We start from the raw sequence: 72,089 nt of genomic DNA on the forward strand, positions 1-72,089 counted from the left end.
TCGCAGGTTCGAATCCTGCCTCGGGCATGGATGTGTGTGATGTCCTTAGGTTAATTAGGTTTAAGTAGTCCTAAGTTCTAGGGGACTGACGACCTCAGATGTTAAGTCCCGTAGTGCTCAGAGCCATTTGAAACATTTTTGAAGGCGTCCTATCCCAGTGGATACTTTTGTCGAGCTTGCTGTTGCTGTAAGTTACTATTCAGCACGTGCCCTGGGCAGTTCTATTCCTCGTGCAGTGTCACGAGCATTGTAAATCCCATGGTCAACAGTACGGAATGTTTTGTGGTCTATTTTACGCTGGCAACCCCAAACCATCCAGACGGTGTAGCAATTGAAATCTTATGAATCACATGATCCGCAGCAACGTTTTAAATTTGCGCTTTGGTTTTTGGGACATATCGAAGTTAGACATGTGCCCGGGCAATATTTTATGGAGTGACAAGGCACATTTTACGTTACGGGTTGCAGTGAGTAGACGGAATTGCCGAATTTGAGGTACTATTAAATCGCACGTTATGCATGAAGAGCCACTGCATTCGACGTATGTGACTGTCTGACGTGAATATACAAGCACCTTCACTCTCGGTCTTTCCTTCTTCGAAGAGAATACAGCCAGTGGGCCTGTCAGGTGCACCGTGAAGTCAACACGTTATCGAGACCTCCTTGTATAGCATATGATGCCTGCTTTGAAAGAGCTCAACTATGTATAAACCACTGTTTTCATGCAAGATGGGGCATCACGTCATGTCCCTTGCCCAGTGAAAGATCTGATTAATGCAACCTTCTACTAATGTGTTACCTCCAAACGTTTCCCAGATGCCTGGGCTGCCATGTCACATGATCTACACTCCTGTGACGTTTGGCTCTGGGAGTACCTAAAAGAATTCGTTTAGTAGGGCTATATTAGATCTCTATGTGATATGAAGGCTAATAAAAGGAACATGTTACTCCGATCCCACTGCAACTGCAGCCTACAACTGTTGATCACGTCGTTTCACGGATGTAGCATCTGATCGTCGTCGCCATTGCTCATAATGAACAGACTGTGTAAGTGGTAGTTAATAATAAAATAAACATTACGCTTTTCTCACTTGTTAACTTTTTTTGCCCACATCCCGTACCTAATTCATTACATATGGAAACATTTCTATCTGTTTTTCTTCTTTTTACAGCGCCAGATTTGCACCTGGTGATCAAAATTGGAACTATTTTTTTCTACTGTAAATCGATTCCTTATTAACACATTAGAATATTTACAGATGATCACAGCCCACACTGGACCTCTATGAGCAGCCACATTTTAATGATTGAGGCCACAGTCATTAAATGTTTATAAGCACCCTTATCTGTACAAGCCTGCCATCCACAAGTGACCAATATGTCTCTGTTTATAATGATTACTTACTCATTCGTATGAGACAACAGCAGTTAAGACGCGAAGGCACGTCCTCTCTAAAATCTCAGAACGCTCAAGGATAATTCCGTTGATGGTATTCTTTGGTATTCCACTCTCTGTTCTTGACCTCCATGGTCACCTACGTCACACTTACGAAGTCTGTCAGGTGTGATACTCATGTGCAGACAAAAAATTATTACAATTTTAGAAAAAAATGGATGATTTATTCAGGGGGAAGACCTTCACAAATCGAACAAGTCAATAACGCGTTAGTCTTCCTCTGGAGTGACCAGTGTAACTTGGTGTAGTGTTTTCTCTCCTCAACTCTGGTGGTCCATGCTGAGTTAAGTCAACTCCAAGTTACTGCCTCGCTGTCGTGGTATCGAGAGCTGTCACCCCTGGAAAGCACATACTGTACATTCCAGCTGTATCGGTTGTAAGCCACTGCCTAAACGTTCTGGCACTTTCTCGCACTAGAGCAGTATCTGCTGTCCTGTCAGTAAAATCTAGGCCACTCGTTCCTGGACCGATAGCAAAATTTGCTACGTCCTGGTCTCTCGTTGTAAGATGAAGAAACGGGGCCACCGTGGTGAAATATTGCGAAAGAATTTGTAATTTACCAGTTATATTCCACAGAGCACAGATATGAACTCTACAGAGATTCCATTAGCGACTTTTCTTCAGTTAAAAAGTTTTCGATGGTGCTGAGCATAGTAGTAACAGCATTTTATGAAATAATACACCGCCATTTGACTGCATATTTTACCCGCTTTGAGCTGACTTCACCAGATATGACGTGTTGATGGTATAAGAACTTGTAGCATTGTACTCGATAATGGCCTAAAAACCGAAATACAGACTGTACAGAAGAAAAATGCAGTAATACACAGTCAAGTGGCAGTGTGTCCTTTCAAGAAAATTTCCTTAGGTGTTTGACTCGTGACATAACGTTGACGGACGTCACAGTTCAACTATTAAACAATATTGCATGCTCTTCATGTCTGCCTCCTTTCATTCATTGACAACTGCGAGATTTCAGAATGTCAGTGGTCTTAATATTGTCAGTTACTTTACAGTGAGTGCGAACGAACTATAATACACAAAAATTAAACTCAGCGTTTTACAGCTGTGAAACGAAACTGCTTCTTCAAGTTGTAGACATGCTAGTCAGGAGACGTCCGCTGTTCCAAGACCTGAACACAGGTCCAACGTTTATTCCGCTTACACTGAACCATGTCAATCCATATTAATGAATGTCAACTCAGTGTCGTCATAGAAACATTTTTTCCGTTTATAAACACTTTTCCGTGGGTTACTTCTTATGAAACATTTAGTATGAGATGAAGCAACTTCTGTAATAATGATGTGAGTTACTGTTGAAGGCTTGAGGAAGCTTCAAGTTTATTTTGTTTTATTTATTTCATCAAAGGACCATCTCATGATTATATAGGAGCTGTCACGGTAATATACTAAAAATAAATAGCTCACAATTAAGTAAATACACACAAAATACGCAAGGACGAGTTTTAAGGACTTTATTTTTATATTCATACCGTTCTCTGTTTCATCAACCTGAGATCTGTACGGGTCTCTGGCAACGAGACCATACCGTAGGCATACCTCAACATCAAATCTATTCGTGTAAACTGCAGACGTAAACCTACAGCACTTTAAGGGAAGTTAACTATCAACTTTAGAATCACTTCTCGTTCGTGTAATTGTGTTTTTTGTGTTGGGGTACGTATATAAATGTTTATCCGAGATCTAGGATGCCACCAGATGATCGGTGTAGGAAATTTGTGACATTCTTGAAGACCAACATCCGATACGTAACGAACTTTCTGAGACTACGCACTATTTCCGATGTTTTCCAAATACATCCAACACCTTATTGCTGAGCAGAAGTAGAAATTCAAGGGCATTATAGTCTCACTGAAATCAACATTCAGGAATGGTCAAACTTCGTTGCGCCTAACCGTCACTGATATAGTTTCCAAAACTTTAGTTCGCCACTCTGAGCGGGATCTGATATCACAATTCAATGACTGGAGAGGTTCAGCTTGCCCACTGTTGAAAACCATTTCAACGATCTCACGTAAAGAACAATTGGTGGACGAAGGATTTCACGGCATAGAAACACAGACTAATAAAAACGTAACTTGGTAAAGGAAGCAGAAAATAAGGTGAGAAGGTGGAGAAATATTTGGAAAAACTGCATAGTTGCCCAGAAAAAATTGCCTCATCTGAAAATCAAGATGAGGAGTAAGAAGATTTGGGTGATTCAACATGCTTTTCTGAATTTTAAAAATCTAGGCACGTATTCTGAAGAAAAGTGTCTAAGTATTGATGAAATTACCAGCGGAAATAATGCGGCAACAGGACAAAAGGGAGAGCAAAAACTATACAAGCTCATATTCACCCAAGCGACGAATTTCCACCAGACTTGGAATACACTATAATTATTGCAATTCCAAAGTGACCAAGAGAGGATAGATGTAAAACTGCCGCACAATAAGCGAAAATCGCATTGATCTAAACTACTCCTACTTCATCGAATAATGGAAGGTAAAACCAAAGTAGATTAGGAGGAGACCAGCTTGGTTTAAGGAAAGTAGGGACAGTTGAGAAGCAATTTTAGCTTTGCGTTTAATTATAGGGAGCAAATAAAGGAAAAACAAGGAAACATAAAATACGTTTGTGTACCTCTAGAAGTTCTTTCATAATGTGTAGTGAAACAGAATGTTTTCATTTGTCAAGCAGCTACAGGAATAACAGCTTAATCCACTCACTTAATGCGAAAGAGTCTGCAGTAGTCAGAGGTCAGTCAGGTATTGAATACGACATTGAAAACAGATTATACATTTAATGAATGTTTTGGTCTTAGTTAAGTATCAGACAAAAGTGATGTGAATAATTATAGAGGCATAGTCTTACTTCGGACTGCATACAAAGTTCTATCAGCCTGTCTTCTTCAAAGAGCACAAGAGCATCTGGAAATAAAAACAGTTGGATACCTAGGTGGATTTCGCCTCAGTAGATCCTGCACAGAACAAATTTTAAATCCAAAATCCGTGCTAAAATCCAAAGCAGTCAGAAACCAATAATTTGCACGTTTGTTGACTTTAAAAAGCCATACAAGTGGCTGACAAGCACTTTTTGATATCGTTGAAGAACAACGGTTGGATCCAAAAACCCTTAACCTCATTAAAGAAACATTGACCGATACTCCCTACAACATGAAACTCATGGTTGAAATATTCGAGCCCTTTCTGGTCAAAACTGGCGTCCGACAAGGTGATGGTCTGTCTCCTCTCCTATTCAGCCTTGTACTGGACAAGGTCGTCCGCGAATGGGAAAAGAAATTGAAGAATAAAAACTACTGGAAACGTATGCAGATGGGGCGAGTCAAGGATGACATAAGAATTTCATATTTAGCTTTTGCTGACGACTTATCTTTACTTAGCGGATGATGAATAACAGAAATCGAACAAGTTGAAACCCTTAAAGAATGTACAGAGAAAGTTGCTCTGCAAATGTCTTTCCTAAAGTCTGAGTTCATCGCCACAAAAACTGACACCCAAAACTTGACTACAAAATACGGTCATATCAATAAAGTTCCACATTTTAAATACTTAGGTGAAGTCCTTGAACCTACGGAACGAGAAAAAATAGCACAAAACATTCGCCTCCAAAAACTAAAGAGAGCCTATGGAAGGAATTACAAGGTGTACAATAAAAAATGCTTGTCCAAAAACACTCAAATGAGGCACTACAATAAAGTATTAAGACCTGAAGTCATGTATGGCAGTGAATCCCTGACAGTCCACATAAAAGGTGACCTAGAAAACTTATGAAAGGAAGGACGTAAAATCATCAGAAAGATACTAGGGCCAAAGCAACTGGAAGAAGGCTATAGGTTACAATCTCTTCAAACAACTGAGAAACTGAAGATACTAGGGCCAAATAAAACAGAAGAGGGATGTAGACTACAATCTCATCAAACAACTGAGATATTGTACAATCTTGCAGTAGACATTAGCAAAAGGTGATTAAAATTTTACGCGCACGTCTTTAGGCTTCTAAAAAAAAGGACCTACGAAGAGCCCAGATAAACTATTCATATATTTTGGACAGAAACGTATTTAAGCAGACAGTTGGCACATGGGAAGTTAAGTCAGGGAACGAAGCTCCGAAGAAAGCAGGAACAAAATGGACACAGGAAAGGAAGAGAACCCCTGCAGAAAAAATGAGAGCAATATGGAAAAAAAGGAAGAAGAATGAAGAAGCTTTGCGATATCCAACACGGTCTGATCGCACATAATAATAATAATAATAATAATAATAACAATAATAATAATAATAACCCCCGTGGAGGCCCGGGAAAAGAATAGGCCTCCGGTATGTTCTGCCAGTCGTAAAAGGTGACGAAAAGAACAAACCACTAATAGGGCTAACCCCTCTTTTAGTGTGATTACTTGGTTCAGGACAGAACTAAAGAAGCCTCGGACAAGCGCCGTCATGGTCGGGGACGACGCTTGAATCCTATGCCCGCCCACCATGGTAACGACACTGCTAGCCAACTGGAAAATGATTTAAATCCAAATAGAGGTGTTTTGCAGGATACGCTTCCTGCAACCACCCTAGAAGGAAAACAAAGACAGAGGATGAGGTGGTCAGATGAAGTTAATCGACGCCTCATGTTCTGTTATTACCAAGCAACAAACCTAGGAACCAACACAACTGGATACAGATCACAAGTATACACAACATTTATTACCAGATACCCAGAATTAAAATTTTTAACAGAACAACGACTAGCTGATCAGATCCGTGTAATAATAAAAAATAACAGGATACCCCAGTCAGAATTAGAAAACATCAAACAACAAGTGCAACAAATACTGGAACAAAATAATGTGCAATCAGAAGAAGAAGAAAATACAGTAATGGACTCAAACATCCCAGAGCAAACAAACAAAGACCAACACGCATCAATTAAACAATCAGATGAAAACGAAATCTTAAGACAGCCACCAGAACAAGCACAAATAGAACACGAAGAGACACACGTGTTAGATATAGAAGAGAAATTTCAGCTGACATATATAGAATACAAAGACACAAATACAGACATTAGACCATTCTTGCATAGACCGCCAAATAACCCACAAGTCGAAACAACAATAAAAACTATCAACACAATCATACACAACAAAATAAATGAAAACACAACTATGGAAGAGTTACAACTACTGGTTTATATAGGAGCACTCACTACACTAAATATACACACTAGGCAGAGATCAGAACAAACCAACACACAGAAGAAACCCACAAAACCAGCATGGCAACACAGGCTACAGATCAGAATAGAAAAACTGAGAAAAGACATCAGACAGCTAACACAATTTATAAGAAATGAAATATCAGACAAAAAACGAAAAAGGTTAGGTAAAATCTCACAACAAGAAGCAATAGAGCAATTAGATGAAAAAAGCAGAAATTGCAAGCATTGGCCAAACGACTTAGAAGATACAAAAAAAGTGAAAATAGAAGGAAACAAAACCAAACATTCAACACAAACCAAAAGAGTTTTTACCAAACAATGGATAACACACACATTAAAATAGACAATCCACCAAACATAACAGAAATGGAACACTTCTGGAGAAACATATGGTCAAACCCGGTACAACATAACAGGCATGCACGGTGGATACAAGCAGAAACAGACGCATACAAGATGATACCACAAGTGCCTGAAGTGATAATTTTGCAACATGAAGTCACCCGAGCAATTAATTCTACACACAATTGGAAAGCCCCTGGAAATGATAAAATAGCAAATTACTGGCTAAAGAAGTTCACCTCAACACATTCACATCTAACTAAATTATTTAACAGTTACATTGCAGACCCATACACATTCCCTGATACACTTGCACATGGAATAACCTATCTGAAACCAAAAGATCAAGCAGACACAGCAAACCCAGCTAAATATCGCCCCATAACATGCCTACCAACAATATACAAAATATTAACTTCAGTCATCACACAGAAATTAATGACACATATAACACAGAACAAAATTACAAATGAAGAACAAAAAGGCTGCTGCAAAGGAGCATGAGGATGTAAAGAGCAACTGATAATAGATACAGAGGTGACATATCAAGCTAAAATTAAACAAAGGTCCCTACACTATGCATACATTGATTACCAAAAAGCCTTTGATAGTGTACCCCACTCATGGTTACTACAGATATTGGAAATATACAAAGTAGATCCTAAATTGATACAGTTTCTAAACACAGTAATGAAAAACTGGAGAACCACACTTAATATCCAAACAAATTCAGATAACATCACATCACAGCCAATACAGATTAAGCATGGAATATACCAAGGAGACTCATTAAGTCCTTTCTGGTTCTGTCTTGCTCTGAACCCACTATCCAACATGCTAAATAATACAAATTATGGATACAATATTACTGGAACATACCCACACAAAATCACACATTTGCTATACATGGATGATCTAAAACTACTGGCAGCAATAAATCAACAACTCAACCAATTACTAAAGATAACAGAAGTATTCAGCAATGATATAAATATGGCTTTTGGAACAGACAAATGTAAGAAAAATAGCATAGTCAAGGGAAAACACACTAAACAAGAAGATTACATATTGGATAACCACAGCGACTGCATAGAAGCGATGGAAAAAACAGATGCCTATAAATATACAGACAAAAAATAGGAATAGATAATAGAAATATTAAAGAAGAACTAAAAGAAAAATATAGACAAAGACTAACAAAAATACTGAAAACAGAATTGACAGCAAGAAACAAGACAAAAGCTATAAATACTTATGCTATACCAATATTGACCTACTCATTTGGAGTAGTGAAATGGAGTGACACAGACCTAGAAGCACTCAATACACTTACACGATCACAATGCCACAAATATAGAATACATCACATACATTCAACAACAGAAAGATTCACATTAAGCAGAAAGGAAGGTGGAGGGGATTTATAGATATAAAAAATCTACATTATGGACAGGTAGACAATTTAAGAAAATTCTTTCTAGAACGAGCAGAAACTAGCAAAATACACAAAGCAATCACTCATATAAATACATCAGCTACACCATTGCAATTTCATAACCACTTCTACAACCCTTTAGATCACATAACATCAACAGATACAAAGAAAGTAAATTGGAAAAAGAAAACACTACATGGCAAGCACCCGTATCATCTAACACAGCCACACATAGATCAAGACGCATTCAACACATGGCTAAGAAAAGGCAATATATACAGTGAGACGGAAGGATTCATGATTGCAATACAGGAGCAAACAATAAACACCAGATATTACAGCAAGCATATTATTAAAGATCCCAATACCACAACAGATAAATGCAGACTTTGCAAACAACAAATAGAAACAGTAGATCACATCACAAGCGGATGTACAATACTAGCAAATACAGAATACCCCAGAAGACATGACAATGTAACAAAAATAATACATCAACAACTTGCCATAAAACATAAACTAATAAAACAACACGTTCCCACATACAAGTACACACCACAAAATGTACTGGAGAATGATGAATACAAATTATACTGGAACAGAACGATTATAACAGATAAAACAACACCACATAACAAACCTGACATCATACTAACCAATAAAAAGAAGAAATTAACACAACTAATTGAAATATCCATACCCAACACAACAAATATACAGAAGAAAACAGGAGAAAAAATTGAAAAATACATCCAACTGGCTGAGGAAGTCAAGGACATGTGGCATCAGGATAAAGTCGACATTATACCAATTATACTATCAACTACAGGAGTCATACCTCACAATATCCACCAGTACATCAATGCAATACAGCTACTACAACTACAAAAATCTGTAATTATTGATACATGTTCAATGACCCGAAAGTTCCTAAATGCAATATAACATATACCGTACAGTTAAAAGGAAGTCACGCTTGATCAAGGTCCGCGTCACTGTCCATTTTTTACCAGACATAACGTCTGAGAATAGAAAGAAATAATAATAATAAGTATACTGCCAGGAGCAAGGCCTTGCAAGGGGAATAATCTGGCTGACATACTGGCTGATATTTTTAACTGATGACCTAAATACGAGGTTCAACACATTTCAAAACTTTAAAGATCATTTGCTGCACTCGCTACGTAGGTGATCTCCCAGTAATGCTAAAAAGCAACCCAAACATCGTTGCTTTCGTACAAGCGTTCTATTTCATGCATCCCAAAATTAGCTTTCCGAATGAATTAGAGAAAAATAATTAGGTTAGCCCACTGGTTTTGACGAGCACTAAAATTAACAACAGACTACTTCGCATTTTTGTAGGACACCTACATGTGCTGATAATATTATCGGTACCACATCTTGTCACTGAGTGTAAAACTGCAGAACTTTTTTCACTTCTGTGATGTACAGTCTTGTTCACTTGTCCTTAGACAGCCGAGAAATACGCAAACAGCTATGCTTAGTGAAACAAACAGTCTTAGCGGATGGGTACATGGAAAGCCAAATAGTGCGACAGTATAATCAGATAAAGCGTAAAAGAACAATGCAAACATTTTGTATCACAGACGACAATAAAGAATAACACGAAATTTGTTCCTATGGCATACTGTGGTAAAATGTTGTAATGGATAAGGAATAATTTGAAAACATAGTAATGTTTCGAAGGTTTGGTTCATGAACAAGATAAGTAAAAACGTAATCAGATATTGGATTTTAAGGCGTACCCAGGAGCAGTTATCGAATCAGATGACAATTTAGTAATGATGAAGGATAAATTGAAATTTGAGAGAGTCGTCTGGACGAACCAGAGTGGAAGCAAGTGGGATAAGGAAAACCATGGTAAGCAGTTCAGTTGAAGAAGAGTGGATTTGTCTAAAAAGGGCAATCAGAGATGTTGCACAGACAAACATTGGTAGAAGGAAGATAACTGCGAAGAAACCTTGGGTAACACAAGAAATACTTCAGTTTATCGACGAAAGAAGAAATTATGAAAATGTTCGGGGCTAAATAAGAAAACAGAAACACAAATCACATATCAATGGAATAAATAGGAATTGTAGATAAGGCAAGGTGAAATGGCTACAGAAATAGTGCGAAAAAATTGAGAAAGAAACGATCGCCGAAGTACTGCTTTAGAAATATAGAAAAGATAGAAAAGTCAAAACAAACCACGGTGAAACCAAGGGTGGCAATATTAAGAGTGCAATGAGAATCCAACTGTTAATCACGAAACAGAGAACAGATAGACTAGAAAGAGTACATTGAAGGTCTAGTTGAGGGAGATAAATTGTGTGATGACGTGTTGGAAGGCGCAGTTGGAGTTGATATGGAAGAGATAGGGATCCAGTATTAGTCAGAATTTCAAAGAGCTATGGAAGACTTGAGATCAAATAAAGCGGAAGGGATAGATAACTTTTCATCGGAATTTATAAAGTCACAGCGGATAGTGGCACCCAAACGGCTATTCAGGTTGCTGTGTAGAATCTGCGGCAGGCGACTTAGCATCAGACTTTCGGAAAAGTATCATACACACATTTCTGACAACAGCCATAACAGGTACGTGTGAAGTCTATCGCACAGTCTGCTTAATATATCATAATCCAAGATTCTGACAAGGACAACATGCAGAAGAATGGAAAAGAAGAGGGTCTATTATACGAGGATTAATTTGGCTTTAGGGAAGGTAAATCCACCAGAGAGGCAGTCCTGACGTAGCGCTTTGTAGTGAATGCAAGAGGGAAGAAAAACCAAGTCACGTTCCTAGGATTTTTCGACCTGGAAAAAGCGTTCGACAAAGTAAAGTGGTGCAAGATGTTCGAACTATTGAAAAAAAAAAGAAAGAAAAAGAAAAGAAAAACAGGTGTAAGAACGCTGGGTAATACTCAAGAACCAGGAAGGGACAATGACATAGGTAGACAAAGAACGTAATACTGCAATTAAAAAGGGTGTAAGAAAGGAATGCTGTCATTCAGCGTGTTGTTGAATCTATACATCGAAGACCCACAACAGAAATAAGAGACATTCTCAAGAGTGGGATTAAACTGCAGGGTGTAAGGATGTCAATGATAAGATTCGCTGATGATATTGTTGTTCTATGTGAAGGCAAATAAGAATTTATGGATCTGTTGAATGGAATGAACGGTCTAATGCGTATGGGATATGGACTTGGAATAAACCGAAGATAGGCAGAAGCAACGAGAAGTAGCAGAATGGGAAGAGCGAGAACATTTAACATCAGAACTAGTGATCAAGAAGTAGACAAAGTTAAGAAATTCTCCCAGCTTTGAAGCAAAGTAGCTCATGACAGACTAAGCGAGGAGGATATAAAAAGCAGAACAAAACTAGCGAAGAGGGCGTTCCTGGCCAAAATAAATCTAATAATACGAAACATAGGTCTCCATTTGATGAAGAAATTTCTAAGAATGTACGTTTGGAGCACAGCATTCTGTGGTAGAGTATGATGGACTGTGGGAAAACTGGACCAGAAGAAGATGAAAGCGTTGAAGTATATTGCTCAGGAGAATGTTGAAAATTAGGTTGACTGATAAGGTAGAGAATGGAGTTCTCTGCAGACTCTACGAAAAGAGCTACAGCGGCGGAATTCGTTGCAGGGTGCATAAAACCAGTCATAAGACTGATGACTAAAAAAAGCAACCTTAATCCAGACTTAACTGTTTGCTCGTTTGTCATTCCATTCGTTTGAATCGTTTCTCAGAGATATTTAAATTTTTGGACCTTATTAACGTTTAAAACTGTGTATTTCGCAGCTAGTTCGTGAACTTGCAATTTGTTTGACTATCATCCGACAGATTAATGAGAAGACAAAGTAAATGGCGATAAGGTAGTGCCAGAGGGAGTGTGCGGATCCGCGCCTCCTTTATCAGTCAAGGTGTGTCCGGGTGGAGCTCGAGCTGTCGCTGCGGAGGGGAATGATGGTGACGCAGCACTTTTCCCCGACGCCGGAGGCCGGGCCTATATGAATAGAGTGGGGCCGGCCTTGGTAGTCAGTCGCATCAGGGCAGCCGACAGCAGCAGGCATGGGCATCGAGACGTACGCAGGGCGCGTCGCGCTGGTGACAGGCGCCAGCTCCGGCATCGGCGCCGCCATCACACAGGCGCTGCTCAGACGCGGCCTCACCGTCGTCGGCCTGGCCAGGAGGGTCGACAGGGTCAAGGTAGGCGTTCCCCGGAAATCACGCCTCCTGCAACCAAACCACTCAGTTCATTTCTTTCTGTACTCTCTCTCTTTCAACTACTAGGTGACACTCATTGGGCCTTTCTTACGTATTACACGCAAAATCGCCATTCCTTTGTTCTGTATATGCTCCTTCTCGTTTCATGTGCAATTTTCTCTGTCGTAGTCCTTCCAGTTCCAAGCTAGCTGTTCCAGAATACCACAGCACTTGTCCCACTGACCTATTCCCATTTTGTACAGGTTTTTACTCACGAGACAACTCCCAAAGTCTAAAAACGACTGGAAAAGGAGTAAAATGTAACGACGAGCCTAGAGCTATATCTACGGGGTAGAGAAAAGTATTGAGACTGATTTTTTTTATCTACCAAAATTTTTATTTCAAACGACAATATCGTTACCTTCAAAATAGTTCCCTTTGGCAGCTACATACCGGTGTAGTAGTCCTCATTCTTGCTTGCTGCACTGAGAAGCTTCAAGTGGTAGAGCCATTAACATGTTGGTCACATTCTTTTCATCCTCCCAAAATGACGTCCTTTGAAGATATTTTTCAAATCTGGGAGAAGAAAAAAGACACAAGGACTCAGATCAGTTGAACAGGGGGGCTGTGGAACAGCAGGCATGCTTTTTGAAATCGAAAATTCCGTCACGGAAGTGGTCGTGTGCCATGGGACATTGTCATGATCCAGCATTCACTTGTCTGCAGTGTCCAGTCTCACTCGATTGGCCGTTTTCCAGCGCTTTCAAGGACATCTTCGTAAAACGCTTGGTTGACAGTTTGTCCTGGAGGAACAAATTCCTTATGCCCAATACCCCTACTGACAAAGAAGCAAATAAGCACTGTTTTAATCTTTGATTTGCTCATTTGAGCTTTCGGTCGAGCAGATGTCTCAGTGTACCACTCCTCACTTTGCCGCTTTGTCTCAGCACTGTACTAAAAAATCCAGGACTCATCACCTGTGATCAAATGACTGAACCATTCGTGGTCATTGCAGACTTTTCAAGAAGATTAGCAAACACATTTCTTTGACTGTCCTGCTCAGTTGTGAGGTTTCTCAGTACCTTTTTGGCAAAAGCCTTTCGCAAGTGCAAATCTTTGATCAAAATTTGATGTGTGGTAAAAGTGTTTAACAGGTCACCTGTCATCCTTACTGTTAAACATCGGAATCATCTCACAAGAGCACACACGTATTTGTCGGTTTTTGAAAGTGAAGGTTTCCCTGAGCGAGGTTCATCTTCAACGTGTTCTCGGACTTGCAAAAAAGGTTTGTGCCAGTGAAGAACTTGTGCTTTTGATAAAGAATGTTCCCTATAGGCCTATTTCAACTCTTGGCAGATTTCCGAAGTTAACATAGAACTTGATGGCATATCGTTACCATAAATTCCGTTGTTCAATTTTCGAAACGCACACAAAAAAAACGCAAAACACAAAAATCACACGATGGCTGTAGGAAGCTGAAATGCCGACTGTGTGTACAAGTGCAAGGGATGAACACACTGCTCTACACAAGTAGAACAACACGGTGTTGGCAGATTGCACGCACTGTTGTCAGTCTCATTACTTTTCTTACAAATCTCATATACTCCCTGAGCGACCCTATTTTGTTTGGCGGACGATACCCCTTTCCTGTTCCAGTCGCGAATGGGGTGAGTTAAGAAGATAGTTCTTAAGCCTCCTTGTGAGCTCGGATCTCTTGAATTTTAGCTTCAGAGTTTTTAAACGAATATATTGAGGGAGAAACAATGTGTCAGTTGGTACTCCTACTAACGTACACTGTCGGAATTTTAATAATAAAACACACCTTGATGCATACATTTCGCTTGGAGCATCTGTCACTAGTGGGTTGAGCATCCTCCTGACACTTTCACGTTTACTAAATGAACCAGTGGAGAAAGTGCTGCTCTTCTTTGGACCTTCCTCATTTCCTCTATCAGTCCTATTTGGTACAGATACGTACATGAAATGTATTCGCAGTTCCGAATATGAACAACCATCAGCTGTATAAGGAAATTATGACAGTGAAAATTTTTGCTGGATCGGCACACGGACCTGGGTTTCCCACACTGCACGAGTGGTCACCTTATTCACTTTGGCTATCCATGCACGACTCATAGCTAGACACATATTTCTATATGTCGTCCTCCCTGCGTCACAGTCTATACTCATACACACATTATGTAATTCCTATACAGGGGAGGATATTTTAATTGAATGTCGCTATCTGATGCTGGCGAAAAAGTGCCTGTGTTACTAAGAACATGCATGCATGTTTGAAGGAACATTACACCGTTCTTCTCAACAATACAGGCTACATTCTTTGTGCGTGGAGTACACCTTTCAGTGTATCTCAGTCTATCATCTGCCTTAACTGCAGTTGGCTTTATGTGGGTGTTCCTCTTTAAATCAAAGCTGACGTGCACTGGCACATATTGTTTAATGAACTTGACTGCTTCCAGGGTTCGTTTTGAAATCGTGCAATCATACAATTATGGGTCTTTCCGTGTGTTTATGCTCAGTATGTTGCATTTGTGTATGTTGACGATAAACTTCCGACTCCTGCGCCAAGTGTCGATCCTCTGCACGCCTCCCTGTATTTCTCTACGCTTTTCTAGCTATTCGCCTTCTTTGTACATAACGCAATCATGCGCGAAAAACCTCATGGAACTTCTGACGATTTCCACTACGTCGAATATAGATATTCTGGAAATTAACTGTCCTTTAACAATCCCTCGGGATACACCTGAAGTTACTTTTACGTCCTACGAATTCTCTCCGTTTAGAAAAATTTGAATGACCAGCTATTAACGTCACTGACCTGTAAAGGTGCGTGTGCATGTGATAACGCCATCTGCAAGTCACAGTACTAGCCTCGCTCTTTTGTATCTCTGTACACAGTGAGAGAGAGGCTGTTACTGTGTTTGGTAGTGCAGCGCACTTACAACGGCAGCTGTTAGTGAGTGGAAACCAATGAATCGTGTGGGCGTTGGCAACTGATAAGTCAAAAGGTGCGTTGCATTTACTCACTGAGAGAGAGAAATGGAGTAGAGGATGAGTTGTTTTCATGCACATAATATGCACAATTGAAAGCGCAAAAATTCATACAGGCGCTTTGGTGAGGAATAGTGATTGTGAGACTAATGAAGATGAACGAGAAGTCCCGAAATGAGACCTCCAGCAACAAAAGGAATCACAAGGCAACGTGAATAGGCACTTTCAGTCCCATAAATACCACGACAAGTGTACTATAGAGAAGTGATGAGCGAACACTGGACAACATGAGGACTACAATAACCGCAGTTACAATTTCTTTAGGAAACTAATGGGCCGAGATAGCTGTTTTCTTTCGAAATCTAACTAGGGAGTGATTTTAGATGTCTTGTTGCGCTAAAGGCAGGATGTAGGTCCCTCCAAGGAAACGTAACACCAAAACTGAAGACTTTAAAGGAGTCTGTAAGAGCGTGGTTTGGCGCAGATAAGGACAATGGATCAAACTATCAAGTGTGGGCTGACGAAGCGGCTAGAGCTGTTCTTCCGGACGACTTCAAACCTCGATGGCATAATGTGAGTCCTTCAAAGAAGAATCTAACATTTTGTCTAGGCATATTACAGTAGACTTCGCTCGCTAATGCATGGAAGAAACCAGTATTATAATACAGACAGCATAATCATTTGCAGCAGATGAGAACATGTTTATTAAAGACGAGAACATAAGAAAGAAACGCGTTTGCAGCAGTGACCAGACTCCTTTTTTATGGACTACCGCCGCGCGAGATTAGCCGATCGGTTTCAGGCGCTGCAGTCATGGACTGTGCGGCTGGTCCCGGCGGAGGTTCGAGTCCTTCCTCGGGCATGGGTGTGTGTGTGTGTTTGTCCTTAGGATAATTTAGGTTAAGTACTGAGTAAACTTAGGGACTGAGGACCTTAGCAGTTACGTCCCATAAGATTTCACACACATTTAAACATTTGAACATATGGACTACCGTCTTCGTGAACGCTATCACACATAGTAGCAACATCTATGTTAAGGATTTAATAGTGGCTTTCACCACCCGTCTTCACTCCGTTGCCAACAACCAATTTTCTGCACTACAATACATCCTTTTATATACGTGTCAAAGTTTTCATTACTAAATTCATATTTCTTTTGTTATCACATTTGATATGTGTTAACTGTGGTCTTTAATGTTGGAGTACTGCAATGTGGATGCACCGAAAATGAAGTAGTATTCCTAGATGTTGCCCGTGTCAAGTCTGTACACTATTCCATCTGCCCGTGCTTTAATCACTCCACTGAAACTCTATATTAATACTTTGATAACGAATAAAGGAAGAACGAATAAAACAGCAACTTCTACTTTGGGAAACATGGCTCTGTCAGTACAGAATATGACGTATTGTTTCCAACAAAATTTGGATTTATGCCAAATAATAACTTAGTTATGACTTGTGACTCTGATGGCCATTATTGACGGTAATGTGTTTCTGCAGCGATCTGTGCTGATATAGTGCAAAGTGGCATTGTACACCAATGCGGAGAAAAAAAATGGTTCAAATGGCTCTGAGCACTATGGGACTTAACTGCTGTGGTCATCAGTCCCATAGAACTTAGAACTACTTAAACCTAACTAACCTAAGGACATCACACACATCCATGCCCGAGGCAGGATTCGAACCTGCGACTGTGGCGGTCACGCGGCTCCAGACTGCAGCGCCTAGAACCGCATGGCAACTCCGGCCGGCACCAATGCGGAGAGTCATAGACAACTGACTTTCATGGATGGTAGGGGAGGTACAACTCCGAATTTTAAAACGTGTCATTCGAATGTGTTAGATTCCCTTTGCAAGTGAATTCTTTCCCCTACGTGTTCACTTATTACATCACCTGTGCTCTTCATTTTTAACTCCCATCAGTGATGCTGTATTTAAAATATTACCACAATCTTTTCCTTTGGATTTTTCCCCATGATCTCAGTTTTATTATGCAGTACTGTGCCCTCGTCGTACAGTATTAATAACTTCTTTGTCAGTTTAACCTGTACATTCGATGCAAGAAAGCATGTTTTGTAACAGAAACCCTTTCTCACGCAGCAATCTGCTCCTTATGTGCCCCGTGCCATGGTTTTCTTTTACTTGATGATAACAGAGTTCCTTTATTTCCTCCGCTGTGTTTTCCCAACCGCTGTTGTAATTTTTACCACACATTTCTACCTTCGTCCAAACTTTGTCACTGATCTTTTGGGTTTCATCCAGTCAGTGGCTCATTGAAGCATTCCTTTCTCGCTATTGCAGTTGTATTTATTGCTTAACATTTTGTCATTGCTCCTTCGCCACGAACTATTGTCATCATTGCGATAAGGGGGCAACCTGTATGACATTTTCTTCGACTGCAAATAGCTTTTCCTGTTGACAGGAAATGTAAACATCTGTAAACAGAAGTAATTATCTGACCACTGTTTTCGTTTCGTTACTCAGTGTGTCAGGGTCCTAAGTGGAAAGAGATGGAAACTCGTTATTTTCTCTTTTGATTTTGACTTTCACTGTGTGGATGTTTGCGAATTCTAATGATTGCACGGCACACTGTGCAGAGAAGTTAGTTGAGCTGTTAGCGAAGTAAGTCTTTTTTTTTTAAAAAATCTTTGTGATAAACAGGAAAGCCTGATTTCAACTTGTGACAAATTACGTTATTACACATAACACTAAGTGTAGTGAAGGTATTTGGACTATCTCAGGTAGAAGTCTTTTTATTATATTGAGCAATATTTTTCTAATTAATTTTATTTTTTACAGTATCCGCTACTATGCATTACCCTTTAGACATATTTAGTGGTGAAAACAGAGCGTAGTTCAAGTATGACATATCGTAAGAAGCGTTTAAGTACTTCCACGCTAAAGTACTCACTTCAAGTATTAGCTAAAAGAATGCATACGACATTTAATAATTACTGATTTCATACTGTGAACCGTGCACACTACTTTTCCTTGGGGCCCTGGCTCTGCTAGAGTCCTGTGAGTCACAGCGCTTCATCCGCTGTTTGCTTCTTTTATTACAGGCACTCGCGCTGAAGGACGCCCCTGGTAAACTGCACGCTATTCAGGGCGATGTCGCAGACGAGAGCAGCGTTGTAGCAGCATTCAAGTGGATCAAAGAAAACCTGTCCGGCGTCGACATCTTAATCAACAACGCTGGCGTGATCACTGAGGCCGATCTGACGTGTAAGTATGCGAGTGTCTTCCGAAAAGTTCTTACGAAACCATACAGCATGATGAATGAAATTTTTACTCATTCCGACGAAAGCATGAGTCTGTTAAGCATCGTTGAAGATCCGCCGATGTTGTCTGCCGTTGCCGGTCTGAGTGGCCGTGCGGTTCTGGGCGCTACAGTCTGGAACCGAGCGACCGCTACGGTCGCAGGTTCGAATCCTGCCTCGGGCATGGATGTGTGTGATGTCCTTAGGTTAGTTAGGTTTAATTAGTTCTAAGTTCTAAGCGACTGATGACCTCAGAAGTTAAGTCGCATAGTGCTCAGAGCCATTTGAACCATTTTTGTCTGCCGCTGGAGCGCAACAAAACGTATGTAGTAAAAGACTCATCCACTGACACTACTGTCATCAATGTTGATGGAACTCATCACAGTGTAAGTACACAGTTGATGGTCAAGACAGTGTCGTACAGTAACATGTCACGACCATTAGTTTATTAGTAAAAGGGAACTCTCCTTTTTTATGATGCATTTAGATTATACAGTCGTCTAAAAGGGTACTGAAGTAAATAAATGAAACATGACTTTCTAACAACACAAAAACAAATAGACATTCTTTAAGAAACAGTATAAATACTGCGGCTCCAAATAACATTTGACTCGTAAAAAAGAAAAAAAACAGTACACATGTATAGTAACAAATAGGCTCCCAAAATTCTAAAAACTAAATAAGGGACAATCGGTAGACTTTCTCATATAGAAAACTGGTCTGCAAAACACTGGTTACGAAATTCGCTGTTACAAAATAGAAATAGCTTTCGAGATTCAAAAAATATCTATAAAAAACATTCATTTCAAAATACACGAAGCTGGGACCCTATAAAAGACACATCAAACAAGATGTTTTTTTAATGGCGCCTGTAACACTCATTTTAAACAGAAAGATGGACATTGAAGAAATACGAAAGAGAAAGAGAAAAGTTATCAGGAAAACTTTAGGTCTAAATTATACTAAAGATGGTTCATACAGACCAAGAGCAAATACATAAATTGAAAAGTGTACCAATATTTATTCGGACATGAAAAAATGCAGGCTAAAATTCTAAGGACAAATTAGAAAAAAAGGACTCAACCAACTTCATTTGACGGTTTCTTGAATAAAAGTCTCCGTGAAGTTAAACTGAAACAATAAAATGAATCGGGTTGTTAAAAGAAAACCTGAAGCAACCAGGAATAATATAGCTTTATGCACCACACAGAAAAAAGTTAGGCGAAAAATTCTCGACTGGACACTTGGCCTGACAAGTACACTGATGGAAAACCATGCAATACCAAGGACGACATTGTGCCACCTAAACGAAAGTTGGTAGGCGTGTTTCTACAGCTGAGAGATGATGTCTATTCAAAGTTCGTGCCAGTCGCATAAGAGTGGAGCTAATAGCGCCACTATGAAGATGCAAATCAGGTTTGTTTTAAATACATGCTGTAACGGTCGTTAGCGTTAGGTACCTTTGAGATTGGACGTAGGGAATTGTTGTTAGTCAAGAATGCCTTTAAACCAACTAAGACGCCATTGTCTACACCTCACAGAGTTTGAACGAGGTCGTGTAATACGGCTATAAGAAGCTGGATGTTTCTTCTGCGATACTGCAGAAAGACTTGGCAGGAAAGTAGCCACCATAGACGACTGCTGGAACGGTGTTCATAAGCATGTACACTACTGACAATTAAAACTGCTACACCAAGAAGAAATGCAGATGATAAACGGGTATTAATTGGACGAATATATTATACTAGAACTGTCATCTCATTACATTTTCACGCAATTTGGGTGCATAGATCCTGAGAAATCAGTACCCAGAACAACCAGCTCTGGCCGTAATAACGGCCTTGATACGCCTGGGCATTAAATCAAACAGAGCATGGATGGCGTGTACAGGTACAGCTGCGCATGCAGCTTCAACACGATACCAAAGTTCATGAAGAGTAGTGACTGGCGTATTGTGACGAGCCAGTTGCTCGGCCACCATTGACCAGACGTGTTCAGTTGGTGAGAGATCTGGAGAATGTGCTGGCCAGGGCAGCAGTCGAACATTTTCTGTATCCAGAAAGGCCCGTACAGGACTTGTAACATGCGGACGTGCATTGTCCTGCTGAAATGTGGGATTTCGCAGAGATCGAATGAAGGGTAGTGCCACGGGTCGTAACATATCTGAAATGTAGCGTCCACTGTTGAAAGTGCCGTTAATGCGAACAAGAGGTGGCCGAGACGTGTAACCAATGGCACCCCATACCATCACGCTGCATGATACGCCAGTATGGCGATGACGAATACACGCTTCCAATGTGCGGTCACCGCGATGTCGCCAAACACGGATGCGACCATTACGATGCTGTAAACAGAACCTGGATTCATCCGAAAAAATGACGTTTTGCCATTCGTGCACCCAGGTTCGTCGTTGAGTACACTATCGTGGGCGCTCCTGTCTGTGATGCAGCGTCAAGGGTAACCGCAGCCATGGTCTCCGAGCTGATAGTCCATGCTGCTGCAAACGTCGTCGAACTGTTCGCGCAGATAGTTGTTGTCTTGCAAACGTCCCCATCTGTTGACTCAGGGATTGAGACGTGGCTGCACGATCCGTTACAGCCGTGCGGTTATGATGCCTGTCATCTCGACTGCTAGTGATACGAGGCCGTTGGGATCCAGCACGGCGTTCCGTATTACCCTCCTGAACCCACCGATTCCATATTCTGATAACAGTCATTGGATATCGACCAACGCGAGCATACGATAAACCGCAATCGCGACAGGCTACAATCCGACCTTTATCAAAGTCGGAAACGTGATGGTACACATTTCTCCTCCTTACACGAAGCATCAGAGCAACGTTTCACCAAGCAACGCCGGTCAACTGCCGTTTGTGTATGGGAAATCGGTTGGAAACTTTCCTCATGTCAGCACGTTGTAGGTGTCGCCACCGGCGCCAACCTTGTGTGAATGCTCTGAAAAGCTAATCATTTGCATATCACAGCATCTTCTTCCTGTCGGTTAAATTTCGCGTCCATAGCACGTCATCTTCGTGGTGTAGCAGTTTTAATGACCTTTAGTGTAAGATCATAAGACTAGACTCCGGACGACTACGTGGCATTACAGTGGCAAAACCATCGTTTTCGGCGTCTGGCGTTGGCGCATCGTACTGCATTTGAAGACGCAATTTGAGCAGCAGTTGACACAACAGTGACACAACGAACTGTTACAAATCTGTTATTTCAAGGACATCTCCGAACCAGACGCCCTGTAGCGTGCATTCCACTGATGCCCAACCACCGCCTTTTGCCTCTTCAGTGGTGCCGAGCGAGAACTCATTGGAGGGCTGCGTGGAGGTGTGTTCCGTTTTCTGATGAATGCCGGATCTGCCTTGGTGCCAGTGATGGCCGTGTGTTGGTCAGGAGGAGGCTGGTAGAAGACCTGCACACAACAAGTCAGCGTGATAGACCCACTTGGCCTGCTCCTAGAGGTATGGTCTGAGGTGTGATTTCGTATGACAGTAGGTGTATTCCCGTGGTTATCTCACGCACTCTGACTGCATATTTGTACGTCAGTCTGGTGCTTAGACCTATTGTGCTATCATTCATGAACAGCATTACAGGAGGTGTTTTCCAACAGGATAACTCTCGTCCACATACCGTTGTTGTAACAAAAACGTACTCTACAGAGTGTCAACATGTTTTCTGGCCTGCTCGAACGCCAGTTATGTCTTCAATCGAGCGCATATGGGACATCATCGGACGATAACTCCAGCGTCAACCACAAACAGCATTAACTGTCCCCGTACTGCCGGACCAAGCGCAACACGCACCGAACTTCATCCCATAAACTGACACCTGGCACCTAAGCAACACAATGCATGCAACACAATGCATGCACGTTTGCTCGCTTGCGTTCAGCATTCTGGGGGTCACACTGGTTATTCTTTTTCCGTTATCAGTCTTCTGACTGGTTTCGTGCGGCCCGCCACGAATTCTTCTCCTGTGCCAAACTCTTCATCTCAGAGTAGCACTTGCAACCGACCTAGTCAGTTATTTGCTGGATAGATTCCAATCTCTGGCTTCCTCTACAGTTTTTACCCTCTACAGCCCCCTCTAGTACTATGGAAAAGTTCCCGTTTTGTCTTAACAAGTGTCATCCCATCCTGTCTCTTTTTGTCGCCAATATTTTTCACATATTACTTTTCTCGTCGGTTCTATGGAAAACCTTCTCATTCCTTACCCGGTCAGTCCACCTAATTCTCAACATTCTTCTGTAGCACCACATCTCAAATGCTTCGATCCTCTTCTGTTCTGGTTTACCGACAGTCCATGTTTCACTAGTGTACATTGCTGAGCTCCAAACGCACATTTTCAATAGTTTCTTCCTCAAATTAAGGTCTGCGTTTAATATTAGGAGACTTCTCGTGGCCAGGAACGCCCTTTTTGCCAGTGGTAGTTTGTTTTTCATGTCCTCCTTGCTCTATTCGTCATGCGTTGTTTCGCTGCCTAGATAGCTGAAGTCCCTAACTTCATTTACTTCGTGATCACCAATCCTGTCTCGCTTTTCTCATTTCTGCTACTTCGCATTAGATTCGTGTTTCTGTGATATCCTGTCAATCTACACTCTGTACACATTTGCCTGTCCATTCGGTTCAGCAGATCCTGTAATTCTTCTTCAATTTCACGTAGAACAGCAACGTCATCAACGAATCTTATCCTTGATATCCATTCACCTTGAATTTTAATTCCACTCTTGAACTTTTCTTTTATTTAAGTCATTGCTTCGTCTATGTATAGATGGAACACTAGGGGCGAAAGACTACATCCATGTCTTCCACCCTTTTTAATCCGTAAACTTCGTTCTTGGTCTTCCACTCTAACAGTTTCCTCTTGGCTTTTGTGAATTTTTTTTTTTTAGAAATTCGGACGTCTTCCTCCTTTTAATATTGTCGAACGATCTTTCCAGGTCGACAGATCCAATAAACGTGTCTTGATTTTTATTTAATCTTGCTTTGATTATCAACTGCAACCTCAGAACTGTCTCTGGTGCCTTTATCATTCCTAAAGCCAAACTGATCGTTGTCTAACACACTGTCAATTTTCTTTTCGAGTCTTCCGTATGTTATTCTTGTCAGCAGCTTGGAAGCATTAGTTGTTAAGCTGATTGTGCGACAATTCTCGCACTTGTCAGCTCTTGTAATCTTCGGCATCATTGTGTGGATGATGTTTTTCCGAAAGTCAGATGATATATCGCAGGACTCACACATTCTATAAACCAATGTGAATAGCCGTTTTATTGCCACTTCCCTCGGCGATTTCAAAACTTCTGATGAATTATTATCTATCCACTCTGCCTTATTTGATCTTAAGTCTTCCTAAGCTCTTTTAAATTGTCATTCTGGTTCTGGATCCCCTGTCTCTTAAATATCGATTCCTGTTTCTTCCATCACATCATCAAAGTCTTCCCCATCATATAGGCTTTAGGTATACTCTTTCCACCTACTTGCTCTGCATTTCACGCCGGAATTCGCATTGCATTATTAATGTTGTCACCCTTGCTTTTAATTTTACCGAATGTTCTTTTGACATTTCCGTATTCGTCCTTTCGACAGTCATTTCTTTTTCGATTTCTTAACGTTTTTCAAGCACAGATTTCGCCCTAGCTTCCCTGCACTTCCGATTTATTTCATTCCTGAGTGACTAGTATTTCTGTATTTCGGAACTTCTCTGAACGTTTTTTTAATTCCGTCTTTCGTCTATTAACTGAAGTATTTCTTCTGTTACCCATGGTTTCTTCACACTTACCTTCTTTGTAAATATTTTGTTTCTTCCAGCTTCTGTAATTGCCTATTCAACTGCACTGCCTACTGTGCTATTTCTTATCGCAGTAGCTATAGCGTAAAAGAGCTTCAGGCGTACCTTCTCATTTCTTAGTACTTTCGTATCCCACTTCATTGCGTATTGATTCTTCGTGACTGATCTCTTAAACGTCAGCCTACTCTTCATACTACTAAATTGTGTGCTAAGTCTGTATCTGCTCCTGGGTAGACCTTACAATCCAGTATCCTATGGGTATCTTAACAGGTGGAAGAATCATAGGGGAACTGGAAGATGGGCGAAGTCTGGTGAGTGTTGCCCAGAAATATGGCATTACTCACGGCAGTGTCTCACGTGCGTGGCGAGCGTTCCAAAAATCAAGCAGTGCTGCCTGAAAGAGAGGAATTGGTCTACGGTTAACTACACCAGCAGATGGCCGCGGAATTGTGTAACAGGCAAGAAAGGACCAACGTCAAACGGGGCGTGCAGCTGCGATCACAGTTAAGAGGACAACAAGGTGCGGTGGTACCTAACGGTCACTGCGGGTGTAGTTGCTCTTCTAAACATCATCCGATAGGGGGAAACCAATTGCGTCTTTACCTACTATTACTCGCACTTTAGGTATGCACAGGTCTGTTAAAAAAATAATAAAAAAAAGTAGTCATAGGTTCGAGCCGCGCACGTCTGCTTTCTTGCGACGCAGCTAATTCGCTGCATATTACAACCTGTAGCTGTGATCCACCAGTCAGAGTCTATGCATTGGCTAAATTGCGATTTAATAAAATACACGTAAAAACAAAATAAATGTTAAATGAATAATTTTGTAATAAGGGTTCCATTTCAACATCTGTAACTGGCGTCTGCAAAAGCGAATTATGTTGAACAATGTTTATTCGAGGAAGGACATCTTAAATAAGTGGTCCTACAATATGCAGTTAAAATAAGAACATAAAATATCCTTATCAAATACAGTAAAGTTATTTTAAGCATTACGAAAATGGTAGTAAAGTCACAAATTAAAGTAGTCATCGAAAATACGTGAAAACTAAGTCCATTTCGTAATCACAGTACACGAAACATTCACCGGCTAAAAACAGTTCATAGCTCAACATGATGATTTATCAATTAAGACATTCGAGATGGCAAGTAGAAATTTATACTGTGTCTGTCCTCAGTTCTGTAACAGAAGCGGAAAAAGTTAGGGAGAAGAAGACCTCTCGAAGTACAGTATAAAGTCTCTGCAAACGTTAGAGTATTTTAGCCGCCATTCACCGCCCAGAATGTCACCTACTGAATCAGATATCACCCACTATCATAAGCAGGTCTGCCTTCTTTCATAACGAACTTCCAAGTGCCCAGAATCGCTCCCTTGAGCTCTTCATTCGAAAAGTCCCAGTCTCTATTTCACTCCATTAGCGTTCTGCTGCTGTCCATGTTACCATTGTCTGAAGGATATCCCTACCAAAATATATAGTTTTTAAGTTCTGCATGCATGATCTGACTCAGCCTGACCACTTCCCAGACTAAAGTAATATATTATAACAATATTTAAATAAAAAAGCTTAGCTTTTAAATATTTCGCCACACTCAGTTCATTCGCAAAATCACAAATATAGGTTTGTTCATAAATAACTAAGCTAGTATTTTTGTACAAGTGTGCTCACGTTAAATGACAATGAATTGTCATTAAATATTTATATAACAGTTATTTATTCCTTCTTGACAGAAGTTTCTCTTGTTCCTATTTTCTGCTACTGTCTGCTTTTCCATTGGCTGAAGACCATCCTCCACCAAAAATACTGTACATCGTTCTTAAGCTGTACGGAAATGATTTGATTCAACTTGACCACTTACTGGACTAAACTAATATATTAGAGCAATATTTAAATAAAGAATTTAATAAATATTCGGTCACACTCAGACCATTCACAGTATTTCCAAATAAAGGTTTGTTCATAAATAAATATCATTCTTGCGCAAGTCTACTCACGTTGAACGACAAAGATTTATCATTTTTTTAACCAATTATTTACGACTTCTTGACAGGAGCGTCTCTTGGTTCTCTATTCACATGTGGTATCCACTAACACATGCGATTCACCACTTCTAAATTAGCAAATCTTTTGATAACACTTGGAAGCAACATTTAAATAAAGTTACCAGCAAAAAGGTAAACTGCTCATTAAATAACTACACAAGTACGTCAAGATATGAGATATTCATGGTATTCATATTCTGTGTAATTGCGGAGAATACTACGTTTAAGAGATTAACAGTTAGTAATTCAGAGGTTCATTATGAAAATGTTTGGTCACTGTGAAACATTAACTTCTGTAGTTTTAAAGACATTGAAAAATACTATCTAACTGGATGTGCCTCACTTTTCTGAGATCACAAATGTATTCGGATTTGCTTCTGTACTTGGCAGTAAGTTATTAGAGATTCTCAGAGAACTGTAAGATGCCATCTTGCAGCTTGTCTGCCTCTCCGCCGTTGTTGATGCACCTCCTGCACAACGGGTATGCAAGTAAGAGCAGCTGAAATTACCAGCTTTTGGATTTATCCATTTCTGCCGACGCTGCTCGTCTTTTTACCTGGATTCTGCCATGCCGGTCACCAAGCTGGAACTGCCATGGCACTCTTGATCTTACCTCGTACCAGTACTGGGTGGCCAATTAGCTAGCCTACATACGCGTAACTTTAAAAGGCACACGATCTCGCACTCCCCTGAGGTACTTGCCGGTCGTGGTCTCTTTCTCTGACGATCGTGACATTGTGCTCCGTTAACACTCGCACACCGGCGGCGCCGTTTGCAGCGGTTCCAAGCGCATAGGGAATGGACCAACAAGGACAATATTCTGAGTAACATATTCTGAGGAACACATTCTGGATAGTAATTCTGGATGTACCCTCTTAACGTGGGAGATGGGAACGCGTAATACAATCCGGACCACTGTCAAATAGAGATGGGGGATCCGCTCTTGAACTAATTCATAGAGTTCAATCTTTCAAAGGAGTGAACAATCAGTGATTCAGAAAAAAAGAACGGTAGCTCCAAACGTTTCCCACGGCAGAGAGAGAGAGAGAGAGAAAGAGAGAGAGAGAGAGAGAGAGACGGAGCATATCAGCAGCGCCTCTACTGGTCAGAGCACAGTGCACGCCACACAACACAGCCAGCGCCGGCCTCTGCCCTGCTTCTACCTTGTCTGCCTGCATTGTGCAGTGCCCCATTGGATTTTGTGTTTCACATATGCCGTGCTGTCTCCGTGCGTCGTCTGCCGCCTGCAGTGTCTGGCGCAGCGTAACTTCGCATCGCTCTCTGTCGGCGATCGTTTCAGTCGCACGTCCTGCCCTCTGGGCAGTTAATGCGAGCAACAGGACAGAGCCACCTAGCGGATAACATAGGAACTACTTGCAAAAACCTGCTCGCAAGGGAACGAACGATTTGTCTCGGAGCGGGTGAGTTCACCGCTACCCCCACCCTCGGAACTCGCCCGCTCAACGCTCGCCCCACCGTCTCGACTCTAGCCAGAGCGTCGAGCAAAGCAACTCAGGTGTCACGGCTGGTCTCTGCGGTCTCAGCTCACGCAGTAATACAGCTCGCGGCTCGACCTACTCGACTCAGCGCCTCTGCATCGGAGTCCGTCTCTACTGGATATTGTTCTTCGTAGTAATACCGCTATGTATATTACATTATTATGTTATGTATACATCAATTGTTTTTATTTTATTTTTATTTGTTTAAACTGATTAGATTAGGTTCCTGATGACTCCTCTTACTATAGGATTTTTATTATGGACACTCGAATTTACGCTTTAATTACGAGCGAACCGATAAATGTATCGCAAAATGTGATACACCAATATTTTCCTTGTTTTATTCTGCGTAAGGCTATATGCAGCACTTTCGTTTTACAGTCAAATTTATATTTCTTTTTATTCTGGTACGGATTTTGCGATTTGTGGCGTCTTCGGAAGGAAACGTTCACTTTAAAAATATATGTCTTGCGATGTATTTGTATGAGGTTAATGAAATTTTAATACATTAAAGCCAAATATATTGTTAATGTAAATCTCAAGTTACAACGTTTTCCGATCACCCAAAAAACCACGATAGTGCAAAATAAATCAATAATCAAAAACTTTGTCATATCGTGGAAATTTCAATAAACAATACAAAATTCTTACTCATTATCTGTGTTACTTCAAAATAGGATCAAATAGGATCAAAATAAAGGTATAGTACTGGAATAAACCAAGTTTAAAGGGCAATGTGCCTTCCATTTATTTTCTATTGTAAATGAGTGGTGAGTCATGAAAAAGAGCTAATTCATTTCAGGGAGTGAACTGTTCTTATCCAATCTCTGAAAAGAACAGTTTTGCCCATCTCTACTGTCAGACATGACCGTCCTGCTGCTCCAGGTGTTATGGGGTGAAGAGGAATAACGTCGCAGAGGCGCATTGCCATTCAAGTCTTTGAACACACTACACTCGACAGTCAACATTATTGTGACTACAACTTCCCCGTATGCGTCTTTTTAGGGACGCACTCGGCCCTAATTTATTTTTAGGCTTCCGTACCTCATTTGGAAAAACGGAATCCTAATGGGATCACTTTGCTGTCTGTCTTTCATTCTGCCCGCTTCCCTGTCTGCCAGACGGTTCAAAGCCTTTTTCTCAGCAATGGGCAGATGTGTCATGCCGAAATTTATGTCACACATTATGGGAGCTCGCCCAGCTAGCCGCGCAGTCTAACGCGCTGCTTCCCGAGTGGGAACGCATGCCGGTCCCCGGCACTAATCCGCCCGGTGGAATAGTGTCGAGGTCCTTTGTTCTTCAGGCGGTTTTCCATCTACCCCGGCGAATGCGGGCTAGTTCCCCTCATTCCGCGCAAACACCGGTTCCACGTATGCGCAGCACACCATAATTATTCTACAACGCAAACATTTGGGGTTACGCTCGACTCTCGTCTGGTATAAGACGTTCCTGGAAAGGGGGGGGGGGGGAGTACACTGGGGGTCGAAGCCGAACCGCACAAAAACCCTGGGTTCGGTGTGGGGCGGCGGTGGGATGGATGGACTGCTGTGACCTGTTGTTGGGTTGTGAACCACTGAGGGCTACGGCGGGACGAAGCCTCTCCGTCGTTTCTAGGTCCCTGGTATAATATACAGGGTGTAAAAAAAACGTACGGCCAAACTTTCAGGAAACATTCCTCACACACAAATAAAGAAAAGATGTTATGTGGACATGTGTCCGGAAACGCTTAATTTCCATGTTAGAGCTAATTTTAGTTTCGTCAGTATGTATTGTACTTCCTCGATTCACCGTCATGATTTCATACGGGATACTTTATCTGTGCTGCTAGAACATGTGCCTTTACAAGTACGACACAACATGTGGTTCATGCACGATGGAGCTCCTGCACATTTCAGTCGAAGTGTTCGTACGCTTCTCAACAACAGATTCGGTGACCGATGGATTGGTAGAGGCGGACCAATTCCATGGCCTCCACACTCTCCTGACCTCAACCCTCTTGACTTTCATTTATGGGGGCATTTGAAAGCTCTTGTCTACGCAACCCCGGTACCAAATGTAGAGACTCTTCGTGATCCTATTGTGGACGGCTGTGATACAATACGCCATTCTCCAGGGCTGCATCAGCGCATCAGGGATTCCATGCAACGGAGGGTGGCTGCATGTTTCCTCGCTAACGGAGGACATTTTGAACATTTCCTGTAACAAAGTGTTTGAAGTCACGCTGGTACGTTCTGTTGCTGTGTGTTTCCATTCCATGATTAGTGTGATTTGAAGAGAAGTAATAAAATGAGCTCTAACATGGAAAGTAAGCGTTTCCGGACACATTTCCACATAACATATCTTCTTTCTTTGTGTGTGAGGAATGTTTCCTGAAAGTTTGGCCGCACCTTTTTGTAACACCCTGTATACATACATACATACATACATATATTATGGCATGTGTCCTTTTTTGATGCATAAAAGTGAAGCATCTAAATCAATGCAATTAAAACAAGCAACCATTTATATCGCCATTTTGACATTCGCAAAGCATTCGTCTAAACATACAGGCCACTTCCCGTTGACCTAGAATCATGACATTTGGCAATAAGCAAGGCTTCACACCACAACCAAAGGAAAAATTCCAAATATTGTTGATTTGTAATTATATCACACGAAAAAAAATTTCATTTGCTATCCGACTGTCTGGATGTCTATCCTTCGGTTAAGACCCCTTTATCTCAGGAACTGGGAGACACGTCAAACTGACTTATGTCAGATACTGAGGTCTATGGTCCTTTGGTGGTTTAAAAATATTACGCTCCTAAGTCAATTCAGTCGAAAGATTCGGCCGTTTATGTCACATAATTTGATACCCGCAAATTCACTCATTAAAACCTGTTGGGTACCTCCCCTTGATGTACAATTATGAAATTTGGCAAGAAGAAATGTTTCACAGTACAATTAAAGTAAAAAATCAGGAAACTATTATAATTATATTTATAATTGTATCACACGAAAAATATTTCTTCTATCATTTGTTATTGGATTTTACACATTAAATTAAGTTATTCTGGAAATCTTCGAATCCGTTGGACCGATATCTTGCCAGTATCGACGTCGATAACAGCCAAAAATAGTCGAAATCCTAGATTCCCGAAATGGATGAGCTGTCTACATACGTCATCGAGTTTGTATGGAATCCTCCGTGCGTGAGTCCTATTCTCGTGTGCCAAATTTTTATGGATTACAATGAGGGACCGACCCATAAAGCGCGGGTGAATGAGCTCTTGAAACGAGATGATATTCAGCAAATGGACTGGTCTGTCCGTTCGCCCGACTCAAATCCCTTTGGGAACGTGTGGGATGCTGCGGGAAGACGTGCTGCAATTGCAATTGCAACAGGCGCCAGCGAACATCCAACTACTGTCAACTGCCCTGATGTCGGAATGGAGCACTCTACCACAAGAGCTCCTTACCAGACCTGTGGCCAGCATTTGAGCATGTTGCAGAGCATGCATTTCTGTCCGCGGTGATCACACACGCTATTAAAAATCTTGTCCTGCCCTTTTGTAATATCAAGCGGACCATCATGAATCGTCCTAACTTCAGTGTAACTGATGTTTTTGAATAATAGCGTCATATCTGTTCGTCTCATTGCTTATTTGTTTCACTTACCTTCTGTGCTATATTGTAGCAGTTCCTTATATGTATAGTTCAAGTTTCAATCGAGCTGTGTTACTTGGCAGTGACACATTATGCGAAAAGTACTTTCCTCCTTAAGTTTGCCCGCATCTCGTGGTCGTGCGGTAGCGTTCTCGCTTCCCACGCCCGGGTTCCCGGGTTCGATTCCCGGCGGGGTCAGGGATTTTCTCTGCCTCGTGATGGCTGGGTGTTGTGTGCTGTCCTTAGGTTAGTTAGGTTTAAGTAGTTCTAAGTTCTAGGGGACTGATGACCATAGATGTTAAGTCCCATAGTGCTCAGAGCCATTTGAATCTCCTTAAGTTTGCCACACAAGTGTACACTGAAGATCCAGAACTTTATGACCACCTGCATAATAGCTTTTTTGTCAGTCTTTGGAACAAAATACACCACTGATTCTGCATATCAGGGATCCGACAGTCTGACGGTAAATTTCGGGAAATATTAGGCATTAGATGTCTACGCATAGGTAGCTCTAGCGTAATTCGCGTACGCGATAATGGCGCTCGATAGCGTCCCCTATGGGGTGTACAGGATTTAAGTCAGGCGAACTTTGTCGCCGAGACATCAGTGCAAATTCACGATAATGCTCCTCAAACCACTGTAGCACGGTGGTGGCTCCGAGACACGGAAAATTATACTGCTGAAAGGTAACATCGTGGTCGTGGAAGTCATCAAGCATGAAGGGACGCGGGTGATTCGCAACTGTCAGCGTATCTTCCATAATACCATGGGTCTCATGCAAGCGCAGGAGAATCTCCCACAGCAGAATATTGCTTCCACAAGCCTGCGTCCGTCAAGCGCTGCACGTTTCGAGCTGCTGTTCAGTTCGATGACGTCATTCGTGGACACGACTATCGACCAAGTGTAACGAAAATGTGATTCACTTCAAGAGCTAACAGGTTTCGACGGTCGAATCCCGATGGTCCTGTGCTCAATGCAATCGTAATTGACGATATCGTTGGGTCAACGTGTGAATACGTAGGTGTGGTCTGCTGCGGAGCTCGATGTGCAACAATGTACGTTGAATGGTGCGCTCCTAAACACTTGTGAGTGAATCAGCATTGTGCTCTTACGGTAGAGAGGCGGCACAGATCACCATCTGTCTTACCTTACGGGCTAGACGAGCCTCCGAACCCCAAGTTCTGTGAAGAATCGTGGACGTGTAAACATTTAGTGCCTAGTGGTAGTTTCACCGTCCTTCTACCGCTTTCCGTAGTTTCTCACGACAGTAGCACATGAACATACGACCAGCTTCGGCGTTTTAGAGATATTTGTTCACAGACTCTGCATGATAATAATCTGCCCTTTGTCAAAGTCGTTTATCTGAATGAATATCCCCATTTGTAGCCCATAGCTTCGCTGGGGTCATCCCCCGTCCGTGTCTGCTCCTTTTCCATACCTTTGTTACCGCGTCACGTGCCCGCAACACCACCAGGCTGCATCCAGCGTCGCGGTGGTTAGTGGTCATAATTTTTTGGCTGATCAGTTTAAGTCTATGTTGCCGATGTTCCTCTACTGAAAAGCTCTTGTTTCTATTTGAACAGCTGGCAAGACGGAAAACTGGAAGCGCATCCTGGACGTGAACGTGCTGGGTCTGAGCATCTGCACCAGGGAGGCCGTGCAGGACATGCTGAGCAGGGGTGTCGACGACGGCTTCGTCATCCACATCAGCAGGTACGGAGGAATAGGTCTCTTATCTACTTGTCAGCCCACTGGTTGTTGTACTGTAGCCTGCTCATCTACTTCAGGAGACCACTCATATTTAATACTTCATTTGGAATTATAATCTCATTTGTATTCCCAGTAATGTTATCGTCTTACTCTGTCTTACGGACGTGCAGAACACGTTAAATGCCATAACCCGATTTCCCAGAAACTTCGCTCAGTGGAAGAGAGGGGAAAACAGTTAATACGTGTCGCAGGTTATCACTACATATTTGATAGTTTCTGAGAAAACGACGGTCAAAGTTTTCAGTGTAATTAAGGCGCATTTTTGTGGGGAAACAGTCCAATCACAGCGATGGCACATTGACCAGCGTTGCGGATTCACTTTTTTGCGCCTCGTGTTCGAAAACTCGATTATTATTTTTAATTTTGTTATTCATTTATTTACCCATGTCCATAGAAGATTACTACACGAATGATGTCCTTATTCGTCTACTAATAGTAAGCCTGGAGAATGAATTTAAAAAGGAAAACAAAAATTAATGTAAAAAGTTTTTGAAAATGTTTTCGTTGAAATTCCTGTAGTGCATTTCTTAATCGATTGGAAGGACCAGTTTTCGCAAAGATGAACCGTTATGCATGGTTTGTCGCGAAATTATTGCCAGTGCATAAAATCTTCAACAGTGTTAACCACGTTTCTTTCCTGAGTGACATTCATATGAAGAAATGTTGCTATGACAAGCATGCTTTTGCGCGATCCTCGTGATGTTCGGAATTTCCATGCTTCGAATATTTCTATGTTCAGTGTCATCCGAGGACCGCACCAGACCTTTGTGAAGAATAAACATAACAATAAAACGTAAGAATTGATATAAGAGGTCATCAGTCGCCTAGAACTTAGAACTACTTAAACCTAACTAACCTAACGACATCACACACATCCATGCCCGAGGGAGGATTCGAACCTGCGATCGTAGCAGTCGCGTCGTTTCGGACTGATGTGCCCAGAACCGCTCGGCCACCGCGGCCGGCAAATATTAGGTAATAAAAGTAGGACACTTATTGTGAAACCAAGTAGTAATTTTACAATTAATATAACGCCCTTCTGTTGCCTAACTTGATAAGGAATATCGTGTAGTGACCTGCTGCAGGCTTAGGCATGGGTAGATAAATGAAAAACTAAAATAAAGTAAAATAAAATAAATAAAAACAATGATCGGGTTTCAATCACGGGACGCAAAAGTGAGAAGCTGCGATGCCACCAGTCGCGCGCTAAAAGCAATTGAAATTACATCGAAAACTTTGACGATCGTTTTCTCAGAAACTGTAGAGTATGTGCAGGTAGCCCGAGACACGTATTCGCTTATTTTGTTCCTATTCCACCGAGCAAAGTTTCTGGGAAATTAGGCTGTAGCACTTGTCTGTTCTTCTCGTGAGTGCAACATTCTTCTACATACTTTTAATATTGACCTCGTTCTCAGAGTTTCATGAAACAGGCTATGGCGAGACACAATACACCATTCTCTTCCTTCTTTTCCTATTTCACGTTGCCGTCATAAGAGTAAAATATAACATTAAATGTACTATTCACCTATTAAAGTCCCGTAAAGAGTACGATTCATCGTAGCGTAGCCTCAGGAACGATGTATGAAGGATGAAAAGTTAGTTTAAACTTGGAGTTCACTATACGCGAAGTGCAGATAGACAAAAAAGGAGTATCAAAATTTTTTCGAGCAACTGTCAACAGCGTTGATATCCTTGGAGAAATGCGTGGTACACACTGTTCTGTATTACAAATATATTTATTCACAACCTGTTTCGATCAGTGATCATCTTCACAGTGGAAAAATCTTGTGACAGCTGAACGTCACACATGCTATTTAACCAGAAAAGACGCCACACCTGACTTTCAAACATAAGAAAAAGGTACTTCATGGTGGTATATTTCTCTGAAGTTTAGAAGTCAGCTTTGGCATCTTTTCTGGTTAAATAGCATGTATGGCATGTGAAGTTGTCAGAATATTTCTCTCTGTGAAGATGATGATTGATCGAAACCGATTGTGAATAAATGAATTCGCAAGAGACAGCAGTATGTACAATCCATATCTTCAAGGGAAAAAAGGCACCATGAGAACATGGATACTACTGCCACTTCAGATATTTCCAAAATCAGCAATCATGGTTCCATTCTTAGAAATTTCGCGTAGTACTGTGTGCCTGCGTAGCTTACGATGAGTCTTGCGTATTTCTGGACCTGGGAATAGCATACAGGCAGCCTATCGATTCCGTTCAAACAGGTTTACTAATTCTTCCTCACCTCTAGATATAAAAATAATTGAAAGTGGGGACGTCCCTATTGCTATCTGTCTTCCTATTACTTTTGTATCTGTTGCGAAGACTGATTTCACTTCCTGCATTGCGCCTTCGGTCTGAAAGTTAGTAAGGGTTTCGGTAAGCTGCTACATCGCTTCATATCCTCCTTTATGTTCCGCTCTTCATTTTTCACTTCAATTATGGCCATTTCGTTTTGTAGACTCATCCGTTTCTGCATTCTTACCCATTTACAGCGAATTCAGATCAGTGTAATTGTTTTCTTAACAAGAAATCGATGTGATTTTGTTTCATTTGACCAGGTTTCAATTTTGGTATTTAGCACATGATCCTTCAGAGACTTCTGCGTATTAATCTGCTAATACGTCTTACTTCAAGCGTCTGAGAATGTTGTTTGTTGATTCTAGAGGCATTCTGTTGAGCTTGCTATTTGAGTGCTACGACTCTTGGCCTGAATAGCTCCTGGCAAATTCCGGGGTGATCCCTTTGAAAGGACGCAGCCGATTTCCTTCCACTCCTTGAAACAGGCAGAGCTTGTGCTCCTTCTGTCGTGACCTCGATGTCGACGGCATGTGAAACTCTTACCTTCATTTCTTTCTTCTTGGCCTTCATAAATACATAAGTATTAAAATTAAAAATATTTTTGAGTCATCCGTTGTAAGTGCTGGCACTTGTTTACAATTTTATTCTGAAGATTCTTTACAGATTTCAACAAGTTACACGAGATGTGTTCATAAGTAATGCAACACATTCCTTTCTCGGCCAACTTCCTTGAAAAAATCCGGAATTTGTTGTGAGACATCGTGTGGAATATTCATATAATTTCATGAAGTTTCCCTATGTGGCGGAGCTATACATAACTTTGAAAATGGCGTCGGTACAGAGGCGCGTGCCAAGTAGAGTGCTGTGTTTGAGTTTCTTTACGTGGAACGCCAGAGCATCGCCGGTATTCAAAGGCGTTGCAGAATGTTTACGGAGGCCTATCAGTGAACGAAATCACGGTGGGTCTTGGGGCGAGGCGCCAGTCATCATCGCAATAAGATCGTGCAATCCCCTCCGATATCACGCATGCCGGGCGGCCTTACACGATGAAAGTTCGCTTTAAATAATGGAAATATCACTCACGTACTCTATTTTGAATAATAACAGCTGTGCATAAGTAATAATCAACTGTTGTAGAAAACTGAACTGTCGTAATGAGAAGGTAAGCATTTAATACTGGTAAACTGAATATTTTGACTGCAAGAATTTTGAATAGTATAAATGGCCTGAATAATGAACTTTGACATAAAACCTACGATAATTAGTTTTGCAAAACTGATCCTAGATCCCAGAAAAAACTGATACACAACAGAAAAATTTAACTGTCACTGAATGACATAAGTTGGCCCTGACTGAATAAAAGAAATCAAAATATTTAGTCCTTACCTCTATTCCTCGCAAATCTGGATAACGCGTTGCAGTACCGCTTCGTCTAGCGCCGCTATGCTAAAGCTGCATATTACTGTATCTACACAGAGACACTCGTAAGGTGCAATGAGTTCCCTGTTAGATGCAAATCGAAGAGTTTTCGGAACACACTTGCTTCCTTTTCTACTTTTGAAAAAAAAAAAACATGATCAATTAAATACTGTGAAAGAAATGTAGGTGGAAAATGGTGCTGCAATAATAAAAGTGCGACTTCAAAAAATTACACTTCTTCCTTCTGAGATCAATTACATTACATAATCATCTTAATTAAAAACATCGATCAATTGATACTTTACGTCTGAAACAACACTACAACTGCTTCCATACTGTTATCACACCTAACCACTATCTGCTACTGCGCCTACGGGCAAACCAAAGATAACCTAACCCTGCGATCCGCTAACAACATCGCTGTTCACTCACATGTAACAGCTCGAGAGCAAATATATGACGTTATTGTACAATCGATTAATACTCAGATGACACCTATCAACGGATTTCGATCCTGCAATGTCAGACACTCCCATTCGAAGTGATCGACGGATTGCAATTAAACACATTGCTGCTCAACGGGACTTCTCTGCTGGTAAGGTTGACGCACTCGTCCTCCCTCACTGTGCCACGATCACCTGAGAAGTGTATTGTGCCACCTTTATGAAAATGAAGAAACAACAGCGTATTCGTCGCCACAAAAAAGTAAACGAACTTCTCCTTCTCCATGACAACGCAAGGCCCCATACAGATCGGCGCACCCGACAAGAGCTCACAGAACTTCTTTGAACTGTTGTTACAAACGTCATGAATGACGTATTATTTAGTTAAAACTTAACAGATACTTGAAATATACTGGGCGAATCATATAAACTGACACCGCAAATATTGCGCAAATGGAAATTGCTATTGCTATTCGGTTTTCACACAGCCGGTTGGTAGTCGGTATCTCGCATTGTTAGCCAATAAACAGATAAAGCAATACTTAGAAAGTGTGTTCCTTGGGCAGACATACACTTTTTAAAAATGGATCGATTCCTGTTCATATTAACAGACTAAAAGTAGGGTAAATCAGAATGTTGGTGGTGTTTGTTGAAACTTTCTAGTGCGGGTCGTTTATTAGATATCGCGTTTTTAAAAGTTTCTACACCGACGCTTGTTTGTGCCATTCAACCGGCGTAATTGCTAGGTACGGTGTTGTTATGTTTGCATGTGACAACCGCACATCAATAACACTGGTAACTGCAGCTTTTGACATTACATTACTGTAACTTATTCAATGAAAATAAGTCTGCATGTCCACATGTCGACCTCGTCAAGAGAGCACACTCTCCATTCTGCTTCGTTTTAGTTACCCCAGCGAAACGCCCTATTTGCTCTTGTAGAACGTAAAATGGAAGAGGCTGCGATAGTACAGGAACCTGTATTTCGGGAAATATGACATGCGTACTGCATGTGTGAACGTATGTTGTTGCAAGCAAATGTTAAGTCTTGATCTCTCATGTACAACTGTGAAAATTCTGGTCACAATCGTCTGTTACAGTGTACTGTATACTCAGTGATTTGTCCGACGGACCACATGTCGGCGATTTAAAATTATTTTCGTTTTCTTACATTAACTGAATTTTCAGTCGGTGCTTGATAGAACATGACAGACAGCAACATTAAACAGGAAATACATTTGTGTCGTTATGAAAAATATTACTTATATGGTCACGAAATGGCTTTCAGTTTATTAGACTAATGTCTGGTGACAACTGAATGTCGCGAAAACGGACAAAATATGGTGTGAGGTAAGTAGATATGACTCATACAGATTTAACAGAACGCCAGAAAAATGTAATACTGATTTTTGTTTGCTTTTGGCCGTTCGGCCAGGGGCACTTGCACGGTCATTGAAAGCTAAATGTCAATTAGTAAGTTTTCCTGTCTTCTCTTTGTGTACACAGCGTGGTGGGACACGTGCCGCCAGCCAGCAGCTCCGCAGCGATGTACACGGCGAGCAAGCACGCCGTCAAGACGTTGCTGGAAGGACTGCGGAAGGACCTGGTCGCCAAGAAGAGCAAGATCCGCGTTGGGGTGAGTCCACAGTCCCAAACAGCACACGGCAGTGACATCTGAGCGCAGCTTGTCACAGGGGAAGTTACTTAGCATCACAAATTTTTGATGCAGTCGAGGCTATAAAGAATGATCGGAATTTTTTGGCAAATAATTTATTCTCCGAGTGTCAAATTTTACTTTATGCAAAAGTGCTGCAGTAATGTCAACTGTTTATACATACCCACGCTTGTTAATTGCAAACGTGATGGTGTTGATGAGGTATTTTGAAAGAAACACTGGGCAATACTTTAGGTTACAAGCTCAGTTCAAGGAAGGGTACAGTATCATAGGGAGCAGGTCCAAGTGCGAAGGTATATCTAGCATCGCCGGCCACGGTGGCCGTCCGGTTCTAGGCGCTACAGTCTGGAGCCGAGCGACCGCTACGGTCGCAGGTTCGAATCCTGTCTCGGGCATGGATGTGTGTTATGTCCTTAGGTTAGTTAGGTTTAATTAGTTCGAAGTTCTAGGCGACTGATGACCTCAGAAGTTAAGTCGCATAGTGCTCAGAGCCATTTGAAACATTTATATCTAGCATCGGCATTTTAGTTGAAAATAATCATAGCTCTGTTGCGAAAGAAGCAGAGCACTGAAGCAGACATCTTTAAGGTAGCGGTACTGAAGTAGGAGATAAGTTGAAGCAGAGAACCTAACTATGTACAGACCAGATAGATTAAATTCAGTTGGCCGGCCGAAGTGGCCGAGCGGTTCTAGGCGCTACAGTTTGGAACCGCGCGACCGCTACGCTCGCAGGTTCGAATCCTGCCTGGGGAATGGATGTGTGTGATGTCTTTAGGTTAGTTAGGTTTAAGTAGTTCTAAGTTCTAGGGGACTGATGACCTCAGCAGTTAAGTCCGATAGTGCTCAGAGCCATATGAACCATTTTGAAATTCAGTTGGTAGCGGAGTGTTTGGGCTGTTAGGAGCAATTTTCCAGAGTGGAACTAAAACAAGTACTTTCTTCCACTTGTTATAATAGTATAAATAAATTAATTAATAATTTGTTCATTTTACCGTCAATGCGATTCAGATACTTGCTGGAAGGTTCGAGATAAATTGGAGTCTCGTTTCGAAGATGTACCCGCTTCCTACAATTATAGTAGATGGAGACTTCAATTTGCCCTCGATGTGTTGGTGAAAATACATGTTTAAAGTCTTGATAGGCAGAAAACATCGTCCGAAAATGTGGCAAAACCTTTCACTGAAAAATATTTTCAGCGATAAGGTATCCACTTCGAGTGGAAATAGTTGCGATAACATACACGACCTCTTAGTGCCAAACATTACTGAGTAAGCCGGCCGGAGTGGCCGTGCGGTTCTAGGCGCTACAGTCTGGAACCGCGTAACCACTACGGTGGCAGGTTAGAATCCTGCATCGGGCATGGATGTGTGTGATGTCCTTAGGTTAGTTAGGTTTAAGTAGTTCTAAGTTCTTGGGGACTGATGACCACAGCAGTTAAGTCCCATAGTGCTCAGAGCCATTTGAACAATTTTTGGATTACTGAGTAAACAGAAAGCTTCGTTGCAGCGAGGTTGAATACCGCAACATGGAAATCCACAAAAAATCAAAATACACGGGATGGACACAAGTATGGAAACACCAAAAGCACATTACCATTGACATTCAGAACAGCTTCCAGTCGTCTCGGAAAGGATAAATACAGGTCCTCTGTGTTTTTCAAGGCAGTCTGATATCATGCTTCGTGCGAAACAGTGGCAAACTCAAGCAGTGATGATGAAGGTGGATTACGACCACGCACCGTCTCTCCAAATTAGACGACAAAGGCTTAATAACACTGAGATCTGCTGACTGTGGTGGCCAGGGAAATGTGGCAACCCATCATAATTCTTACGAAATCAGTCCTGGACGATGCAAGTTGTTTGAACAGGGGCCGTCTCGTCTTGGAATCCAGCATAAACACTGCAGAACAAGCACTGCACCATAGGATCGAACTCGTAAGCCAAAATGAGCACATAATTCGTGACAGTATGCGGCCCTTGCAGAGCACCCATGGGGCTCACGGAATACTGCAATACGGCTGCCCAAATCATCAAATCCCCGCCAGGTTTCACTCGTGGGACATAATCTCGGCCAGAAGTTCGAAATAGATTGCAACGAGACTCTCTCGAGCAAGTGATTTTCTGCCACTGCTCTATAGTGGCTTCGCCACCACGTTTTCCTCTTATGGGCATTTGCGTCACTGATCAGTAATTTTGGAATTCCATTTCGCCCGCAATTCCCAGCTTGTGCAGTTGCCTTAGTGTTGTTTTGGTGCTGACAGGGTTAGCAAGTGCGACATTAAGTTTCACAGCTGTCGACCTCTTATTTTTCGTCACAGTCTTTTCCAATGACGGTGTGTCACTATCACTCAACACGTACTTTCGTCCGCATCTACATCTACATCTACATTTACACTTCGCAAGCCACCCAACGGTGTGTGGCGGAGGGCACTTTACGTGCCACTGTCATTACCTCCCTTTCCTGTTCCAGTCGCGCATGGTTCGCGGGAAGAACGACTGTCTGAAGGCCTCTGTGCGCGCTCTAATCTCTCTAATTTTACTTTCGTGATCTCCTCGGGAGGTGTAAGTAGGGGGAAGCAATATATTCGATACCTCATCCAGAAAAGCACCCTCTCGAAACCTGGACAGCAAGCTAAACCGCGATGCAGAGCGCCTCTCTTGCAGAGTCTGCCACTTGAGTTTGTTAAACATCTCCGTAACGCTATCACGGTTACCAAATAACCCTGTGACGAAACGCGCCGCTCTTCTTTGAATCTTCTCTATCTCCTCCGTCAACCCGATCTGGTACGGATCCCACACTGATGAGCAATACTCAAGTATAGGTCGAACGAGTGTTTTGTAAGCCACCTCCTTTGTTGATGGACTACATTTTCTAAGGACTCTCCCAATGAATCTCAACCTGGTACCCGCCTTACCAACAATTAATTTTATATGATCATTCCACTTCAAATCGTTCCGCATGCATACTCCCAGATATTTTACAGAAGTAACTGCTACCAGTGTTTGTTCCGCTATCATATAATCATACAATAAAGGATCCTTCTTTCTATGTATTCGCAATACATTACATTTGTCTATGTTAAGGGTCAGTTGCCACTCCCTGCACCAAGTGCCTATCCGCTGCAGATCTTCCTGCATTTCGCTACAATTTTCTAATGCTGCAACTTCTCTGTATACTACAGCATCATCCGCGAAAAGCCGCATGGAACTTCCGACACTATCTACTAGGTCATTTATATATATTGTGAAAAGCAATGGTCCCATAACACTCCCCTGTGGCACACCAGAGGTTACTTTAACGTCTGTAGACGTCTCTCCGTTGATAATAACATGCTGTGTTCTGTTTGCTAAAAACTCTTCTGGTCTGATATTCCGTAGGCTCTTACTTTGTTTATCAGGCGACAGTGCGGAACTGTATCGAACGCCTTCCGGAAGTCAAGGAAAATAGCATCTACCTGGGAGCCTGTATCTAATATTTTCTGGGTCTCATGAACAAATAAAGCGAGTTGGGTCTCACACGATCGCTGTTTCTGGAATCCATGTTGATTCCTACATAGTAGATTCTGAGTTTCCAAAAACGACATGATATTCGAGCAAAAAACATGTTCTAAAATTCTACAACAGATCGACGTCAGAGATATAGGTCTATAGTTTTGCGCATCTGCTCGACGACCCTTCTTGAAGACTGGGACTACCTGTGCTCTTTTCCAATCATTTGGAACCTTCCGTTCCTCTAGAAACTTGCGGTACACGGCTGTTAGAAGGGGGGCAAGTTCTTTCGCGTACTCTGTGTAGAATCGAATTGGTATCCCGTCAGGTCCAGTGGACTTTCCTCTGTTGAGTGATTCCAGTTGCTTTTCTATTCCTTGGACACTTATTTCGATGTCAGCCATTTTTTCGTTTGTGCGAGGATTTAGAGAAGGAACTGCAGTGCGGTCTTCCTCTGTGAAACAGCTTTGGAAAAAGGTGTTTAGTATTTCAGCTTTACGCTTGTCATCCTCTGTTTCAATGCCATCATCATCCCGGAGTGTCTGGATAAGCTGTTTCGAGCCACTTACTGATTTAACGTAAGACCAGAACTTCCTAGGATTTTCTGTCAAGTCGGTACATAGAAATTTACTTTCGAATTCACTGAACGCTTCACGCATAGCCCTCCTTACGCTAACTTTGACATCGTTTAGCTTCTGTTTGTCTGAGAGGTTTTGGCTGCGTTTAAACTTGGAGTGAAGCTCTCTTTGCTTTCGCAGTAGTTTCCTAACTTTGTTGTTGTACCACGGTGGGTTTTTCCCGTCCCTCACAGTTTTACTCGGCACGTACCTGTCTAAAACGAATTTTACGATTGCCTTGAACTTTTTCCATAAACATTCAACATTGTCAGTGTCAGAACAGAAGTTTTCGTTTTGATCTGTTAGGTAGTCTGAAATCTGCCTTCTATTACTCTTGCTAAACAGATAAACCTTCCGCCCTTTTTTTATATTCCTATTAACTTCCATATTCAGGGATGCTGCAACGGCCTTATGATCACTGATCCCCTGTTCTGCACTTACAGAGTCGAAAAGTTCGGGTCTGTGACTTAGCAGATGATGTTTTTCCGCTTTCCCTGTTTGAGCTATAAAAATCTTCGTTATGGTGCCTCTTAAAACACCAAACACTCCGGCTGCCTTGCTTAACTAAGTACGCACTACACCAGCACCAACCATTTGCCCAAGTTTCAATTCACTTAGCTCCAACATAATGCACTCACAACTACAAAGAACACTACTGTAACGACGACTTTAATCCGCAACGTGTTGAGGACATTTCACAGGCGCCATTTGCGTTCAAATACAACAGCACACCTGCAGACTTTGGTGGCATTTGCATTTATCTACAGGCATACATTTCTTCCTGTATTACCATATTTTTGTCCACCCCCTGTATATTTGTTAAAAGTGCAGATAAAATTTGCTTGATGCCTTCCTAAGAGAAACTCGCCGTTCCTTCCGTGTGCTTCAAATTCCGACCAGTGGTGATGTCGGGAATTGAGAGTCTTATACCAAGTAAATTAATAAAAACCGAACAGATCCCCAAGTTAACAGAAAAAAGGTCAGAACACTGCTGCACAAACAAATAAAAAACAAAAGCTACATTTAAAACAATGCATTATCCCTAAGATTGGTTATAGTTTACAGATTCTCGAAACTTAGTGTCGAGTTGTGAGGTGATTGCAGTAGATTCCACAAAAAACTGTCTCGATATCTGGCAGAAAATCCAAAGGGGTTCTGACCGTATTTAGAGTAGACCAATGCAAGGCACGATTAGTGCCTCATTGTACGTTACCGATGACAAAGCACTGAAGTGCAGCTACTAAACACAGTTCTCCGAAATCCTTTAGCCAGAAATGATGTATAAATATTGCAGAAGTGGAGCAACTTCAGTCAGTTAATAAAGGGAAACCTTACGTTCCTTGTTGTATAGCAATTAGGGTCCCCTCAGGGTTATCTGATGATATACACTCCTGGAAATGGAAAAAAGAACACATTGACAGCGGTGTGTCAGACCCACCATACTTGCTCCGGACACTGCGAGAGGGCTGTACAAGCAATGATCACACGCACGGCACAGCGGACACACCAGGAACCGCGGTGTTGGCCGTCGATTGGCGCTAGCTGCGCAGCATTTGTGCACCGCCGCCGTCAGTGTCAGCCAGTTTGCCGTGGCATACGGAGCTCCATCGCAGTCTTTAACACTGGTAGCATGCCGCGACAGCGTGGACGTGAACCGTATGTGCAGTTGACGGACTTCGAGCGAGGGCGTATAGTGGGCATGCGGGAGGCCGGGTGGACGTACCGCCGAATTGCTCAACACGTGGGGCGTGAGGTCTCCACAGTACATCGATGTTGTCGCCAGTGGTCGGCGGAAGGTGCACGTGCCTGTCGACCTGGGCCGGACCGCAGCGACGCACGGATGCACGCCAAGACCGTAGGATCCTACGCAGTGCCGTAGGGGACCGCACCGCCACTTCCCAGCAAATTAGGGACACTGTTGCTCCTGGGGTATCGGCGAGGACCATTCGCAACCGTCTCCATGAAGCTGGGCTACGGTCCCGCACACCGTTAGGCCGTCTTCCGCTCACGCCCCAACATCGTGCAGCCCGCCTCCAGTGGTGTCGCGACAGGCGTGAATGGAGGGACGAATGGAGACGTGTCGTCTTCAGCGATGAGAGTCGCTTCTGCCTTGGTGCCAATGATGGTCGTATGCGTGTTTGGCGCCGTGCAGGTGAGCGCCACAATCAGGACTGCATACGACCGAGGCACACAGGGCCAACACCCGGCATCATGGTGTGGGGAGCGATCTCCTACACTGGCCGTACACCACTGGTGATCGTCGAGGGGACACTGAATAGTGCACGGTACATCCAAACCGTCATCGAACCCATCGTTCTACCATTCCTAGACCGGCAAGGGAACTTGCTGTTCCAACAGGACAATGCACGTCCGCATGTATCCCGTGCCACCCAACGTGCTCTAGAAGGTGTAAGTCAACTAACCTGGCCAGCAAGATCTCCGGATCTGTCCCCCATTGAGCATGTTTGGGACTGGATGAAGCGTCGTCTCACGCGGTCTGCCCGTCCAGCACGAACGCTGGTCCAACTGATGCGCGGGATGAAATGGCATGGCAAGCCGTTCCACAGGACTACATCCAGCATCTCTACGATCGTCTCCATGGGACAATAGCAGCCTGCATTGCTGCGAAAAGTGGATATACACTGTACTAGTGCCGACATTGTGCATGCTCTGTTGCCTGTGTCTATGTGCCTGTGGTTCTGTCAGTGTGATCATGTGATGTATGTGACCCCAGGAATGTGTCAATAAAGTTTCCCCTTCCTGGGACAATGAATTCACGGTGTTCTTATTTCAATTTCCAGGAGTGTAGCTCCAATTTTAGCAATGATGTAGAACATCTCACTAGACGAAAAATCCCGAAGAGTGGGAAGTTGCTAATACATAAGTAGAAAAATAAAAGAAATCCGCTGAATTATAGACCTGTATTATTGACATCAATCCGTATTAGGATTCTGGATCATATAACATTCAAACATTACGAAATTACCAAAGAAATCCGCCTGTTCACGTGTAACAAGGACGGATTCAGGAAATAACTTTCTCGTGAAACATGTCTGGCTCTTTATTCACTGCGTTATGGGCATCGATCTCTCGTCAGTCCAAATTTCTAGACTTCCAAAAGTCTTTTGGGACCGTTTCTCATAAGCGACTTCCGTCAAATTTTATGCCTGTGCACTATCATCTCAGTTACGCGAGTATGGTTCAGATGGCTCTGAGCACTATGGGACTTAACTTCTGAGGTCATCAGTCCCCTAGAACTTAGAACTACTTAAACCTAACTAACCTAAGAACATCACACACATCCATGCCCGAGGCAGGATTCGAACCTGCGACCGTAGCGGTCGCGCGGTTCCAGACTGTAGCGCCTAGAACCGCTCGGCCACTCCGGCCGGCAATTACGCGAGTACATTCGTGATATCCTGTCATAAAGATCAAAGTTCGGAGTGATATCTGTGGTCAGCTAAAGAAGCGTCTTAGGCCCTATTCTTAATCTGTATAAAAGATTAACTGGGAAAAGCGGCAGTTGACCACTCACAACAAACAGTGAGAGGTCCTCCAAATCATTGCTAAAAAAAACTCAGTTAAATTTCGATTACATGATAAATAACACAAATTTAAAGATTCTCCGCACAACTAAAATATCTAGGGATTACAGTTACGAACAACTTAAATGGGTAACATTAAAAAAACGTTGTGTGGGAAACCAACCAGTGACTGTGTTTTATCAATAAAATGCGTATAGCGTCCTGTTCTGGAGTACTGCTGCAGGATCCTTACTACATATGGATCCTTCCAACCGAATCAATGCGTGTATCCAAGCCAGCAGAGGTGCAAAGTCATACTGATAAGTGGCGTTCCTACTGCAAGGTTTCTTCCTAAATGGGATTCGATACTAAAATCAGTTAAATTATGTCACATATCCTCTCAACCTACGAAGTTTCGTTCTATTTTCTCATCTCCTTCTGGGTGCTTTACTTATTTTGTCAGGTAGTGTAGTTGTGAATTTAGTCTATAGACGGAGGTAATATTTTTGAAGTTGAGGGCTTTATCATTCTTTAGTGGTAAAGATAATCTGCATTTTCTGTAGCGTACGGAGTTCATCATAATATTTTTCTGGGTTTAGTCGTAGTACCGCCAAGCGGTCCACCCAGTAATTAAGAGTGTTTTTCTGAAAATTAACACTGGCTCCAATTATAAACAATTCGACTCATCCAGGATCACTAGTACCTGATCAAGCCTAAAGCAGCAGGTGTACAGCAAGGTCCACGGAGGCACTGAGGTTGCCAGTAACGTCTGCTTCCGTCCACACCAGCAAACATCACAATGTGAGGCTGTGCGGCTTTTCTTTAATAATGGATGTCAGCCAAGTGTCCACCGTCACGCTGCACAGTGGGTGACGAAGCGTGGCCAGAGCTCACCGCTACACAGGGCAGGCCGTGCACCCCAGACCCGGGTTCAGGAACTCTCTGCTCTACATAGCTGCTCAATACCAAGATCGGGTCGAGTTACCTGTGGTGCTCGCCATTTGATACTAACCAAGTCACGTGCTGTGGCGGGTTGTAACGCTCTGAATTTCTGTAACTGCAAGATCTGAAACTCTTTGCAAGAAAAAGCTGAAAATATTTACATGTCTACGCACAGAAGCACTTGTATCTGACTTCTTCTTCAGTGGCGCCTAAATATAGTTGAAAGGGTGAAATATGGCGAGTCGACAAAAGTGATGGAATAGCGATTTGCACATGTATACAGATGACGGTAGTATGCTGTACACAAGGGATTAAAGCTCAGTGCATTGACGAAGCTGTCATCTGTACGCAGGTGATTCATGTGAAAAGGTTTCCGGTGGGACTATGGCAGCATACCATGTAAATATACTAGAAAAATCCTTGTTAGGGATGTTGTTCTGTTCACCCGACACACTGACTTAAATGTCGGTTACGCCGTCAAAGCGTCGACCGTTCCTGTGAATTTCTGCACTCTGTCGTTTCGCGGTAGGTTCGTATTGACAACACCAAGTTCTGTCACCCGTAATGATTTTTTCAGAAAAAATGTTGTCAGCGTTTTACATTGCAATCAAATCGCGGCCTTTTGTTTTGGTTTGGACGTCACAGCGCGTGGGACAAACCTTATAAATACCTTTCTCTTCTTCAGTTCTGGAAAACGTCTTACATGTACTTGATTTGGAGATGTTGCTTCATTACTATTTGTGACACAACACCATAGACACAATACTCCAATCTGTCCGCTACTTAACATCGCCTGCTCACAACTAATTTGTCTAATGTGTCTGTTGTTTAAAGTTGTTAGTTGAAGATGACGCCGCAGTTAATGCGCTGACGTTGCTTCTACTTTCGGAATAAAATCAGCCCCGTAACATTTCGGACGGAAAGCATGTGAAGTATTATTCCACATAAATCTCTGGCAATGACCACGACAGGAAGTGCAGAGAAATTAGAGCCCAGTGGAGGGTTACCGGGAGCCTGTCTTCCAATGCACCATTCGCGAATTTATCAGGGAAGGGTAGAAACGAAAATGGTACCAAAAGTATCCTTTGTCACAAACCATAAGGTTGTTTGCGGTGTACAGATGTAGATATAGAAGTAGATTATGGTGGATTTGATGGAATACTTGGATCAACTATGCGGTAAACTGAACTCCCCTTTCTGTAGTAACAATTGTCTGAGGCCTTGAATATTACAAGCGTCGATGTTACGTCGACGTGCAACCTCGACTGACAATAATACTTAAGTGTTGTTTACTGGAAAATAGCTACTTTAACTTTTTGGTTTGTAGTTATACTGTCTTTTTTCACACTAATTATTTAGACCAAAAATACATTCTTCTTCAACAGGAAGTTTCTCCGGGAGCTGTGAAGACTGAGTTTCTGTCCAACATGACGTCGATACCACCCAGTATTTTCGACACTATACCCTATCTGCACTCTGAGGATGTTGCGGAAGCCGTTGTCTACATGCTGTCCCAGCACCCACGAGTACAGGTAAGATTGTGCAGCCCTTGAGCTTTACTTTAGGTTTCGGGTACTTTTTCTCTTCCATTTGGGACGCTATGAATCGTGAAGAAACATCTGCTAGTAGACTTATAATACCATTACGGGAAGCTTTGTTTCATCATCGCGTTTGGCAGTTCTCGAGTACAATGTCGTGGATCATTGTCGATTAATGCGTTTAAACCAAAAGGTCTTGCTGAACGTAGAGAGTCACTAACGTCGAAATGATCCTCCTTAAATGGGTAAACCATTTTCTTGCCGTGCTCTGTCGAGTGGCATAGTCTCCACATACGGCGCAAATGTTTGTGATTGCCTCCACTGCCGTCACACTCTTTTGAAATCAAACGAGAAGAATATGTCGGAAATGTTCCGATTTCTCCACTTGGCACTCCATTTTCTAGCGTCCACAGCTCCACTCAGTATGTCCAGATGACTTAATGACAATATGTAAACTTACGCAGCTACAGTGAACTACAAATAATATATGATAGTTGTAAAATCCTCCCAAAGCAACCGAAATACCGATATGCAAAACCAACCTTGAGACAGCTTGTAGATCTTAGGCAACGATTCGCAAAATAATTTATACCAGTAAACCCGCAATACAGTATAGAGTAGCACTCCTGTATATATATACACTCCTGGAAATGGAAAAAAGAACACATTGACACCGGTGTGTCAGACCCACCATACTTGCTCCGGACACTGCGAGAGGGCTGTACAAGCAATGATCACACGCACGGCACAGCGGACACACCAGGAACCGCGGTGTTGGCTGTCGAATGGCGCTAGCTGCGCAGCATTTGTGCACCGCCGCCGTCAGTGTCAGCCAGTTTGCCGTGGCATACGGAGCTCCATCGCAGTCTTTAACACTGGTAGCATGCCGCGACAGCGTGGACGTGAACCGTATGTGCAGTTGACGGACTTTGAGAGAGGGCGTATAGTGGGCATGCGGGAGGCCGGGTGGACGTACTGCCGAGTTGCTCAACACGTGGGGCGTGAGGTCTCCACAGTACATCGATGTTGTCGCCAGTGGTCGGCGGAAGGTGCACGTGCCCGTCGACCTGGGACCGGACCGCAGCGACGCACGGATGCACGCCAAGACCGTAGGATCCTACGCAGTGCCATAGGGGACCGCACCGCCACTTCCCAGCAAATTAGGGACACTGTTGCTCCTGGGGTATCGGCGAGGACCATTCGCAACCGTCTCCATGAAGCTGGGCTACGGTCCCGCACACCGTTAGGCCGTCTTCCGCTCACGCCCCAACATCGTGCAGCCCGCCTCCAGTGGTGTCGCGACAGGCGTGAATGGAGGGACGAATGGAGACGTGTCGTCTTCAGCGATGAGAGTCGCTTCTGCCTTGGTGCCAATGATGGTCGTATACGTGTTTGGCGCCGTGCAGGTGAGCGCCACAATCAGGACTGCATACGACCGAGGCACACAGGGCCAACACCCGGCATCATCGTGTGGGGAGCGATCTCCTACACTGGCCGTACACCACTGGTGATCGTCGAGGGGACACTGAATAGTGCACGGTAGATCCAAACCGTCATCGAACCCATCGTTCTACCATTGCTAGACCGGCAAGGGAACTTGCTGTTCCAACAGGACAATGCACGTCCGCATGTATCCCGTGCCACCCAACGTGCTCTAGAAGGTGTAAGTCAACTACCCTGGCCAGCAAGATCTCCGGATCTGTCCCCCATTGAGCATGTTTGGGACTGGATGAAGCGTCGTCTCACGCGGTCTGCACGTCCAGCACGAATGCTGGTCCAACTGAGGCGCCAGGTGGAAATGGCATGGCAAGCCGTTCCACAGGACTACATCCAGCATCTCTACGATCGTCTCCATGGGAGAATAGCAGCCTGCATTGCTGCGAAAGGTGGATATACACTGTACTAGTGCCGACATTGTGCATGCTCTGTTGCCTGTGTCTATGTGCCTGTGGTTCTGTCAGTGTGATCATGTGATGTATCTGACCCCAGGAATGTGTTCAATAAAGTTTCCCCTTCCTGGGACAATGAATTCACGGTGTTCTTATTTCAATTTCCAGGAGTGTATAATAGCTTCAAACGTCTGATTACTTTAGAAAATGAGTCAATGTGTTAAATACTTTGCGTTAAGGATTTAAACGAGAAAATTTTCACAAAAGCTTTGAAATTAAGTTTAAAATTTGTGGGAAGTTATTAAGTAATCAGATTATCAAACAATGGATGAGTATAATATGAGTAATTTGTAAAAGCATCTCAGTGTAAATATGTAATGTCTCTTAGAGTTATGCGTCGTACGGTGACATAATTTTGCAGGTGCATTCAGCAGCATATCTTATGAATAAAATTTCTAGTGAAGAAGTAATCAATTAAAATATCATGCATGATACTGAAGTTTTACTGCACGAACAACGAAGATATTATAAGGAATAAACTTGTCTTATTTCATCATTTTGCGAGGGGTATGGTGTCAGCGAGGAAGACTTTCATAAATATATGAAATTATCTACGTATAAAGTTTGTTGGATGTCGCTAAGCGCTCTCACTCTCAAATATTGGATGAATACATTCCAACGAGAAGAACACGACAAGTTCCGTAACCTGATTTCTCAGGAATTTCGTTCAGTGGAAGAGGAATCGAAATCGTGTCACGGCTTATGCGTGGATACTCGACCGTTTCTGATAAAACAACGGTCAGAGTTTCCAGGTACGTTATGTACCTTTCAGCGAGTAAATGGTTCAACCAAAGCGGTGGCGTAGTGGCTAGCGTCCCGCCTTCGAAATCCGATATTTATTTTTATTTTTGTTGTTCATTGTTCTACCAATGTCCGTAGAAAATTACCACTCTAATGTTTTCCGATGCATATTGAAATAACATTGTCTTTTTTTGTCTACTAGTTGTATGATTAGTGAATGCATTTTACGAAAATTTAAAAATAAAAGTAAAACATGAATGAGGAAATAATTTGAAACTGTTCTCGTTGAAATTTCTGTTGTGTACCCTGACCCGCAATCAATTCAAACGCCAGTTTTCGGTAAAGTGTTGCGTTATGTGTGAATTTCCGCAGAATTATTTCCAACATCTGAAATCTTCGTCAGTGTTAACGACGTTTCTTTTCCGAGTGAGATTCATACGAATTAATGTCACTTTGGGAGACACACTTTCGCGGGATGCTTCTGATGTACTGAATTCCCTTGTTTCGGCTGATTCTATGATTGGTATCACCCAAGGGAATGCACCAAATCTTCCTGAAAAATAAAGATAAGAGTAAAACATAAGGAAGAAATATCAGAATATGAGAATTCAAAAAGATTATAACCGCTGAAAATACCATACACACTTATATTAATGTATGACACTGTGAAACCTAGTTGTAATTTTACAGCTAATAGGACGCCATTGTATGGCCTAACTTGATTAGAGACATTCGTACGGGTAACCTCCTATATGGGGAAATAAATAAAAAAAAGAAAAAGAATTAAAGGAAAACAATATTCGGTTTCGAGCACGGGGCGAAAAAATTAGAGGTCCCTACGCTGCTCACAGTGCCACATTTCGGCTGAGAACATCGCGCGATGAAATGCATCTAAATTACGTAGAAATCTTTGACTGCCGTTTTCTCAGAGACATTCGAGTAACTACGGATAAATCAAGACACGTTTTCGTTTATTTTGATTCCTCTTCCAATGAGCCAAGTTTCTGGTAAATCGGGTTATGGCACTTCCGTGTTCTCCTCGTAAGTAATTGGCGTAGCGCGAGTTATGGTGCCTTAGAATTTGTACAGTTTCCACCTACAGTACTTGTCTTACTGTGTTAAACTCTTAACATAAAATTATGGCTCCCAATGTGTAGATTGTGACATCATGTTCATTTTTAAATTCAGTTAACAATTTTATGAAATATTCAAAATGAAAATTTTTATTGCCGCTGAAATCCGTTAGATAGGTAACATGTAACTGTACCTGCACCGGGTTAGTCGTTCAGTAATACAGTTAATGGCACTCTGGCTAAGTAAGCCTGAATGTGACAAACTATAAACTGTAAGCTCCGGAGTTTCGCCATCAGTTGGTTCTAGGATTTTCCCGTGTGACTTCTTTAACCCAAGATTTGTTAATGATAAAAACGCCAACTTACGGGATGGTTCAGATTCCGTGTTGCTTTCCAGGTCCCCCTACATCTGAGTGGGTAGAGCCAGTTGGTAAGTCAAAAGGATAATGCAATCCGTACCTAGTAAAGCACTGGCTGTTCAAACTGATCTTCAGGTTCAGGAGAACATTATTTTTAATGCTTCTAAAATCTTTGTAGTACCCTTGTGAATATCTAAGTAAAACGTTATTTGTTTCAGGTACATGATATCATTATCCACCCTACTGGCAGTTCGCTGTGACGACGCTGTGTATCGTGTCAAACAAACCAGCTGTAATATTTTACATGTATTTGTACGTAATAAACGTAACTTAATTCAACGTTCGAACTAAAAATTTGTTTCTTTATTAATCTCTTACATCTGTATTACACTGTAAAAGATCTTTGTCAAATATGTTTTGTGAAACCCGTCTCATAAAAGTTTTGATGTTGTACTGTGACACTTTTAATATATCTCTTAAAAAATTTTAACTGGGACCTAGCTTTTGTAAAACATTTGTCACAGAAATTCCACAGTGTAATACGGGCCTTACTGAAACGCTATTCTCCATATCCATGTAATTTAATTGCATATGTATCTTCAACGAAATTATTTTTACTAATTTTCTTTTTACTAATTTTCTGATGTTTTTCGGTCACTGTACGTATTCAATCGAAGCACAAGGACTACAAAGTGTCAGAAGAACAGATATACGTGTATTAGCAACAATGAAATGGCAGGAAAAAATCAACATAAAGTATTTTGTCACGATTGCTGATACGACATACGTGTAAACTGAAACGTGTAGGTGACGTATAGGAAGATGTTTTTGCCAAATATCAGCCAGATATTGGTATTTTTTATGAACAGAAAAGTACTTTTGAGTGCAGTTGTACCAGTGTACTGCTTTAGTTCGTAACATGTAATAAAACAATACCTAATGATCGAAAATTTACTTCCTTTTTTGTGTCCCAACGTTTGTGTTCTTATCCCAACGAATTGTTGAACCAACAGTCCTAAAACCCCGATTTTCTGCAAATTGGATCTAGCAATACTAGTACCAACACACACACAGAGGGCTGCTGCTTCAGCCGTTTAAACCGCAGTAGTGAGAGCTTGGTCCCACATCGCTGGCCCACAAGCTGCTGGTCTTCACCCCAACTCTGTAAGAGAACGTCACAGGGTAGGCCTGTTAACAGCAGGGCCAATTGGACACAGGCTTCTTCAATGAGATAAAGTAACAGGGAAGAGACAGTAACAATAATGTAGCAAACACGCAAGTTTTGAATCCATTTTTAGCATTTTAACAACTATGAACTTCGAAAAAGAACTATTATTTTTGCTCTATATTATTGGAAGATGAATGTACTCGCGTCCAACTAAACGACCGCGTTCAGCCTCTGCATATCATAACTCTGTACTACATGAAGAAATTAACACTCTTTTGAATGATGACGAGTCTGGTAATATTGCCAGTTCTTCAAGGTGCAAAACTTTGGAAATGTAAAAACCCACGGCGTTAAAAAATAACAAAATTAAGTACAGTTCGTTGCTGCTATTTCTCGAGAATATCTGTAAAGTAGAAAGGAATACAACACATAAAATTAGTGTTTTCAAAAGTATGGTATAAACTTTCTCATTACGCGACCAATTTGAAATTAAAAGAAAGGTGCTTGCCATGGCAACTGCAGCAGAAATGAGAACTGCTAAAGAATCGCAACTATTTGTTCTGTTGATGTGACGACTAGTGGAAACAACTACAAGACTTAAGTAAAGAAAGTAATTTCTGCATGCCCCGCCAAGTATCGAGAGCAGTCATTTAGCCATTTAAATTAATGCAGTGGATAATTTGTGATGGAAGTGAGTTCAAACTTGTAATATACTAATCCATGGAAAAGAAAAATGTAATTATTTCTAATTTTTGAGAACAATTCTCGTAGGGAACAGCCGTTATCCTTAGTACTGTAAAATGAGCATTAACAGTCCCGACCGCTAGAAACCTGTGTTTTTGCGACAGGCTGTGGCGGTGAATAGAGCAGGCGTCAACTGCTACACAATTATCGGAAGTCGCCACACCTCAGGAACGAGCCCACTATGTGGCTTGTGATGCGGAAACGAAGTCACCCACAGGCCCAGATCTATGGGAGGATGGAGGGGAGGGGCAAACCGGGGTATCTGCCCCGGGCGGCTATTTCAGGGGGCGCCAAATTCATATTCTTGAAGAAAAAGAAAAGCCTTGCCACTGAATTCATATTCTTAAAAAAAAAAGCATTGTTTCACAAAGCGCCTAGCATCCAACGCACGTTGGTCTATCGAGTATTCATATGATTTTGAAACGCGTACCAGTTGGTTTTTGAACATTTTTGAACACATTCTAAGGTGGTTTCCAAACGAATCGTAAGTTGATTTTTGAATGTGTGCATAGTGTACTTGATGGCCAGGGGAATCCCAGCCGCATCTAGAAATAAAAAGCTTTCTCGCAGACAAAACAGGACGGGGTTATACGAGATGAACCGAATAAACCCGAACGGGCTAATGCCAATCGCTATTTGCTTGTATAGTAGATTGAGTATACGAAATCCTTAGATATGGATTACCAGAGCGCAAATAAAGGACTAACAGAAATAATAGGTAAGAAAGATTACTTATTATCTTCTCGGTTCATCCAAGAGGACAGAAAATTTTTTGCCAGATCGCCACACTACCAGTGGTACAGTCCCCGGTTAGCACCCACTTCAAGTTCTATTCTCGGAATAGCGCGGGAAACGGAATACGGCCTAAGCGGAGAATAAACGTGGGTTAACTGTTCCTGTGATCCTGGCAGAGTTAATGAAGTTAGCTGAAGGATAAGTTTTGCCAAAGGAATAGTTACAGAATTGGCAATGACAAGATTGTTTGTTAGAACGAGGAAGGAGAGGAAGCAGGGACATCACGCAAATTATATAGAAGAATATGAGGATTACAAATATTTATAACAATTTCGTGCTACTGCTTCTCGATCTCATGCTGAGAAACTGGAGCGTATGAATGATATGTGAAACTGTTTCCCAACATAAAACTTTCTCCTTCGAGTAGCCCTATTAGGCATTTAAGTTTTTGCCGCGGTTCGAAAATATTGTAGATCCAGGTTGAATTTACCCACTGCTGTCCAAAGAAGTTTCCGACACAAAGGAAGCCACCATATGTTAAGCACAGGCAGTTAGGTTCTAGCAGAAAACGAACATCTGATGAAATCAGTTCGCCGAGCAACACGAGAACTAAACATCCCTCGCCGAAGAGCTCATAAGGTGCTGCGTAAACGATTTCGCCTGCACACCTACAAACTTCAAAGTGTACAAGTATTGAAGCAAAACGACTTTCAGCTTCGTCACGAATTTGCTGTTGAGATGTTGGACAGGATCGGGCTAAATGACTACTATCTAGAAAATGTTTTTTCTGACGAACAACGTTCCATACATATGGGAAGGTGAATCGGCACAATACTCCCTTCTGGGGCTTCAGAAAGCCCCTCACAGATTTTGGGAACATGTCAGAGACCGTGAAAACGTAATTGTGTTGTGTGCACTGATGAAAGACTGAAGAGATGGAACATCTTTCTTCATCGAGCAAACAGTAACAGGAACCGTCTATTGGTCCGTGCACGTCATTTTTCAGGGGGGCAAATCTCAGGTTTTACTCATCACAGAAATAAGAGCTCAAGTGGTTTAGATAGCCCTTAACCTAGCGCTCATTTGCATACCAATCGGAAGAACGGGGATACTGCGTCCTACACCACAGGGTCAAAATTTAAAGATATCACACTTCTTCCAACCCAGGCAAGTAGAGCAGATCGGTTGGTTCTTTTGCATTAGGTGTGGCCTAGAGTGGGCGTCTTATGGAAATGCCGTTTGGCTAGGGCCTCCCGTCGGGTAGACCGTTCCCCATGGTGCAAGTCTTTCGAGTTGACGCCACTTCGGCGACTTGGGTGTTGATGGGGATGAGAAGGACAAGACAACACCCAGTCCCTGAGCGGAGAAAATTTCCGACACAGCCGGGAATCGAACCCGGGCCGTTAACTATGACATTCCGTCGAGCTGACCACTCAGCTACCAGATGCGGACAACGTCTTATTAAAGCACCATTTGTTGATAGGCAGCTCAAGAGTACCAAAGGAACCAGTACTGGGGATGGCCACTTCTATAATTTATATTCGTGCCAAATCATCGAAATTTTTATTTTATGTTTCTAAATCATGTGCTGCGGGAACTTCGAAACTTTTTTCGATGTCATTATTCGTCACTCAGATCAAGAGATTCAAAGTTACCGTGCTTATCCAGAAAACCGCAAAAACCAAAAACTTGTTTTTAGCACTTTTTTAACTGTGGGCCACAATTAACTAAACAGCTAACTACAGAAAATGGTTCAAACTTTAAATGTACTTTCCTTAGACATTTATCTAGAAACATCTTTTATCCATTTTTGAAAATCGTTTTTCGTTTTCGAGATAAATCCGAAAAACCATGATTTTTGGGCACCAAAAGTAAAAATTGTAGGTATGGATACTTCTACAATTTCTCTTCACGGCAAATCGTCGAAATTCTTACTTTTTGTTCATGGGGTAACTATAAACGATTTTGGACATCATTATCCGTTATCGAGACACACCGCACTTTTGCATGTAAAACACGCTAATCAACCAGAACGTTATGAACACCGACCTACTATCGATACAGACCCTTCCAGACGATGGCAGCGTCGCCTGGTGACGAATGACTGCTAGTCTGACACACGCACGGTGCTAGCAGTATCAGTGTTCATACTGTCCATGTGTGGGATGGGGAAGATGCTTGATCTGAGCTTGAGCGAGGGCAGACCGTGATGGCTCAGAGGCTCGGCACGAGCATTTCGGAAACTTCACGGCTTTGCAAGGCAACGCTTGCTTCAATCATAAATATATGTCAGAGTGATGCTAAATGTTATTATCTTTACTTAAAGAAGAGTATCATCTTCTCAATAACCTTCAAATCATGTGCAATTCCCTGAAATTTTATATATGAACTCAGTGAATTCACTCATAGCACTTTTGTTGCCTTGTCTGCTGTTTCTTTCAGAACTCAAATTAATAATCAAATTATCTAATTTAATAAGATTGAACCTTGAATTGCTGGTTTACTTATTTATCACGATAATAATTAAAAACAGTGAATAGTTGAGGGAGTATGACTGAGACCAGTGGCATATTTAAGCTTACAAAAATAATGTCAATTTTTCATTAATACTTTTATAATTACAAAGAGCTGATAAATGTAACAAAAAATGAATAACACATATCAGAAAAGAGATGGCGCTTGATTGGCAAAGCATTCATTGGTGTGGAAGCTATGCAAAATTTCTTCTGAACTAATCCATTTTTCAACACAATCTGACATAGTTTACATGAATCCACTGTGAGGTCCAATTCTGTTCAATTGGAATCAACTACGACCAAGTACTCCACAAACTATGGTTCACTGGAGAACAGGGAGCTGTAAATACCATTTGATAATCCTACGCCAGTGCAGCAATACTTTACCCTTTCACCTCGATTCAGGCGGCCGCAGAAAACGGCGCGCTGTGGGCGAGGAGTGGCGTGCTGTGGCAGTTTTAATGTTGTATGTTCTAACGTGTCCACAAAATTTGCAAACTACTCAGTCTGGTGTTCTGATCATTAGAACGTGGGAAAATTCCCTATCAGAGCCCTGAAATCCCGGCGGTTGCGCGGTTGGAAACTACGAGTGGTTCTTAGTCCACCACAAGATACAGACCACAAGTCTCCCCCACTAGGGGAAGACCTGAAGTTCTCCACCAGGGGAGGACCAGAAGACGAAGAAAGCCAAGAATCATAACCACTTTCAGCAAGTCTCGGTATGGGAGCCGCATTAGCACGAAAGAAACTGAATCCACATTTACAAACCAATCGAACTATCGTCAGTCATTGAATCTCTCCTCTTGTCCGTTCTGTTGACCTGGTAGCCAATCCAGACACAGCACTGGGGTTCCCATGCTAGGGGAGCAAGCCTCTGCTTTGCATACATTGAGAGCAGCCAATCAGCGATTCATAATCTCTCTTTTCTCTAAAAAGAAGATTATAGACTAGGGCATGGCCATGTTTCGACAAGAAACGTCTACCTAGACGGGACCACAGTCCCTCATTTATATAGGGATCTAATTTTTCAAAGCTGATCACTTCCAGTTTCTGAAAGAAGGCTGTTAAACTTCTCAGACAGTCGCGCCTAAGAGATATATGTTTTTGTGGCTCACTGAAAGAACCTGGCGACTTTCTGGTGTCATGGGAGTTACAGTCTTGCTGCTCTGTCCGTATCATCACAGCTTCTAACGTGAGAATGCTCAGAGTTTTGTGACCTTCCCACCGTTTACGCAAAAGCTCAGTTCACAGCAGTCTCTCTTAAATGGCATCCTCCACCCACTTTCTGCCAACTGGCCACCTTTGCGATGAACTGTTGCTTGGCTTAGATGAAATGTTTTGCAAACCGGTGTCCCCCTTCGCCGACCCTAAGCTGAAAGAGAGGAGAGCCATGGTCCAAAGTCCCTCTGCTGGTACAGTCCACAGTGCACTGGTTCCCAGAATCATTCGCAGGTCACTGGGCTCAGTACTTATGGCCCACAATCCATCTCTCTCCCTGTTCTCCATCACCTCTACTATGGCCTCCTCTTGGGCTATACATGCAGTTATATGAACATTCTGCCCACAATTTTCTCATGTAAAAAAGTCATAAACTACACATACCAAATGTGGTACTGGGGAACATCGAGATCATGCCCTAAAATATGAATATTACACTAACTGACAGTGTTGTTAAAGTGAGAGAGTGGCGTGTCAACCTCTCAACTTGCTGGGTATTTGAAGTGTGCTAAGATGACTGTCTTCAACATGTGGTGAAACCAAGATGAAAGCATGTCAGACGTCGTGGGATTGGGCAGCCATTACCGATTTCAGACATCGTTGGCTGCGCAGACTGGTAAAATGGGCAGGTAGCCAACTGTGGCAGAACAACATGAGACTTTAATAGTGGATGAAGTACAAGTGTGTCTGACCACACAGTGCATCAAACACTCCTAATGATGGGCTGCCACGGCTGACCATCCATGCATGTGCCAATGTTACATGGGTATCTATGGATCCAGTGGAGCTGATCTAAGGCACCATGATGGCCAAGGAGTGTTGTACACCAGCTGCAGACTACATACACCCCTTCATTGGGGTCATGTTTCCCAACAGCAGTGGCATTTTTCAACAAGATAATGCGCCATGTCACAAGGCCAGGAATGTGATGGAGCAGTTCGAGGAACACAGTATCGAGTTTAAATTGATGTGCTGACTCTCCAACTCTCCAGACCTGAACCCAATCGAACACATCTGGGATGTGATTGAATATGGCGTTAGAACCTGTCGACACCTCCCAGGACTTTACGGTAACTAGGTAACTTGTGTGTGCGAATGTGGTGCCAACTCCCTCCAGCCACCTACCAAGGCCTTAATTGATTCCATGCTACTATGTGTTGCCACTGTTATCCATGCTAAAGGTGGGCATACTGGCTATTTGGTCATAACGTTTTGGCAGAGCTGTGTATGTACGTTATACCCAGTCTGAGACGTAAATGTCACTTCAACTGCCTTCGTTAATGCATGGCAAGGGTTACGCAGTCATAGCTAGGGTTCTGAGGTTACCTACGAAGTGCGACAATAAAATAATGATGTGGCAACCCTGCAGGCTTCCGTAGGCACAGTATCTTTGACCTTGGTGTATTAGCTGCTTCTAGTCCTTGCGGCACATCGATGCAACTGCTCAGTCATGAGTTGTGCTGTAATAAGTTAACACGTGTTTGTGTCCCTCACCATGGAAATGGAACCACGTAATACTGCGCAACGGTATGCCATTTCTTTTTGCGTTAAATTGGGTGAAAACGCGACGACAACTTACGGTAAACTTGAGAAGGCTTTTGGACAGGAGGCTATGTCAAGAGCTCAAGTTTTTCATTGGTATAAAATGTTCAGAGAAGGCAGAATGAATGTCAAAGTCAAAAGTGAAATGCATGCTTGTGTGCTTCTTTGATTCCAAGGGAATTATTCATAAAGAGTTTTTGCCGCCTGGACAAACAGTTAACCAATATAACTACAAAGAAATTTTAGGAAGACTTCCTAAAAGAGTTCTTCGTGTCCATGCCAACATTGCTGATAATTGGATTCTGCATCACGATAATGCGTCATCCCATACTGCTCTGTCAGTACCGCAATTTTTAACCTCAAAACAAATTTCGGTACTACCACAGCCACCTTATTCAACAGATATCGCTCTGTGCGGTTTTTTATTATTTCCAAGAGTCAAAACGGCGTTCAAGGGAAACTATTTTCAAACAACACAAGATGTCCAAAAAGCTGTGACGGGGTCTTGGAGGATATTACAGAAGATGAGTTCCAGAGATGTTACCATCAATGGCAGAAGCGCTGGAAAAAGTGGGTGCAGTCAGAAGGGAACTACTTCGAAGGAAACAACACTAAACTTGACTAAAACAGTAAGCAACATTTTTTTCACATTAGTCTCATTATTTTAATGTCGCACCTCGTAATTACGTGTTTAGTCGCCTTTTTTTCACCAATACATCTTTATGACACACTGTCTATGTATGACACTGCCAGTCAGAACGTAATAACGGTTTTAGAAACAAATCCAAGGGAACGTGAGATGGCTAGGCAAGGTCTGGGGAAAACATTGTTCACCTTTTAGTTTATACACGTTACTTAATCAAGACCCAAAATCTTTTTAATAAGAAACCATTTCCAATATTTTAATTAATATAGTAACAGGTTTTAAACAATTCAAATAAAAAAAACACGTAGCATGAATAAAGAGGTATTCATGCGATTGAAAAAAATTTGCCATTGCCCAATTCTGAAAGGAAATGTTAACCACTTCAGAGAAAAAAAATTTAAGAGACTCCCTAAAGGCGTGTTTTCAAATCCATTAAAACTCCCAATGAGCCCAGAAGTTTAGCGATGGACAAACAACAGGATTTTTTCTATTAAAAAAGTATAATTACTTTTAAATATTAAGGTCTTAGTGATTCCACCACCTTTAATAAAATCTTACAATTAAACAAACATGACATTTCTTAAAGTATTATCCATTTAAAAAACCACCCTTTGAAAGACCCTCCCCCCAACACTGTACTTTCAGGGCAAAATTCTAATTATGTATAATTTCTTTAAAATATTTCAGTATCAGTGGTTCCATCATACTTATCGAAAGCTTACAATTTCTTTTCAGTTAAACAAACAAGAAAATTCTTAAATCATTTACCATTTAAGAGAAATTTTGCAAACGCATATAAATTGCTTTACATAACTCTTTATTCGGTGAGTCGTTTGCAGATATTAGTCCCTTGGTTGTCACAGGGCTGAGCATCCTTCCTACCCATCAAATCGGCGTCGTCTTCTGCAGGGGGTGGCCCTCGCACTGGCAGAACTGGAATACTCTTAGGTGTGTGTTGGTCGGTTCCATACCTCTTGTTCTGAAGTAGTTTTAATGAATACACATGGGAGGGGAGTATAAGACCAGTGCGAAATAGCTCAGTGCCTTTGTAAAACCACAGTCAATACGAAAGAACCGGGCTATCAGGAGCACAAAAGGCAGGCAGAAACCAAGGCCCACTTGGCCGTATTGAAACAAAAACAGGAGAGACAGTACAGAGACCCAGAACAACTCAAGATGGGGCAGACAGACGGAAAAGCTAAATCAAATAGCTGTCAAACTTAAGTCAAGATCAGAGAAGACAGCGACTTGCACACTTCTATGATGGAGTTTAAGGATAAACACCCATTACCTCGAAGATGTCAGGAAATATCTAGAGAAGAACACCGGGTTGGCCTTCAGATTAACTGAACAAATATGACACAATTGCCATCAAGGCGACACTCTCTAGGTTCATTCTTTCAGGAATTGAGCTAAACCATCAGTCAGAGTTTTGTAACTAGGATCAAAATTAATGTCCGGGATCATAGTACTACAGCCATTCCACTGAATACCAGGAGTTAAAGACCAGGGTGGACGACGATCCCCTTCAATTAAACGTAAACACCTGTTGGCTTCTCGTTCTGGAAACCAATGGACTCCTCCTGTCCACTCTGGCGGCCGTGTACCAACTCTCGCTGCCACTTCCATCCAGCTAGAGCCACACCACCCAACTGCCTTGCATCCATAACTCCTTCCGCCATACTGCTGATCGCGCCCTCTCGCGGCCACCATCGCTGAAATCGAGCTGCTGCCGCGAGCCCAGCGCCTCTAACAAAGTAAGAACATCTCAGAAGCCAACAAACAAAGAGAGACTGTTCCGGAAATTAGAAGGAAGCTGAGCCACACTACTCAACATCCCCTGCCAAACCCACAGAAACCTCTCCCCTCTTTGATGTGTTTAGTGTTCAGGAAGAAGGTTAGTTCCCATTAACGAAAGCAGTCGCTGAAATGCAATTAATGAGGTTCAGTAGACTCAGAACTTACAGTTTAATGTGCTGTAAAAGTTTCATGTCAGTGGCGTCAGTGGTTCCTGAAATACAGGGAAGCCAAGTCACTAAATCTAACATTGTCGGGATAGGGCGTTCCAGTTCCCCTTAATAACACTACTTCTTCTTGACATTAAAAAGAAAGAATTTCAAATGTCTTGTTGGCCACACGAAATAAGCAGATCACACTGTACCACCAATGGCTGTGTTTCACCAAGTGTTGCAGTACTCTGTTACTTAGTATGAGAGTGGCCCACAACTGCTGTGTCAGCTGAACTGTGCCGTAGTGATACTGTTCTACCAGACAGCGCCATGCAACCCAACTTCCCAGTGCAAAATGTTACTCTTGAGAATGGTCACACATGAAAAGCATGGACAACATTTATGATCTGATATTGCCTCCCAGAACGATGCTTAACTTTTACTAGTTTCGACTTCAATGTCAATCATTTTTTTATGATCACACCTTCTATCCCTGTTACATTTCTTACTGCATGCTCCAGCAACTGCATAATTACGAGAATGGTATATCTCTATTCTTCCAGTTTGACAATCATCTAGGATAACACAGGCACAACACTAAACTGCAGGAAGATGGGTTACAGGCATTCATATAATACAGTGAAACTGGCACGTCCCCCACATTTTCGTGGGTCAGAGGGAGACTTGCTATGATGACCAACCAAGAAGATAATGTGAAGTTACACACTGCCATCACGATCGACAAGCAGTTAAAGAATTCAGAGCACTTTACAGCTGAATAAACTAAATGCATGAGTAATTTGATGGAGACAGTGACAGGTTTGGAAATTAGTTACATCCGTTGAGTACTTACTATACCACAAACAAAATTTTAATGATACATTTCTGTACAATATCTGTGACTATGACACAAAAAACTCAACAGATGTTTAAAATTTGAATTATTGATATAAAACGTGCATCATATCGTATCATTAACCGTGTATTTGTATCTTTTGCTGCTACATCACCTGCTTCTCAAACCTGACATGCACATCAAGGTAGAACTTCCTGTGGTGTCCTTACAGAGAATCTCCTGATGCTCTACATGTTGTAACTAGTCTCTCAGTGAGTGAAGAATTCAGGAAACAGATGCTTGAGTGGTTGCATTGCCAGCAATGGACTCTGAACTAAACTGCAGCAGGATGATGGCGTATGTGATGACGGCCGCTGAGAAACCAGTCAGCAGGCTGCCATCGATGGAGAACAGTGAGCAGGCGCTGAAGGTCACTGGGCTGCAGTGCACTTGGTGAGACAGCTGCTGCAGCTGCTGCGACAGCTCCTCCCGACCGCCCACTGTGAAAAAGAAGGCTGCTGTCTACAGAGAACAACAACAGGGTAGTGAAGGCAATGTAGCCAGTTGATGAGACACTGCCGCAGCTGTTGTGACAGTTCTTTCTGGCCACCTGCTGTGAAAAAGACAAGACTCAGGAAGCTGTCATCTACAGAGAACAGAAAAAAAAGGTGCTGAAGGGCATTTAGCCGTGGCGCAGTTGGTGGAACAGCTGTCACAGCTTCTTCAGATGGTGATTTTCAACACTGAAGGAGACGTCACTTAGAAACAAGTAATATAGAATAAGTTACTGCTGCACGATACATTGTGGAAATAGTTTGAGATGTTTGGGGCATAGATGTTGTAGGAGTCACTTCAAAATGGTTCAAATGGCTCTGAGCACTAAGGGACTTAACATCTATGGTCATCAGTCCCCTAGAACTTAGAACTACTTAAACCTAACTAACCTAAGGACAGCACACAACACCCACTCATCACAATAGGAGTCACTAAACTCTGTTGAAAACTTCTGTTTATTAGGTGTTTGTAATAGTTTGACTCGATCACTTGTCAGTTGAATATCAACTGAGGCCCGAAAAATAGGGAGTATGTTACCAACAGACCGCATTTTGTTCTAGGCAGCCAGTGACAGTCAAATGGGGTGCTGGTTACGTGTGGACATTACACTTCCAATACACCGGAAAAGAACTGATGTTTTATTGTAGCTGATTGGCAATGGCATTCAGTTTGTATGTGTCATTGTGAGCCGTGAATGGAGGAACTATATTCCAAGGCATGAAGTATCAACTAACAAATAATTTTAGTTTGATTGTAGTATCTGAGAATACTTCTTGTCTGAGAAAGACTGTGTGCATATTGAGAGGCACTTAGCCCAATCATTCATGTGATGATAACAGACAAGCGTAGCAGGGAAGTACCTTGGGTTTCATGGACAACGGGTTTAGAAGCTGCCATTAAAACATATCGACACAGTGTATGTTTCCCCAATTCTGGTCCTGCACACAAATTATTTGTACAATCATTTTGGAGCTTCTGAGGCAGTTCTCCCATGGGCATTAGTGGGTGGTTCTCACTGCTGGGCGGTGATTAAAATTGCTCCTGAGGGTTTGGCTCTTAAATGACGTAATTCTCTAGGCTAGTTATCAAAGCAGTGTTGACATCCTCAGAATTTACCATAAATATTGATTGGTTGTCGACTGAGACTTCTGGGCTACCGAGTTTTAGATGCAGCATGGAATGAATCTAGCTCTTTTGGAATAGTAAACAGATTCACAACAACACCTATTCCTGCTGTGACTATTAGAGTCCTTTTACAGTTTGGCATCAAATTTTGGCATCAATTACCTGACATGGTGAGAAGATGGTCGACGGAAACTTGGCGAAGTTGTAATGACACCACCTAACCCATTGCCACAAAACTTCAACAGCTTCTATTGCGATGGTAAAGCCTTAAAAACCACGAATAATTATTTACTCTTGAAAGGGAACGAGGAAAGTATTGCAATTAAGATTGTTTTAATTTCCTTTTTCCAAATAATTTCCACAATACTCGGTGTATCTGTTCACGCTTCAGAATGAGTTACAATTTTTTTCCTGAGTAAAATGTAATTTTCGTTATTCTTTTGAATGCTTTTGATTTGTTGAAATTTCGTTCCTTTGCTGACAGTTTTATTTTTTAATTATTTATGCAATTTCCCTTTCAGAACTCCAAGGCCGTATGGAACTCATTCCAGAACTGAGAAACATTCTGTATGGTTAGTGGAAGACTAAACCAAGACCTAGCAATGAATAATAGCACATTAAAAACATCCTATCAAACATAACTCACTACATGGTTATTAATTTAAGGCAACACCGAAAGATAATTATCAGGCATACCTCAAGACCAGGTGATAAGTGTGTTACTGTGCAATACTTTCTCCTAGGTTATTTGCAGATGATGCACTTGTGTATAGGGATGTGGAATCATTAGGAAATTATTACTAAACGCAGAGACGCATGTCTGATTAGATTGTGGCCACAGAGCTTCGCCATAAATAAATGCAAAACAATGGTGTACAAAACTTAAGAACGAGAGTTAATTTAGCGTGATGTGTGACTGCCAAGTAACGTAGCTTGGAGAAACTTGGACTGTACATAGAAACAACTGCCGTCGTATAGTAACGACGGTAACAGAAGGAAATACGAAATGAGATGAACAGAAATGACACTTTTAAAAATGGTTCAAATGGCTCTGTGCACTATGGGACTTAACATCTGAGGTCATCAGTCCCCTAGAACTTAGAACTACTTAAACCTAACTAACCTAAGGGCATCACACACATCCATACCCGAGGGAGGATTCGAACCTGCGACCGTAGCGGTCGCACGGTTCCAGACTGAAGCGCCTAGAACCGCTCGGCCACACCGGCTGGCATGACACTTTTATTTAAAGACAATAATTACACTGAAATCAGCGCGATTCAAAATAGTTCCCCAGACAGTATAGAATAACGGATGTTGTTGTTAATAGGATGTCTGATTACCATGGATGGCAATGTATGCTCTGCACCGAGCTCCCATGCTGGTCACAAAGTTGGTAAGAAGTTCTTGTGGTGGTGCGTTCCATATCTCCACCAGCTGATTGACAATTGCTGGGATGGTCACTGCTGCAAGTGGATGTGATACAATACGTCTCCCAAATGCTTCCCACATGAGCTCAATAGGATTTAAGTCTGGATAACAGGCAGGCCATTCCAAGGTGTTAAAGTTTGGGAGGTATAATGTTGCATGGGTGTACCGACCTCCAAATCTCTGAACATGAGATACTCATATGTCAACATTATTGTGACACCGTACTCCTTGTCCATGTGTGGCTTTTCAGGGGTGCATTTGGTCCTGACTTCGTGTGACTGGATGATAATCTGTGACTGCATCGAGTAGCGCAGGAGGAAGAACTCTTAGAATGTGAGGATATTCAGTGAATGGATGGGCCTGCCTATTCCCCATCTTATATCCCACCGAGAACGCATTTCATTTGTCAATGCAGCGATGTGGGCTGCACATGTATATTCAAGGATCGACTGGACGCATTTTTTGTGTATGCTGCACAATTTCCAAGGATGTCACATTGCTTTCTTTTTTTCGCCATTGAACTTATTTCTGTTTTCCTTTGTGTCCCAGAGAGTGAGCATTCCAAGTTTCTGCCATAAGTCAGCGTCACAACTACAATGCTTCAGTCAATGTTGGTGGTGAGAAATTCAAAATTAAAAATTGTGGCTAGTGAGAAATTTAGAAATCAAAGATGGTGCATAAGATAAAATTTAAAAAAAATCTAGATGGCAGTGATGGTGAATTTGAAAAATGATAGTTCGTGGGAAAATTTAAAAAAATGTAATATGGAGGGAAATGGAAAACTCCAAGGTGTAGGAACTAGCCCAGTTGTGCTTTATAGTCCTTCCCAGTCCTACTCTCCCCCTCTCTCCAGCCAATCGCAGTATTGCACTTCAAGGACCATTAAAATGAATCAACAAATCAAAATCCAAGATGTTGGCTCTAACCCAGTTCTGATAGTGAAAAGTTAAAAAAAAAGTAAATCCAAGATGGTGGACCTAATCCAGTAGTATATTACCCCTACCCCCATCCTACACCTTTCCCCCTCACCATTTCCAGCCACTGACAGCACAGCATTAAAATGGACACACCCAATCAGAATGCAGATGCATGCTTCTGGCATGAAGTTCAAAGACATACTTTATCTCCGTAACTTTCACTTGGAAGTCAAAGATATTTGTGTAAAATAGCAAGTATATTTTACTTCAGAATTGTGTGCAGACACGTATCTCCATATTTGAACAGCTTAATATTAAAATGGCGCCGTCAGTTGTGTAAAAACTGTGTCAATTGCAAAGAAATGCATTATTTCCATAACCAGCATTTGAATAGGTGCCATGGTTAAAGGCATTTACGTAAAGTGGCATAAGACATTTGCATCTCAATTGTGTGCACACATTAAACTCCGTATTTCATCGGCAAAGTATTAATATTGCTACTAGTGCAAAATTCCATACGATATTTGCCTCTAAATTGTACACACACACACACACACACACACACACACACACACACACACAAACAAACACACACACACACCTGAATCTTTAATGGTCAATGGATACTGATAGTCAATAGAGAGTTATGTTCAGTGAAGAATGATGGTGAGGGAACAATGGTAATCAGTTTACAGGGTGACTACTATTACCCTCTGCATACTATTGAGTGGGAAAATTTACGAGAGTGATAGCCATTACCTGTAGGAAGATACTGGGAGGAACAGTGAAGATCATCGCCTCACCTGCACTTTTCCTCCCTTTCTCTCTCTCTCTGTCTGTCTGTCTCTCTGTCTCTCTCTCTCTCGCTCCCTCTCTCACACCCACCCACTCACCCACCCAACCACGCTAACACACACAAATCTGAGTTCTGTGTTACCTTACAAACACCTTTGACCTGAATTTTTTTTTGTCAGTTCAGAATAGCATAGATAGTCGGCCTTAGACAATAGAAACACACATATATTCTGATCAGCCAGAACACTGTGACCACCAACCAAATAGCTGGTGCGTCCAACTTTGGCACAGATACCAGTTATGATACATTGTGGCATGGAAGCAATGAGGCCTTGGTAGGTCGCTGGAGGGAGTTCGCATCACATCTGCACACACGTCAGCTAATTCCCATAACTTCTGGGGAAGGTGGCGATGTCTGACGCCACATTGAATCACATTATAGATATATTCGATCGGGTTCATATCTGCCGAGTTAATTCGAACTCGCCACTGTGTTCCTTGAACCACTCCATCACCTCTTGGCCTTGTGACATGACGTACCACTGTCTTCAGGAAATATGATCGTCACGAAGGGCTGTACGTGGTCCGAAACCAGTATATGATACGCCGTGGTCATCACGGTCTCTCGCACGAGCTCCACTGGACCCTTGGATGCCCACGTGAATCTTTCCCAGAGCATAATGGAGCCGCCTCCGGCTTGTCTCTGTCCTAATGTACAGGTGTCAAGAAGCTCTTCCCCTGGAAGACGATGGATTCGCGCCCTCCCGTTGGTGAAAGGGGAAGGTATCAGGATTCATCAGACAATGCAACACACTGCCATTGCGCCAACGTGTAGTGTCGATAGTCACATGCCTGTTTCAGTCGTAGCTGCCGATGTCCTGATGTTGGCATTGGCACATGCATGGGTCATCGGCTGTGGAGGCCCATTGTTAGGAGTGTTCAGAGCACTGTATGTTAGTTTCACTGCAGCTCGCCTCTTGTCCTGTTTTACAGTGTGCCCAGCCTATGACATCCGAAATCTGTAATGAGGGTGGCCGTCCAACCCCACTACATCCTGACATGGTTTCACCTTGGTTTGGTTTAAGACACTGGCCATATGACTCCTTGAGCTCCTGACAAGTCATGCACATTCACAAATGCTCGTGCCAACCCTCCGGGCATCACAAACTACCCTTGGTCAAGCTCAGATAGATCATGTGCCTTCCCCATCTACACGTGGACTGTATGCTCACTGATGCTATACACACCGTGAATGTGTCTAACAGTTGTTCCTCACCAGGTGATGCTGCTAGTGCCTGGATGGGTTTATATCGATAGTAGGTCGGTGGTGATAATATTATGGCTGAACAGTGTATGCACGCATCTGAGAAATATGTTAAGGAGGTAAGTGCTGGTACATGCTGAGAGATCTTGTGGAGGCCAGTGTGGGAGATATCTCCTCATTTCTGAGGTGTCTGATACACATGTCAGCTAGGTCTGCGAAGAGAGAGAGAGAGAGAGAGAGAGAGAGAGAGAGAGAGAGAGAACGATTATGGTTCTCAACTCGCTAATCTAATGTTACATGAAGCACAAACAATATAAGTGTATTACAGGCGGAATGGGAAGGAGAAACAGAAAATATTCTACTTATAAAATTTGTTACTATTTCCTTTTTACATTGCTACTGTCAGTGTAAAAAAATGGTTCAAATGGCTCTGAGCACTATGGGACTTAACATCTGCGGTCATCAGTCCCCTAGAACTTAGAACTACTTAAACCTAAGTGACCTAAGGACATCACACACATCCATGCCCAAGGCAGGATTTGAACGTGCGACCGTAGCAGTCGCGCGGTTCCGGACTGAGCGCCTAGAACCGCGAGACCATCGCGGCCGGCTACTGTCAGTGTATTTTACAAGTTCATACCATGCTTTACATACAACATTTTTATATTCAGTGGTTTTAGGTACAACCTTCTTTTATTTAATGCGTTTACATTGCAATAATCACAAAAAAATTGGTTCAATGTTTTTACATTTGGGCATTGTGCAATATTTTCGTATTTTTTCACTATCTGATCAAGTATGATGAAGCAATTAATGTCTGTCGAAAAGTATACAGCAAGATAACGAGAACGTAAGTTACTTAGAGATAAGTATATGAATTC

General features: G+C 42.2%; 1 protein-coding gene across 1 annotated transcript; it reads left to right on the forward strand.

The window, feature by feature from the left end:
• Window positions 1-12,498: 12,498 nt before the first annotated feature.
• Window positions 12,499-54,718, forward strand: LOC126161630 (farnesol dehydrogenase-like). Its single transcript, XM_049917589.1, has 6 exons — window positions 12,499-12,677; window positions 18,746-18,908; window positions 33,507-33,636; window positions 39,369-39,498; window positions 49,494-49,640; window positions 53,987-54,718. The coding sequence occupies exons 1-6, from the start codon at window positions 12,540-12,542 to the stop codon at window positions 54,026-54,028; spliced, it is 750 nt and encodes a 249-aa protein (XP_049773546.1). The 5' UTR covers window positions 12,499-12,539; the 3' UTR covers window positions 54,029-54,718.
• The last annotated feature ends 17,371 nt before the right edge of the window (window positions 54,719-72,089 follow it).

The sequence above is a fragment of the Schistocerca cancellata genome, chromosome 2 (genome assembly GCF_023864275.1).
Source record: "Schistocerca cancellata isolate TAMUIC-IGC-003103 chromosome 2, iqSchCanc2.1, whole genome shotgun sequence".
Classification (NCBI taxonomy): domain Eukaryota; kingdom Metazoa; phylum Arthropoda; class Insecta; order Orthoptera; family Acrididae; genus Schistocerca; species Schistocerca cancellata.

Coding starts and splice junctions, on each gene's coding strand:
- LOC126161630 (XM_049917589.1), top strand. CDS start 12,540: ATGGGCATCGAGACGTACGCAGGGCGCGTCGCGCTGGTGACAGGCGCC. Junction 18,909..33,506: donor CACTGAGGCCGATCTGACGT/GTAAGTATGCGA, acceptor CTATTTGAACAG/CTGGCAAGACGGAAAACTGG. Junction 39,499..49,493: donor AGAGCAAGATCCGCGTTGGG/GTGAGTCCACAG, acceptor CTTCTTCAACAG/GAAGTTTCTCCGGGAGCTGT.